Source organism: Phodopus roborovskii, unplaced genomic scaffold (assembly GCF_943737965.1).
Source record: "Phodopus roborovskii unplaced genomic scaffold, PHOROB, whole genome shotgun sequence".
Taxonomy (NCBI): domain Eukaryota; kingdom Metazoa; phylum Chordata; class Mammalia; order Rodentia; family Cricetidae; genus Phodopus; species Phodopus roborovskii.
Window position 1 is genome coordinate 57,321,692 of NW_026126480.1, and position 72,089 is coordinate 57,393,780.

Here is a 72,089-nt window from a genome sequence, read left to right on the forward strand (position 1 = left end):
CACTGGATTCTTTTGCAGAGTGCTTGGGTTTGATTCCCAGCACGTACATAGTGGCTTACAACCACCCACAATTCCAGTTCCAGGGCATTCAGTGCTTTCTTCTGACCCCCATGGCGCACATGAACTCACTCAAGCACACACACATACACATGCAAATAAAACTTTTAAAAAATAAACAAAAATGATTATGCTTTACCTACTGTAGTGATTATTTTATGATTTATCAAAGCTTGCCTGAGGATTCAGAAAGTAAAGCTCGCCACAAGCGATAGGGTGAGGCAATGGTGATACACACCTTTAATCCCAGCAGCCATACTAGCAAGCCATAGAATAGAGCCAGGCAGTGGTGGCCCACACCTTTATACCCAGGGCTTGGGAAACAACAAGCAGATGGATTTCTCTGTGTTCAGGGCCACTCTGGCCTACACAAGAGTGAAGAAAAACAGAGCTCACGCCTTTGATCCCAGCACCTGAGATCACACTTCTTTAATCCCAGCACTAAGGAGGTAGAGGCAGGAGTGTTATGGCTGGGCAGAGAAAGGAATATAAGGCAGGAGGAGACAGGAACTCGGCTTTTGCCTCTGAGGATTCGTGGAGACAGGACAGCTCTTTCAGCCTGAGGTGGAGGTAAGAGCTAGTGGCTGGCTGTTCTGCTTCTCTGATCTTCAGCTTGAAGCTTGAATCCCATTGTCTGTCTCCAGGCTTTTATTATTCGTGTTACAATGTTCTTGTCCCAGTAAAGCAGACTGAAAGATTTGCAAACTTTCTGGCAAAATGAAACAAACACCATCTTCTATAATATACCTGGTTTACAACTTTTAAAGTTCCAAATTGTATAAATTACATTTTATTTTGTGCACACTCATACCACTGTGTGCATTTGGAGATAGATCAGAGGACAACTGTTGGGAGTTGGTTCTCTCCTTCCACCATGTGGGTCCCAGGAATTGAATTTGGGTCATCAGGTTTAGCAGCCTAGAACCTTTACCCAGTGAGCCATCTTTCCTGCCCAGAATTCTAAATATGATGGCTTCTGTTGGAGACTATCCAGCCTTGGTTTTGTCTTCACTGCTATGTTAACCATTCCTGTGCCTTAGAGTCCAAGGCATCTTTCTAACCTATGTGATCGAAGGATGGATGGATGGATGGATGGATTGATGGATAGACAGGCAGATGGATATGATACTATTAGAGGAAGGGGCTGCTGATACAATTGGTGTTGGCAATAGTATGTTTGAATAGCATGATAAGGTTAACACACTAGGGTTCTTCTGGGCAACACAACTCTGTGTGTGTGCACATGTGTGTGTGTTGGATGTTTACATCATCCTTTCCTAGGATGGATTAAAAAAAAAAAAAAAAAAAAAAAAACAGCACTGACTTAAAAAGCAAAAGCTGCAAACTTTCTTCCTTTTTTTTTTTTTTGCCATTTTTTTTTTAAATTGAGCTATACATTTCCCCCCTCTTCTCTCCCCTCCCAACCTCCCTCTGCCCCCATGTTCCCAATTTACTCAGGCGATCTTGTCTATTTCCCTTTCCTAGATGGATCTATGTATGTCTCTCTTAGGGTCCTCTACAGGCTGGTTGTCCTTTGCTTTATGACTAATATCCACTTATGAGTGAGTACATATTATATTTGTCTTTCTGGGTCTGGATTACCTCACTCAGGATGGCTTTTTCTAGTTCTTCCCTTTTGTCTGCAAATTTCAAGATGTCATTGCTTTTTACTGATGAGTAGTACTCCATTGTGTAAATGTACCACATTTTCCTTATCCATTCTTTGGTTGAGGGACATCTAGGTTGATTCCAGGTTCTGGCTATTACAAATAATGCTGATATTTACATAGTTGAGCAAATGTCCTTGTGGTATGAATGTGCAGCCTTAGGGTATATGTCTAAAAGTGTTATGGCTGAGTCTTGAGGTAGATTGATTCCCAATTTTCTGAGAAACCACCATACTGATTTCCAAAGTGGCGGCAGAAGTTTGCACTCCTACCAGCAATGGAGGAATGTTCCCCTTTCTCCACATCCTCTCCAGCATAAGCTGTTATCAGTTTTTGATCTTAGCCATTCTGATGGGTCTAAGATGGTATCTCAGAGTTGTTTTCATTTGCATTTCTCTAATGACTAAGGATGTTGAACGATTCCTTAAGTGTCTTTCAGGCATTTGCAATTCTTTTGTCAAGAGTACTCTTTTTAGATCTGTACCCCATTTTTTATTGGATTATTTGGTCTTTTGATGTCTAGTTTCTTGAGTTCTTTGTATATTCTTGAGTCTTCTATCAGATGTGGGGTTGATGAAGATATTTCCCATTCTGTAGGCTGCTGTTTTGTCTTGTTGACCATGTCATTTGCTTTACAGAAGCTTCTCAGTTTCAGGAGGTCCCATTTATTAATTGTTGCTCTCAGTGTCTGTGCTACTGGTGTTATATTTAGAAATCAGTCTCCTGTGCCAATGTGTTCAAGGCTTCTTCCCACTTTCTCTTCTATGAGGTTCAGTGTGGTTGGATTTATGTTGAAGTCTTTGATCCATTTGGACTTGAGTTTTGTGCATGGTGATAGGTATGGATCTATTTGCATTCTTTTACATGTCAACATCCAGTTATGTTGAAGACAAAAGCTGTGAATTTTTATATCTATTGATGCTTTTTTATGATTTAAAATTTTTGTGTCAATATAAGAATCTCAAAAAATTATTTTTTTTTTGTTGGTGGTAGTGGTACTTATGTATGTAATGGGAGAAGAAAGTGTGCACATGCCACAGTACACATGTGGAGGTGAAATGACAATTTATAGGAAGTCAATATTCTTTCACTACCTAGGTCCATGCATCTAACTCAGGTCATCAGGCTTGATGGCAAGTGCCTTTCCCATTGAGCCATCTCCTGGTTCCATTCTCCTCTAGTTTTGTATTTCTAGCTTTAAATGTTAAATCTTCGATCAACTATAAGTTAAAACTGGCATGCCTTATGAGAAAGAACAAAAAAAGTTTTTAATATATCCAGTTCTCCCTTAGAGTATGGAAGCAATGCCTGTTCCTCACTCTGAGCAGCCTTTTGCCTTTGTCAAAACCCAAGCAACCAGATAAGCCCATGTCTGCTTCTGGAAGCCACACAATTCCAGACATGTGTCTGTCTTTATGCCAAAATCACTCTCCTGACTTCAGTACTGTCTCAACAAATGTGCTGTTTTATTTTGTAAGTCTGCTGCAGTTAAAATTTTTGAACCAGTTTTTCATAAACTTCTATCCTGCCTCTATCATTTAAAAAAAAAAAAAAAAAAGTGTTGGATTTGGTAAGCCATTTCAGGGTGGACACCTGACATTTTTCTAAGTATTTCCATCCATGAGTACAGTATCGACAGCCCCTACATTTGTCTTTGTTGTATTTAGTTTTCATTGTTTGAGTTTCAAGACTTTTTTTGTCAAGTGTATTCCTAAGATTTTCCAGACACTATTTATAATTTATATTTCTACTTCAATTTCTGATTCCATGGTCAATATAGAAATACAAAAGCTCCTTATGTACCTCAGTAGCAGCATGTTTGCCTAGCATGAACCCTGAATTTGATTTCCTAGCAACACCAAGAAAAAAAAATTTTTTGTTAAGCCCTGGTGCCAAGTGCCTATGACCCCAGCGCTTGGGCAGGAAGAGGAAACTTTTTAGATGTTTTGAATTCCCTACATTCTCTCAAGCTTTCAGTACTGGAGACTAAACCAAAGCTCTATACATGCTAAGCACACTCTCTATTCCTGAGGTACACCCTAGCCCCTGATGAATTTTAATTCTTACCTTTTCCTCTTTTTGTCTTTATGGCACTGACTATAAACCCATTAGGTATTTAGAAAAAAATGGCATCCTGAACTGCAGCTAGGAAGAACACATGAATTCACCATATAGAGTGTTATTTGCTAGGTTTTTGTTGTTTTTAAAGTGCTTTATATTCGTAAAAAAAACTTCCCTTAAATCCAAATATTATGTAGGGTTTATCATAAATTATAGACATGCAATTGCTGAGTTTTGAATTTCTATCTACTTGGTCATGACTTTCTTCCTATGCTACTTACATGGTCAATTATACTAATTTTTGAATGTTACCTGCCCATGTAAGAGAACTTGTCATAGGTATTTGTTACAACTTTTCAAATCTTGTGTTGCCAGGCATGAATGTACACACCCATCATCAGCACTCAGGAAGCCAAAAGCAAAAAGGGTTAAGTTACAGCCCAAGTTACACAGGGAAATGCTGTTGTGCCCACCACCCCCAACCTCCACAAGGGGAACAAAACAAAACGCATGTATGTTCACTAGGAGTTAATGGAACTTTTTTCCCCTTGGAATCAGGACATTGCTGCCCTCATGGGTGCAAGGCAATAGATATATGGTTTTATTTTCCTATAAAAATATGTAATAAGGCAGGCAATGGTGGTGCATGCCTTTAATCCCAGCACTTGGGAGGCAGAGGCAGGAGGATCTCTGTGAGATTGGGGCCAGCCTGGTCTACAGAGTTGAGTTCCAGTACAGGCTCCAAAGCTACACAGAGAAACCTTGTCTCAAAAACAAACAAAATGAATGTAATGCTACTCAGGCTACCTATACCTTGTTTCCTTGTGAAAGATTAACTAAAAAGTCAGTTTCTTTCATAGGTTACTTAGGTGTTCGATTTGTTAAATGAACTGAGACGATCTGTATTCCCAAGAAATTTGTCATTTAATCAATAATATCTCTAAATTGTTCAATCTTATTGTTCTGCTTTAGGTGTTTTGCAACAAAAATCCCAGTGTGTAGCTCAGACTGTCCTCAAACTGAAGCCCCTTCTTCTGCCTCAGCTTCATGAGTACTGTGGTTACAGGGATATACCACCATACCTGGTGTTTATCTAAAACTTGTTCAAAGTGTACTGACGCCATCTTTCAAAGTCAGATAAAGATGGCAACAGTACACTTCTAAAGTAACCTGTGCTTTCATCTTCAGAGTCTCAACAGAGGCTTATGGATTTTCTTGAATCCCTCAAATCATGCTTTTGCTTTAATTTTTTTCTTTTTAGTATTGATTTCTGCTCTGCCTGTGCTATTTATTACTTTAAATTCATCTTTTTCTAGTTTGTTTATTTTATGTGTATGGGTGTTCTGCCTACACGTATATCTGTTCTGTCCATATTGTGTACAGTGCCCATGGAGACCACAAGAGGAAATCAAATCCCTGGAACTGGAGTTAAGATTGTGAACCACTGTGTGAGTGCTACAAATCAAACCCAAGACCTCTGGAGGAGTAGTCAGCACTCTTAACTGCTAAGCCAACTTTCCAGCCCTTTTTCTAATTTCTTAAAGTGGCAATTGAGGCCATGTAGACCCTTTTTTTCACCCCTAACATGAGGCAATAGTGCCATAAATTTCCCTGAGTAATACTTTTGTTATATCACAAAATTCAGGGCCAACATGCAAGAGCCAATTGTATTTCTATATACCAACAATGAACAAGTATATAAACCAAAATCAGAAAAATAATACCATTTACAGTAAAGCCACAAAAATATTTAACAGAAAATGTACAGGATGTATGCCAAGACCACAAAATGCTAATGACAGAAACCAAGGATGTAAAGACAAGCTGTTCAGACTGAAAAAGTATTTTAAGTGTGCCAAGCTCCCCTTCAACTATCTATGTAGTCAATCAAATTCTAGTCAAAACTGTGAAGTTTTATACATATAAGCTGATTCTAAAATTTACATGAAAAGGTAAAAGTAATACAAGTCAAAACAAACTCAGTAAACTCAGAAAAGGAAATACAAAGCTGGAAGAATTAAAGCACTGGATTAAGACTTCCTGCAAGTTCTGGTCCTCATGGAGTCGGAGCGAGTCTGTACATGGGCCAGTGCCAACATGCTTCCCCAACGGAGATGCAAAGGAAACTCAGTGGAAAATGAGTCTCTTCAATGAACAGTGCTACAATTAGACATCCATCTGCATGTTCTCAAGTAAAAACAGGGGGCAGACACCCCATAGTTTAAAAAGTTGACTGGAGATGATCATAAATCCTCATGCATTGTGTTCATCATGGAATATTTTAGGAAACACAGAAGGAAATCTTTGGATTTCTTAGACAGGACCTCAAAAAGTCACAACCCATAAAGTTAACACAGACCTCACCAAATCAGAAATTGTGCTCTATAAAAGTGTTAGAACAAAAAGATAGACTACAGTTTAAACTGCAGACAGTGCATCTGACAAAGACCGTATTCCTACAAGTATCATAAACTCCACAGTAAAAAACCCCATTTCAAAATGAACTTAAACAGATCGGTTGCCAATAAAAGATATTCAGGTGGTAAACAAGAATCTGAAATGATATTCACCAACAGCCATTAGGAAAATGCAAATTAAAATATTGATGAAGTATTTCCATACAGCCATTAGAGTGGCTAAAATACAGACAACACCAAATGTTGGTGAAGACTCCGCATAACTGTCTTCCTGTTGAGTTCCTAAGCGCTGAATAAATGTACTGACAAGTGAATTTGGTCATGTGGCTTTGGACAGACTTGCCTTCCACTTTACTCAACGGAATAAACTGAACTGCGTTCAACACATTTGAACGAACCATAAATGAACTCTGTGTGGGAAGAATCTTGGACTATTGTGCTCACTGTCTCCTCACTGTTTACAGCACTATTGCATTTGGATTTAGTTTTTATTGTTTTCTGAACAGGTTACCATAGTAAGCTGGTCAGCTTCTCAGGCCACATAATTGAACTGCCTTTAGAGAGGAGCAACTGGAGATAATGAGAAATACATGGGCCTTTCTATAGGTGTGTTCAAGACAACTGTGGTTTGATTTGGCCTGTCTGCCCATGTGGCTGATAGCTCCATTAGGAGCTATCAGGACCAGAGCCACCCTGCACTTACTTACTTAGTGGCTGGTGGTTTTGTCATGAAATCTCCTCCTGCTTGCCCAGGTCCCAAGGTCATCTTGAAGGTCATTCCTTCCCTGATCAGATCCCAGCACAAGGACTTTCTCAAGTCCTTCCACTCCCCACACAGCAGGCATGGCAGTCTGAGGAGTGGTCAGGCTGAAGGACTAAGACTAAATAGCAAAGCTGTGTATCAGGCCAGGTTTTTCCAAGGAACAGGCTCCACTCACAAACAGGACTGATTGCCTGGCAACAGAACGTCTGGGTGGACACCATCTGGCCCCAAGTGATCTTGAGGTGCACTGCAGGCGAAGGCCCAAAACATCCTGCTACAGACCAACATTGCACTGAAGGTCCTAGTCTTCACAACAGCCACAGCAGGCTTCAAGGTATACACTTTATTAAACTACCTCACAAACACTAGAAACTAAAAGTCAATTGAATTGTAACAATTTATTTACAGAGTACTACCTGCAGACCAATCAGTGCTGAAGCTGGTTCTTCCGCAGCCACCCACCAAGCCCACCCTCCTCAGGGCTAAGAGCACCTGACAGCAGAGGATGTTGATAGCCAGCTCAACAATGATATGTCAGACAGAAGGGCACCAGCCCAACACAGAAACAGACAGACAGACAGAAAGACAGACAGAAAGACAGACAAGACAGACACACACACACATGGGCCCAGTCCTGCCAGGAGGCTGAGGACCTGCCTCAGGGCTTCTTCAGGGTATAGGCCAGGCTGCTGGGGACCCTAGTGGCTTTCAGAGGCGGTGAGTTCCAAGCAGCAGAGCTAGTGCGCTTGTGGTAGCGGGGTTTGCTCTTCTTAAAGATGTCCTCCAAGTCCAGTGGGAGAATGGTTCCAAAGAGCTCTGGAAGGTTCGGGGGGTGGTAGTACTGGTGGATGATGGCCTGGCTGAGCTGGGTGCCTGAGGAAACCAGAGACCTGGATCACTGCCTGGTGCTCTCTGGGAGCTTCCCTGATCCCTGAATCTACCTGCAGAGTCCAGCCACCCTCTCCATACCAGCATGCCCTGCCCCTACTCTATCTGTTCCTCTGGAGAGCACCTGTGCTTATCCCCTCCCAACACTAACCATGCTCTTATCTTCATCTTCTCAGCAGCCAAACCCAAACAAAGCACCCCAGGAGTAGGCATAGCCAATAATTTACTCTCCCCATTTTGAGGAGACTTGTCCAAAGCACACGGCAGGTGAGTGGCAGAGTTAAGTGTGAAGACAAGCCTATCTCCAGATCTTAAGCCTTCTTGCCTGGCTATGCCCACCAATCAATCTCACAGATACTAAGGCTGTACCAGCAGAGCTATGGGAATCACAGCCCTGCCAACCAGGTTGAGGAGGACCCTCGAGGATGAGGAGGGAACACACACTCTGGTCTTGCTCCTCACCAGGTAGTGTTCCTGAGTTACTTCACAATAATCATCTCATTGGGTCTTGCTATCGTGTCCTCTTCACAGACAGAAACTAAGTAATTCAACATCAAGTACCACCAGGAGGCCACACTGGCCCCTCTTTGAGCAGCTTAGGAAAACAAGAGTCTAGTCACTTCAAACAAGGTCAGAGTCATGAAAGTAAGATGTCAGTCTGTCTAGTGCTGACCCGCTGTGGGATTCGAGGACCTTTCTTTTGACGTTGGCACCCTGTGCTAACTTCTGGTTCACCAATACTAAAAAGCACCCTAGCAGGCCCTCACACCCAGGCCAGACACAGCATCACACCCCTATATAATCTGAGACCTTGAGAAAGGGTAAATCCTGCTCTAGTACCAATGCCCCTCCAAATGACCTTTCCTAGCTCTTAGCATTCCAACCAAACCCTGCTATGCACTATGCTCACCCATGGGTGCTTGCTTGGGTACAAATCTCAAGAACCCTGCTGGGCCAGACTCTGAGAAGGTGACTCAAGTTCATGTCACATGACTACATTCAACAAGAGTAAAGAAACTCAATACCCTTTATCCTATATCCTCAGATGGACCTTTAGGCCAGAATACCCCTTTTTCCTCTAGGAACATGCTCAAAGCCCAACACAGCCCTCTCGGGCCAAGGCCATAAGCTTCCAGGCACTAACACATCAGCCTATACACCTGCAGCAGCTAAGCCACCATTTCCACACCCCACAATGGTGAGGAAGGAAGTGGCCCAAGCCTCAGGAGCCCTGGGCTCTGCTCACCTCTGGCCCAGGAAGGGATGGGTTTCCGGGGATGAGCCTCATCATCCGTGGAGTCATCACTATTTAGATCCATCCCATAGTTATCTGTGCTGATCTTGGGATGGGATTTTGGTCCTTGTGGAGTCATTTGATATGAGGTACAAACAGGAGACTGGAAGGAAATCAACAGGTCCATTATTCCCTTCCCCTGCACAGTGTCCTGGAGGACTCTGTGACACTCTGGTCATCTCCACCCACTTCTCAAGGAGAAGAAAAAAGAAAAACTTTAGGGTCACTTTTTTATTTAAACAAGTCAGGCAATATAAACCACTCTGTATCATGCTAACGTTCTTCTACTTCTACCCCCTCCCTCTGAGATGCTTCAAGACACACCATGACCTCAATTAGCCTTCTGTCCCTTTAACTAACTCAGCATCTTGACTTGGTGGCAGTGACAATAATGTACTTTCATTCTTTCTTTCTTGTTTGTTTGTTTTTTTGAGACAGGGTTTCTTTATGTAACAGCCCTGGCTGTTCTGAACTCACTCTGTACACCAGGCTGGCCCCAATCTCATAGAGACCCGCCTCCTGAGTGCTGGGATTAAAGGCATGGGCCACCAACACCTTGCCCCACCCCATTTTTTTTTTTTTTTTTTTTGATAATGTATTTTCTAAACAATTTAAATACTCATTCATCAACAGGAACTTGTTAAATCCCAATGTGATTAACTGGGACACAGCCATCAAAAGGAAGAAATATACATGTGTTAAGATGATGTTGGTATAGTTGTGCATTCAGAAGGCAAGACAAGTAGATCTCAGTGTTCCAGGCCAGCCAGGGCTACACAGCAAGACCCTGTATTTATTAGATAACATTCTAGTTTTATAATATTAAAAAAAAAAAAAAAAACTATGCATTATGAAAAATAGCAAAGAGAAGTTAGGTATGGGCCTACATGCCTGTAATCCCTACCACTAGGAAGTTAAGGATTAACATTTGTAAAAATTTGTAAAAAGAATTACAACGTGGAGGCCTATCTGGGTTACAGAGCCAGACCATGTCATGAAAAAGAAGGAAAAAGACTGGTGACTTGTCTGCCCTCTTTCCTCAGGCTCTACCACAGCCTGAGCTTGTAAGCAGAGATTGGGGCAGGCCCTCCCCCGGGGACAGGCCTCACCTGCACAGAGGATGGGGCAGGCCCTCCCCCGGGGCCACGCCTCACCTGCACAGAGGATGGGGCAGGCCCTCCCCCGGGGACAGGCCTCACCTGCACAGAGGATGGGGCAGGCCCTCCCCCTGGGACAGGCCTCACCTGCACAGAGGATGGGGCAGGCCCCCCGCCCCCCGGGTCATGTCTCACCTGCACAGAGGATGGGGCAGGCCCTCCCCCCCGGGTCATGTCTCACCTGCACATCCACAGTCATGTTCAGGACTTTGCTGGCTGCTGCTGCCTCCTTGGCCTTCTTCGCCTGCTCTTCCTTCAGCCGCTGCTCAGCCAGGCGCTGCTGCTCTTCCTGGGACCCAGCCAACAAGGTCTGTGTCTCCCCTCTCCTCTTGCCACTGTTACCCCATGTAGCAAGGCAGGTCTGCCTGAAGAGTCTAGCCCAGGCTTCCCGCTCTCACCTCACAGCTTAGAACAGACCCACAGAGGGCCCATATCCCCAATACCCTACCTTCTTTTTCTTCTCCTCCAGTTCCCTCTGAAGTTGCTCCTTCTGTAGCTGCAGGGCTTTCTCTCTCTCCTGCATCTCCCTGAGGACCACCAAGAATCTGTGAGGGCAGTAGTGGTGCCCTAGCCCCGTTCCCATCCCAGAAAGGGAAGTCAGGCTTGGTGGACATGCCTTTACAGAATGGGACAGTAGAACTGGACACCAGCTTAGAGCCAACAGCCAGACTCTCCAAAAGTAAGATTCTGAGCCTGACTTCGGAGTCTAACAACATGCAGCCCCACTCTTCCATGCAAGGAAGGTCTCACAGCCTCACACTTCTCTTTTTTACACCAAGGGAAGCACAGGGCCAGGGCTAAAGATGCTCTATGTACTGCACTACAAACATCCCTCCTGCCCATGATGCCTGTGGCAGCCTTATGGAGAACTATTAGTCTGTCCTAGGGTTCCCCCACCCTACTGTATCCACTGAGAAAGACATCAAAGGGGTTAGTACATTCTGGTAGAAGCAGAACAAAACATGGAATGACCCCCCCCCCAGTTGTTACCCCTTGAATCACCCTATTTGGTGGTCCACCAACCGTAGACATCTGGTTTTGAAGCCAAGGGAAAGCCTACCAATCTTCAGGTGAAGACGAGAGCTGCCAAGCAACAGCCATGCTGCCTCTCGCTCACACGGGACAGTAGTGAATGGCAGTGGGTGGCCTCACCTCTTGGCCTGAAGACACTCCTGCTCCCTCTTGCGTTCCTGCTCCCTACGACGCTCTTGCTCAGCCAGCTGCCGTTCCTGCTCACGCTGCTCTGCCAGTCGCCTGGCCTCAGCCGCCTTGCGCCGCTCCTGTTCCTCCTCCTTCTTCCGCTGTAACATTTCTTGATGCCGCCGCTCCTCTTCCTCCTGAGTTGGCAGTGCGGGACACTCAAGCCAGGCTTAGGCCCACAGGAAGAAACTAGCCAAGGGCTGAGCGGCTGCTCCTGCCCATAGTCCGTGCTCCTAAGGCACTGGACACCACCGTGACATCAGCTAGAACTGAGTCACCAGACTCTATGCAAGTCATGGCCAGACTGAAAAGGCATCTGGCAACTGCAGCGGAAGAACTAACAAGCAAGCGTGGAACCTGGATTTAAGCTGTGTACAGTGGGCAAGCCATCTGACCTAATGGTCAGTTTCCCATCTGTAAAACAGGGCGAGAGCAACACCTGCACCTCATGGAGCTGCTGAGTTAACACACATTAATACTTAAGACATGTCTACTACAGCAAAAGTAAACCACACTGGTTAGTACTAGAACTCCCCAATGATGGACATTTGTTCCCTACAGTAGCAAGACTGCCAGTTCCCAGGGAGAGGCAGGGCCCTACTCTGCCAAGCGTAAGGCTCAAGGATGGAGGGTAAGTGCAATCACCTACAGGATATTCAGCATATACCGGGCATGGCATACTTCATATACATTAGTGAATTTTGCTTTCAACTATAATCATAGCATTAAGATTGCTGCTACCTGAGTAACCTGCTAAGAAATAGCAGCTGTGAGGTAAAGCCAGACACCAGATGCACATATTTAATCCTCAAATTTCAGTGTTTAGAAAAAATCACCACCACCACCCAACCTTCAGGTTGAGAAGATCCAATGTGATCTACTCTACAGAATGGGTGTGTCCAGCCAGCCCTCATGGCATGGAGGCACTCAGTGCCTGTCTTACCCCACTTCCTCTCTGTCCCCACCTGGAATCGCACCTGTTGGAGCAACTTGAGCCTGCGCGCCTCCTCCTCCTGCCTCCTGCGTGCCTCTACCTCCTCCATCTTCTTGGCAGCTGCCTTCTTCTTGGCCTTCTCTGCCAGTCGTTCCTCCTTAGCCTGCAGAATCCACTCCCATGTGCTCTCTGGAGCAGCCCCTCACTCAGCATGCAGAGTGAGGCCCAGAGCTCTGTAATGGGTACCCCCATTCCACTACAAACCCTGCCTGCTGCCCAGAGCCAGGGAAAAGGCACAAAAACTACCCAAGACTGCCCACTCACAAAGGGCTGCTGGGAAGATTTAGGGCAGACTTACAGCATTTAACTTGCCTCACAAGAGACTCCAGAGCCCATGTGACAGAAAGCAGGGGTATACAGACCATCCAATCAATGACTTGTAGAGGAGTCTAGTCCCACACTTCAGGAAGCCAAGCCTAAAGTGCCCGGGTTACCAACAGGCACCACTCACTTAGTCTCACTGCCCATCAGCCCAGACTCACCTTCTCTGTCTTCTCCTCAATCTGAGCAAACTTCTGTTCAATCTGCTTCTTCTTTTCCTCCTTCATCTGCTCCACCCGCTCACGGGCCTGCATCACTTTGCGGAGGCGCTCTTCCCGCTTCCTGTGGGCACAGCACAGCTAAGGAGAGCCTGACTAGGCTGGAGCAAGCTGGGCTAGGAGCTGGGACACTTACAGCTTCACCTCCTCCAGACGCCGTCGCTTGTCCTCCTCCACCTTCTGTCTGCGCAGCTGCTCAGCCTCCTCCTTCCGCCTTAGGTTCTCCAGGCGCTGGCGCTCCCTCTCCTGAAGAGGGCAGTGGGGGAGGGATGTGAATGACAACGCCCACCAACCCCAAAAGCTGCCTGGCGGTGTGCATCAGTTCTCAACCAGACGTGGCAGCAGATGCCTCTTAGGAAGAGATGCTCCAGCACATCTCAGGCAAGCACAAGCATTCAGTTTCTCCTTCCAGGTGGACCTGAATGCCTCCCCAGAACCCAACCACAAGCAACACAAAAAGCAGCCTCAAATTAGATGTGTGTTGATTATAATTATATAAACAGCTTGAAGAAAAGACTAAAAACTAAGAAAGCAAAGAGAAAGGAAGGCAACTTACAAAGTGTCCACTAATGCTCTATTTGGGAGGGCAAGGTGAAGGAATGCTCATTTATCACTACTGCTATGATTTTCAATACATGCTAGGAATATGTACATGCACCACTCTTAAAAAAATTAAAGTACTACCAAATGTTAACAGTTACGCAGGCTAGTGAGCTACATCAAGGATGAAATGTCTTTCCTTTTAGTTTCCAAATTTCTTGTGATATGCCTGTGTTAATAATTTTTTAAAACATTAATAGCTAGCTGTACAGCAGATCAGTGCTGGCATTACCCTGCAGGCAGATCCAGAAAGTCCACGGGGACACAGTCATAGCTATGCACAAGAGCAAAGGTGGGGAGGGGCTCCAAACGTTCTCTGGCCAGGGATTAGACTAGTGCTTTCCAGCACCCACAAGGTGTTTCACAACCATCTATAACTCCAATTCCAGGGGATCTGATGTCGTCCTTCCTGGCTTTCCTGGGTACCAAAGCATGCAAGTAGTGCATGGTGCACAGACATACATGCAGATAAAACACCCACGTTTATTTATTTCACATGAAATAAATAAGTGTGTGTGTGTATGTTTGTGTGTGTGTGTGTGCGCGTGTAATAGAAGACATTGCCAAATTTTTCTTAAAAAGCCAATTAGGTACAATTACTTTAAACACACCAATTTAGATCGGTTCAAAAATCTTATCTGGAAGAATAGCAGTTAACCACCAAAGGCAGCATATGACACAACACAATTCACATGACATCCTCCAAAAACATTCTTAGTGACTATGAACAGGTGTGTATTGGCTGAAATTAAGAGAATAAGGATGGTGTGGACATAAAGGAGTAGCTAAGAGCTTTTTTGTGGGTAATGACATGGACACGGTCTATATCCCAATTATGGTAATGGCTATATAAATCATGCTAAAATTCATGGAAATATACCTTCCCCAAATTTCACCATATTGTGATTTTTTTTTTTTTTTTTAATTTTAAACAAAAAACATTTGGGAAATGGAAAGAGAGAGGGACATGAGGAGCTACAGAAGCCAAGCTGGGTATAGAAGGGCCTGAGAAGCACTGGTCTTTGGGGAATCCACATGGAAGCAATGAGTGACCTTCACTAGGTCCCAGTTACTCCAACTACCCAGACTTCAGAAGAAAAATGGGAACAAGACAGTGACACACACCTATAATCCCAGGATTTGGGAAATAAAAGCAGCAAGATTAGGAGCTGAAGGCCAGCCTGGGCTACTAGAGACCATGTCTTCTACAGATACACACACAGAGACACACAGACACACACACAAACACCAGGAGGGTCACACTCCAAGTTTCTCTCCCACCCTACTGTGTATAAGTGCTCTCCTTGGGAAATAAAACATTTCAGAAGCAAAGGCTGGGTGGTACCCAATGTCCACCACCACCACTCTCTCTTTACAGCCAATCAAACTTCAGCCTTTCATTCTTAAGCCTGAGTGTTAAATTTCCCAGCACTAGTCAGATCATTTATTCTGTTGCATTATTTGGCCAGTGCTTTCAGAGTCTTTCATGGTACAGAATTTATTTCTTCTCTGGCCCAGACTTCAAATGAGTTTTGGTCATCTATGTTCCCAGAATCACTCTCAAGGCCTAAGCAAAATGGGAGGAAACTACAAGCTAGAGTAGCCTCTTCTGCCTGGAGGCTTCTCCTGAGCACTCTCCCTGACATGTGTCCCTAAAACTACTTTATACCAAGCCCTGCACTCAATGCATGCACACACTCTCCAAGTCACCAAATGTCCTGAAGTACTACTCACTGCTTTCTCCATTTTGTAGCTGAGAAAACTCAGGTGTTCAATGCCCAGAACATTTCAACCTTCCTAGTCTCTGGTATCCAAGTTATACCCACCAGATGCCCTGTGCAGGGACTTGGGTTCCCACAAAGCAGGAAAAGGCAACTTGTAGTGCCTACTGGCCATGCCCATGATACCTGCAAGGCCCTAGTCAATATAAAGAAGGGAAGGAAATGAATGGCCAACTGAAGAAGGAACAAGTCAAGCCTTCTTCACTGCCAAGCACAAAAATAACTCCATGAAGCCACACAGCTGGGAGATATGCTGTCACCTTGGACAAACAGAGAGGAGAAGCCTGTGTTCTAGACAAACAAGCTCAGGACCCATCTAGCCAGCTGCTGAGACCCTCCCACATGCTAAGGCATCAGCTGAAGGCAGAAGCCCTCCAGGTGTCTTCACAACTCTCCTTGGGAACTCTAACAATGGGCTCCATGAAGGTGTAAAAAGCTCAGCAACCCAGGACAAACGATGTGACCTGAGCAACAAGCACCCCTTTTCCAACTGAGCACTGAGCAACTGCTCTGGCTGCAGCTGCACAAAACCCTTTCCAGAAAAAGCAGTACCCTTCCCTCCCTAGCAATTCCATTTGTAGCTTGTGGTCAAATACACCCTGGAACCCATCACAGAACTAGAAGGAAGTGAGCCAAAACAGCTTTAGATTGCATGCATAATAAAGCAACCTGTGTGCCCAGCATGAACTTTGGGGAGGGTGGGACCACCTTATTAACTTCTCAAGCCCATGTATTACTTACTGGACATACATATTGTTAAAATTATTGGATGTACACAACCCACACCTAGAGGTCAAATTTTCAACTGTCAATCAAAAGTTTATCAGAATAGAAAACCATCTGCCCCTAGCAACCAGCTCCTCTTTCTCCTAGACCCATTCAGCCAGTCTCTTCTTCCCTTGTAATGTTTCTACCCTGCACTTGAACTTTTAAATCCTGGACCTCTGTGGACAAAAGCACCTACCACCAAGACTGACAACCTTACTTTGATCCCCAGAACCTACATGATAAAAGAACAGACTCAAAACAGGGAAAAATTGCCCTCTAACTTCCTTCCAAGCATGTCCTATAGCATGTGCTTGCACATACATGCACACACACACACACACACACACACACCACAAAATAATTTAAAGGAAATCCCACTCTATTTGTATGTGTGTACACCTTCAATTCCTTCAATTCTTTAAACAGATGCTAAGAAGCTAAGCCCCCATGTCCCAGTTCTCCAAAGCTCTTGCTCACAGCAAGTGACCCAGCCCAGCTCAGCCTAGCTCTGAGGTGTCTGGGAAAAGAACAGCATCTTTGGTCTTGTTTCCAGATGCCAATGACAGCAGCTACATTGTAACCTGCATAGCTGGACTGGGCGTCAGTTTATAGCTACCAGTCCTACCCCATCACATACCCCATCAGGGCTACTATTCAGGTCTATGACCCAATAAATCCCAGTGGCTCTGGGCACCAGAGACATGTCTGTTTTTTTCTCAGACCCTCAGACCCTCAGACCCCAGCGCTGGGGATGAGGAAGTAGATGGCTGTGGGAGCACTTTTAGCTGTGTTATCCCTATAGCAGGGTTAAGGGCCGAGGGTTATCTCTACAGTGGGAGGATGCAGAGTCCCACAAGAGCTGGAGTTGGATGTCACCAGCTATCCTGGTGACCCCAGTACCCCCACATGCACATCTGCCTTCCTAACACTCCCGCTTGCGATGTTAGTGCTTCCACGGGGGCTGTCAGCTACACAGTGACATGGAAATAGCTAAGAACTAGGTACAGCTCTGTTAAAGGACAGGAAAAGGCTTTACTTACAACAAAGCTGCACTGTGGAGAGGAAACAGAAAAACACCGAGAGTTAATGCCAAGGGATGTCCTACAGGGCTGGCCATGCACCTGTCTGTGGCAGTGAGTCTGCTCAGGACTTTTCACCATGCACACAGCTACCTCACCTCACCCAACCCTTTCTCTCTCTCCCAACAGCAAAGGTGTCTTCAGTTGCTCCCCGCAAGTCACTCCCACCACTGGTCTGTGACATGATGGCCAGTGTGAGGTCTGTTAAGCCAGTCCTCCCACTTCCCAGCCTAGAGCTCAGCAAGCTTCTGAGTCACAGTCCTAGGTCCATAAGGTCAGCACAGCACCACAGTATTGAGGCAACCCCTGGCTACAGAGGCTTTAATTGGCCCATGATCACTGCCCAGGCCCACACCACTTCCAGCAAACTAAGAGAGCCTTCAACCACACTGTCCCAGGTCCAGCAAAACACAGCCAGGGGACAGGCTTCCTTACCTTAGGGTCCATACGGAGGGGAGTGTTACGTTTAATGAAGGATTTCATGGCACTGCTGCGGGAGGCCAAAGTAGGGGTCATAAGCATCTGGTTCTTCTGCACTGTGTGCAAGAAGGTCCGGAGGGGTCGTACCACCTACAGACCAGGGCCAGGGTCAGCACGGAGCAGGCAGGGCAGACACCAAGTAAGGACAAACAAGAACCTGCTCACCTTGTTGGCTGGACAGGTTGGAGAAGGGGTCTTGTTCCGGGGGGGTTGAAATTCCTCATCCTCTGGCTGCTCCTCATCCGGTTCACTCATTGCCTGTTTGTAACTGCGTTTCCTTCTGCCCAGGACAAGAGACATCATAAAGAGGACCTGAGAACCCACCTCATAACCCTACTACATCCTATAAAGATCATCCTTTGCAAAAAGTCTGGGCTCAAGCCACAGAACTCTGGACTGGAAGAGACCACAGACTGGCCCTTTGCTGCCCAGAAAAATGTAGGTGGCCAGTCAAAGGTCACAGAGCCAGAAGGATGCAGAGGAACATGATTACCCATTCCCAAGCCAGCATCTACAGCATCAAGCTGCCTCCTCTGTTTAGTCAGAGAATCGAAGTCTTGACACCAGCCAAGGAGAATGCTGGCCACATACCTACCCTCCCTACACAAGGACCCCAGCTTGGTTCGAGGCCCTCTGGAGTCCTCAGACCAGAGCTGCCTGCAAATCCCTTCCCAGATGCACACCTGACACTCTGAGGTGCTTTTCTGTTTCCATCTGTTTGGTCAAGCTTGGCTTCTGTGAATGAAGAGGACAACTTCAGTGAGGCTATAGGGTTGCCAGTGGGGTACACATGCCAGTTTAGGGAAGGGTGCAGCAGCGACAGTGACAGCAGGAACAAGGTCCCCTTCTGACAACCTCAGGGTGGCCAATGGCAGAAACACCAACCTTAGCAGCAACTAGCCCAGTATACTGGCCCCCAGGTCAGGTCCTCCAGCCCTAATACTTGGCAACTGTGACACAAATGACAGGACAGTATCACCAAAGCCTCACTCTATGTGCCACTCCCTCTACCACAAAAAGCTATGTGCAGAAACTTTATGACAAGCTGCAAACTCTACTACAATCAAACACATCTCTCTTGGCCTTCAGTTGGTACCTCCATGACAGGAAAAGTAGGTTCCTTTCATGGGGACACACAGGGCATAGGATATTCTATTTCACACCAGGAGGAAGCACCCTTTACACCAAAGGGTCTTGCAGCAGTCCTGGGAGTTTGCAGGCTGGCGCAACAACTATCCTCGGCCCCTTCATAAACAGGATGCTTTGCTCAAACCTTACAACTGCCACTTTCTTCACACCAGAGAAATCCACAGAGCCTCCACAGAGAAACAGGAGCCAGACTCTAGAGCCTATAGTAGCCTGGGAAGCCAGGCAGAGCTCCTGTCCAACTGCCAAAGCCCACAGTAATCTGGCCCCTTTTCAACTAGAAAAGTTAGTAACAAGCTGGGAGCAAGAGGCGGGTAGGCATTCAGATCCCAGCCTGCAGTTCTTCATGAATCCCTTGGAGTGGGCTCAAGACTGTGACATGGCACCTTCATACCTTCGCCTCATTCAGGCCCTTCCCTCTGTGCTTCCTAAACATCTAGCTATAGTTACTCATGTGACAGTCAGCAGCAGCTCTAGCCAGAAGGTCATGGCCTCTTCCAGCTTAATTTATCTTTGGCCTATCAGACCAGAAAATGGGGCTCTGTATCCTAAGAGACAGGCCAGGTCAACTCACCTTGCTGCTCTTCAATGGCAGTTGCCTGGCCAGTGGCCACAGGCTTCGAGGTTGGTGTACTAATCACAATCTTGGTGGCACTGTAGCGCTTTGAGGTACAGCCACTGTTCTTGGAGACCTACAGGAAGAACTAAGGCTTGAAGGAGCCCACATGGATCCTCTGAGCTCAGGACAGCCATGGCACATGGCTTCAGACCTGGAGGGCTCAAGTCCTACGTGTCTCCTGCCTGTGGCCTCACCTCTGTCTGCTCCACTGCCTCCTCAGGTTCAGCCTCCTCAGTGGGCTCCTGCTCCAGGCTGAAAGCAAAGCACAGCACTGTGAGAGCTCTAGTTAAGGCCAAAGTTCTAAGCTCTAAGTTAGGGCCAAAATTAGGTGACCAGACCTAGACCACAAACCAACAGTCTAGGCTAGATAGGAAGACAACAGGCATCACCAGTGGCTTCCTGAGTAGAGTGAGCTCAGTTTCTGAATTTTGTTTGATATCATCCTGTCAGAGATCTCATTTGGGATGGGAACTGTTCTGGTTTGGAGCTTCACTGTCCCCAAAGACCTATGTATTAAAGGCTTTGTTCCCAGTATAAAACTACTAGGATGCAATGGAAACTTTGGCAGGTGGACCTAGCTGGAGAACTTGTCTTATTAGGGGTATGCCCATGAAGGTGCGTATGGAATCACAGACCCCTTTGTCCTATCAAGTTCCAGCCATGAGGTGAATAGCCTTGCTCAACCACACTCCTGTCATGATGTACCATTCCCCCAAAGCAGCAGAGCCAATTGGTGATAAGCGGAAGGCTCTACAACTGTGAGCTAAAATAAACCATTTTCCTTCGTAAGCTGACTATCTTAGGCATTGTTCCAGTGAAACAGCACACAAGTACTTTACCCAGGTCGGTCTCAATCTATGGGGTCCAGAAAAGTCCCCTCTTTTGAAGCCTACTCATTATTGAGGGGGGGGGGAGGGAGCGTGGCTAAGTCAAAGGTTTGCCCAGACCCACTTCCTCATCCCAAGCACTGAACCTCTGCCCCAAAGTAAGGAAGGGCTAACTCAGGATAGCAGAGCAAGACCTCTGAGAAGTCAGTGTTCTGGCACTAAGTAATGCTAGGTCTAATCCAGGCAGGAAGCAACCCTGAACCTCAGACCACCCCACTCTACTGAACCTCACTTTAAATGGCTGTTATGCTTCATTTACAGCCATGGAACTCATGAGCTAGACCTGACAAGTGATACAGATGAAATGTTGCCTAGAGACCGGACGGTCATGTTGCTTGCTGCCTGGTTACACAGGGACCAAGCTAAGGGAGCATGGCTGTGGAGAGTCCAGGGTGAGGAGGGAAGGCTTAGCCTCAATAAAAGCTTCCTTCACCGCCCATCCCACCACACCCCCATGTGCCCTGACCACCCCTGTGGGAGACACTGGCATGGAACTTACCCAACTTTCTGAGGCACTTCAACATTCAAGAGTCTCTCCAGGTAACTGTGACCTGAAGAGAAATGAAGGAAATTAAAAAAAAGATGCCATTGGAAACCAGTCAGGAACCAGACCAAGAGGATCAGGAAGTTCTGACAAAGGCATATCACTGCTCCTTTCATAGACACACAGGCCTCCCTGGGCTCCGGGCTCACCCTCATCCATCCTCACACCCCACTGCAATTTGCTTTATGTCACTTGCCTAGCAGGCACACGTCCACCTCTTCACTAGGCTAGCAGTATCTTGGAAAGATGGATGTTTGAGATAACACTGGGCCCCAACATAAGCAGCTTATTCACTCAACAAATATTCATCAAGTGCCTACTATGAATTGGGCTCTAAGCCAGGTGCCAGAGGCTCAATGCCATAAGGAAAATTGAAGCCACTGTCTGGTCTTCCTGCCAGCATCTGATGATCTAATAGAGTAAACTAGGGTACGTGCAATGATCAAGTCAAGGATGCTGAAGCCTATATAGGGAGACCTGAACTGAAGCCAAAGGAGAGGAGGCGGAAGAAGAAGACAGTAGTTTTCAAAGTATATTCTCCAACTTCTGGAAATATTTGAGACCCTTTTAGGCATACACAGGTCCTAACTATTTTCACCACTGTATATTAAAGTGTGACTTTTCCTTCTTACTATATTAACATTAGCAAAAAAACAGCACCACAGCAACAAAGACAAGGACAAAATGCTGACACTTAGCACCTATCAAGGCTTCATTCAGCACCAAACCCTATCATCCTATCACACACAGTAAAACAATGCCGAATTTCACTGAGGGATATCCTTGGAGAAGTATTAATTATGGCACAGTGGTTCACATCTTTAACCCCAGCACTCAGGATGCTGGGACAGAGGGATTGCCACAAGTTCAAAGTCAGCTGAGCTTTATAGTAAATTCTGGACCTAGCTGGACTACAGAGTGAGATGGTGTCAATGATCTAGGAAGAAAGAAAAACACCAAGATCACAAAATGAAAGAAGGGCTGTGGGGGCCTAGGAAAAGTCCAGCTCCTGGGTCTGGGAAGTAAGACCAGAGCTAAGCAGACAAGAAACCAGAGCTGCCCAAGGCCTAAGAAAAACAGGAAAGACGGTAACAAACTGGAGCAACAAACTGGGAGGGCTCAGAGAGAACCGAGCAGTAATTTCTCCTTTCTGGGCTATGGGAGTCAGGCTAGGGGCCAGGAGGGAGCAGCAACAAAATAAGACTGGCAGCTATAGGTGCTACCTTGAGGGTTTATGGTCGGAAGGTATGCTCCTCTCCTCTGCCCTAGCCTCTCTCTCCTAACTCCAAGATCCTTGACTGCAGGAGCAGTGAGGTAAAAAGGACAAAAGACCAGAAGATACCCAACTGAACACCTAACTATTCCACAGCACAAAGACTTCCTGGAATGTTAGGCAGCCCCTGTGTGCCAGAACAGGCCTAGGAGCAAGTAAGTGGCCTGGCCTAAGGACTGAGGAGGAGCTACCCTCCAATTAAGAAAAATGGCCAGGATGCCTGAAGGATAACGCTGACTACCTATACAGCTGGACTTCTTGAAACTGCGCAGCAGTGACCCTTGCCCCTGCCTGCCCACTAATGCCAGAAAGCTTCCTCCTGGAGAATGCACGCTAGACCAGAAGGACAAAAGGGTTCACAGTACTGTGCTCCACCACTGACTCCAGAGGCCCCGAAACCACCCTTTATTGCCAGTCTCCTTTTCCTTCCTACTCCCCTGCTGCAGGTGGGTAAAAAGCCACCTTAGGGAGAGCCCAAACAGCACACCATCTGAATTGCCCACCAGTCCCACCTCAGAGCCTGGCATCAGAAAAGCATCAGTAAGGCTTTGCCTTGCCCTTTCTCACCCCTTGAGTTTCAGTAACGCAGCCCAGGGCCCAGGGTTAACTTGTCTAAATGAGTTACTGAACATGTACCATACTCAAGCACTAAGATGAGTTCTCCAACTACACTCAAGGCCAACGTCATTACCACTTCAGACAGGCCACCTGGGGGCTGAGTGACTCCACATTCTGGCCCCTGCCTCTTCCTCTATCTCAAGAAAGAAGAGGATTGCTAGGTTTAGGATTAGACAGGCCTGCTCACACACAGCCCAGAAGCCCATCCATGGGCAGGGAAGACTCAAGGGGAAGAGCAACAGACAATGCTTAAGAGCTACAGGTCCACTGTTAGGAAAACCATCACTAATTTGAAGCAAAAACGGGAAAGAAAAAGACTCACATCAACAGTGTCCCCACCCCATGTGTAGATTTGGGCAAGTCCCCCACTACTGGCCATCTACAAATATGGTGGAACTGACAGACAACCCACTGAAGTTTGAAAAAGAGGCTGCTGAGAGAGGAAGCCGCTCTTTCAAGTACACCTAGGTCTTAGAGAAACTAAGTGTGAGCATGGTATCACTATTGACATCTCTCTGTGGAAATTTTACCAGCAAACATTATGTGACTATCATTGAAGCCCAGGACACAGAGATTTGATCAAAAACACCAGTGCAGACCTGTCTCAGGCTGGCTGTGCTACCCTGACTGCTGCTGCTAGCATAGTGAATCTAAAGCTGGCATCCCCAAGAATGGGCAGATCTGTGAAGAAGCCCTTTTGGCTTACACTCTGGATGTAAAACAACTAATTGTTGGTGCCAACAAAATGGATTCCAACAAGCCACCCTACAGCAAGAAGAGCAATGAGGATGTTAAGGAAGTCAGTGCATCATTAAGAAAATTGGCTACAACCCTGACAAGGTAGCATTTATACCAATTTCTGGTTGGAATGCTGACAATGTGCTGGAGCCGGGTGCTAATACGCCTTGATTCAAGGGATTAAAAAGTCCCCATAAAGATGGCAGTGTCTTTGGGACCACAGTGCTGGAAGCTTTAAATCGCATCCTATCACCAACTCATCCAACTGACAAGCCTTTGCACAATGTCTATAAAAAGCTGTGGGTTGGAATACATTATAGAATACTTTTCCACTATAAAAACCAAAATCAAGAAATCTACAGGCAAATGTATGGTGCCAGAAAAGACTGCATTGGGTGAGGTAACTTGGAGTAATTGCAGAAACTAGGAAGGCAAAAAGGGATGGGGGGGGGGGGGTAGAGAAAAAAAAATAGCAGGGTAAATATGATTTGAACAGGGAGATGGGGAAAAAAAAAACATGAGTGGGAACTTGAATTTGGAGGGAGCTGGGCATGGTGACATACACCTTTATCTCAGCACTTAGGAGGAGGACCACTGAGTTCAAAGACAGCCTGATCTATAGAGCGAGCTCCAGGACCACCAGGGCTACAGAAAAATCCTGCCTCAAATAAAAAAGGAGGGGTATATGAGATTCTCCCCAATTCTTCCTACGCTTCCCATGGCTCCAGGCTCCCCTAGCCCTGTGGGCCCTCCCCAGGGCCAATTTCAGTACTGAGGAAATCTAAGAAGAACCTGTGACACCCACCCCACCCCAAGCCTCCTGCTGCACATGGCCCAGACTGTCTCCCCAGGCTTCAGAGCCTAGAGCCAGGCCAAAGAGAACCTTCCAGAGTGTGGTTCTTCACTTGTCAGACAAACCCCAGCCCCTTAGCACCTGCCTTCCTAGATGGAATGCAAGTGGGCTCAAGTCCCAATTTCTGGGCTCCACAGCTTGTCTACCTCCGTTTCCTCTTCTATTAAAAGGTATAAACCCTGAGCAGCCAAAAGTACTGCTGCACAGACATAATTTCTTGCATAAATCTTACAAAAGCCAGTTGAACTTACTTCATATTTACTATGAAACTTAACCTGTCCTTTGACCTAGGTCTTGCAGGGACCTGAGCTAGCTTCCTTCTTTATTTTTATAGGGTACCTAAGAACCTCCAGCTATCACTGGACTATATCTACTTTAATGGCAAGACACTCCAGGCAGCCCATCATTTACTGCTTGGTATCTCCAAGTCTTTGTGCAAGCTGTTTCCTTGGCCAGGATAGCTGGTGCTACATTTTCTCCACCTGGCCAGAGCACAGGCAGCCTTCAAAATCTTCCCAGAAGTCCCCACTCACTCAGATAGCCAATCCTGACTCTCAGGGATGCCTACTCTCCTCTATGGCTCACAAGATCTATTCCCACCTGGGCATTAGCCGCCTGTGCTTAGATCTGACCATAATGAAGGCAGCTACCAGGTACCAGCCCACATGCTCTACATGACGCATCACAGAAGTTTCACCATCAGGAGCTCCATACAGGACAGTGAGTCTAAGTCGGTCACTCTAAGACAGCAATGAGAGATATACTGACTAGGGAAAAGGACCATGGCAATACTGGGGCTAACATTCTAGGCCTATTTCCTCATCTATAACCAATGCTGAACTAGATCTTTCACTGGCAGTGGCAGCCACTAGCTACATGTGGCCATTTAAATCTAAATTGTAGAAAGTGCAATGAGAATTAAATCTCAGGACCAGTGAGATGACTCAGAAGTAAAGGCACCTTGCCAAGCCTGTCAACCTGAGTTCACTCATCAGGACCTACACAGTGGAAAGAGAACTGACAAGTTGTCTTCTGATGTACACACACACACAGAGAGAGAGACAGACACACAGACCATGGCCAAAGTGTGCATGTGCACATACAATTAAAAAGAAAAACAAACAGACAACGTAGAACTCAACTCCTTGGTGGCACACACTCATAATTCTAACACAGGGGGATGGGAAGGGCAGACGCAGGAGGACTTTGAATCCAAAGTCAGCCTTAAGCTACATAGCAAGAACCTATCTCAAAACAAAAAAGAAAACCAAAGAAAAGCAAGGGTTAGGGGCTATTGCTCGGTAGTAAAGAACTTGCCTCCCTCAGGAGGCATAAAATCAGCTTCTCCATCAGACAAGACACATTTTCAACAGCCAGGCATGGCTAGTGGCTCCAGGGAGAATTCCCATGAGAAACATTATCACTGATGGTCAATGGAAAGAAAGCTCTCAGAAAGCATCCCAGCCAAGCCACCCCCTGCACCATCACCCCACACTTGTCCCGCACTCACAGATGATGCGGGCAGAGGCCTCTGGCTCCTTGTCAGCCTTCTTGGCAAGCCTTCTACTTGTCCTACGACTAGCATTTTCTTGTTCAGCCACCAAACAGTGTGTTAAGGCTAGTGGCACTTGAGGATCCTGGGAAATCAGGCTTCGCTGCACTGACTGAACATTCCCAAGAGGGCTCTTGGCTGTGGTGGGCAAGATGTTATTTGGCAGGATAGGAGAAAGCACCCTCTCCTGCCATGGAGAGTCTGGAGAGTCCTGTAGGCCCCGGGAGGCCCGAGCAATCTTGAGCTTGGAAACAGAACGTCCTGCCCCAACTCCTCTGTTCTTGGAGCTCTGGGGTGTAGCCTTGAGGGAGCTCACTGCGACAGATTCCAGCTTCCCAGCATCTGACTTGTTGGGTGTGGATTCCTCCTCCGATGTCAGGATGTCTTGGAAGGCTGGCGGAGTGGCTGGAGCTGGGCCTGCAGCTGGAGGAGGGCTGCCTCTAATCTGCATGAGGTGCAGCTCTGCACTCAGTTGCTCTCTGGCGCTTACCTCTACCACAGCTTTCTTGATCACTGTGGGAGACCCAGCAGTGGGAGAGGAAGCAGCTGATGCCACAGAGGCTGCCGCCGCCGCAGCCGCCGCAGCCCGAGTTACACGCCGCAACACAGGGGAGCCATTCTCCCCAGCAATAGTAGCAGGCTTCTCCACTTTGTCCTTGCTGCGGAGGCACCGGGTGCCTGCATGACTGCTCCGAGACTTCCTCCGGGATAACCTGTTATGGCAGCAGAACAGAGGCTGAGACAACCCAGTAGGGCAGGGGCACCCCAAAAGTAAAATTAGAGTACATTGATCTCCCTAATAGCCACCAGCCTCAATGACGTATGAACAAAGGATCTGAAGGCAAAACCTGGATGTTCCAAAGCAGACTCTACCACCTCTAGCCACGAGGCCCCAATTGTCCTTGAGTCTCAGTCACCCCAACTACAATATGGATACCAGTGAGTTCCATTACTCATAGAACTGCTGGGAAGAGTAAATTCACACCAGCTTCTCAACTGTGATTACACTGTGCTAAGCACCTTCTACAAACGTCACTCTTGCTCTCAATCTGCAAGACTGAAATAATGGCCCTAGGAAGTCATTCCAAAGACACAGAGCCACTGAGGTATGAAACTGTGGTTGACATACATACCAGGGGCCACCTGATTGGAATGACCAGCATCTTTACCTGAGTGCTGCAGCCACCACCATTCCTATAGGGAATTATACCCTAACAGAGGAGTTGGGAACCAACAACCTGGGCCACACCTCTGGTGCCTCTCCCCTCCTCCAAACCACAGATCAAACTCCATCTCCACCTCTGCCAACTGCACAGAAATTCACACCTGTACTCTGATCTGGGTTAGCACTTCATTTTGCCCATGGCATCTCAACTGTGTCTGCATGGGGTGGGTACCAGCTACCACTGCCTTCTAGCTGCTGCTCCTATCAGCACATTCGGGGCAAACTCTCAGAGACCTCCTCCAGTGCAGCCTCCCCAGCCTTTCCTACCTTTTCCTCGTGGGATCTCTGTTTTCATCCTGAATGTTAGACACCCGCCTCTTCTTCCGACGGTTCTTCTGAGAAGGAGTTTTGGGCATCAGCTCTGGCTCATTGCTGAATTCTCTGTTGAGTACAAGGAGAATGAACTTGAGGCTTCCTGGGGACTGCTGAGCTGTCACACCTTCTCTCACTAGTAGACTATATTCCACCCCATTCTTGGCAATAAATAGAGAGACCATTACTAAGAACGCTCTGCAAAGCTAAGGGCAGTCACCAGCGGGACACTCAGAGCTTCTTCCTGGTCATATGGCAGGGAAGCAAGTTCCAGGACATATGTCCTGGGACAAGCTATCAGAGGCCACACACTCAGACACCACCAACTACAGTGAGCCAGAAGAAGGGCTCAATTGTCTCTTCTCCTGCCCACTGCACTAGGCACTCAGGAAGGAACCCTGTCAGACTATTTGTCTGGCCCATCAGGACACCCGCCCCAGCATGGCCCTGCCTTTACCTGATGAACATGCGCTCAGCCTCCTCCTTAATCTCCTTGAGCCACATCAAGTCCTTATTGTCTATGTTGCAGACAAAGTCCAGGAGTTTCTGGTCACATAGATCCAACAGGTGAATGGGCCCTGGGGCTGTGGTCCCCATGGTGGCACTGTCTGGTAAAGGTAGGGACAAAAACGTAAGGATTCAAAGCTAGAAACCAAGACCTTCTCCAAGGAAAGTCTACCAGACCCAAAAATCACACAAAATACCCTGCATCTAAACCTGTGCATCTCACAATTCAAAGCCTCTTGCCATTGCAGAATTCCAAATGCCAATCCAATGGCCTCATCTCACAAAAAGAAATGACATTACAGTGACCCTGTTCTTTTGACAACACAAACACAGCATGACTGTCTCTATAGTCCCACACTTTAATTCTGATATAAACTTTACAAATGGTCCTTGGGGCCTAATATGACCAAGCACTACCTTCCTGGATCAAGGGGAAACAACCACTCCCATACTCTCTCTTTTCCCAAATACAGAACTGTTTTCTTTCTTGGGGGCTCTCCTCCTACTTCTCATGGATGGGGACTAAGACATGGCCACCCTTGTTGATCCCAGATACCAGACCATCAAGACATCATATCCAACTGCCTCTTTAAAATGACAGTGGAGGGCTAACAGAACAACTCAGCAGGTTGAGGCACTGGCTACCATACCTGATAACTGAAATTCAATCTCTGGGACCCACATGGTGAGGGGAGAGAAATGACTCCTACAAGATGCTGCATGAGTGGGTTAAGCCACACTGGCACCATTGTGCTCATAGTTTCCTCCCAAGTAGAACCTTGCCATCTGCAGGGAAGCTCCTGAAACAAGGTCACCAACTCAAAATAGCTCCAGGAAGTGCCTGAAGCGAGCCAAATTCACTAGGTTCCTCCCTCCCTGTCAGAGTAAAATAAAAGCTGAGGAGTCCCTCTCACACAAGCACAGCTGAGCTGCAATGAGGACTCTCAGAGGAGCCCAGCCTGCCAACACGATTCTCAAACAGGCTGCACTGCAAGAAGCAAAAACCAGCCAAGCTTCCTGGATGATGTTTAGACTGAGTCACTTGGAAAGGACACTGTCTAACCTGTAGAGGTGGCTGTAGTCTGTGCAGTATACTGCAAATGTCCCAGTTTTTGTGAGTTGTCACCAATGCTGGGGTAGGCCTTGGTGATGAAATTGTCTTTGAGTCATTTCTGCTCCTCTAAGTAATCCTAAGTAACTCACTGGTTCATCAAGTTAGACTTTGGTGGTATCGGTACTTTAGTCTGCCATGGGTTCCCCATCTAGGGTGGTGAGTTGACCCTAAAGTGTTGCATGTCCCCGGGTAAAGTTTTGGCACACAACACGCACACTTACATACACACAAATAAACAAGTAAATGGACAGTAGAACTGAGAATGGTGGTGCATGCTAAGAAATGAGGGGTCCACACGTGCTCTCCAAAGAAACCCCATCAGCCCCTCCCTAGAGTTAAAGCCTGATAAGTGAATGAGAGACAGTGAGGTCAGTGAATACACAACATGTTGCTTTCAGGAAAACCTGTCTATAAATACCAGGCAAAAGATGACGCAATGCCAGTTTTTTTACTTTCTTAATGGCTTATGATCTGGTTACAAAACCCTAACAAAAGTTCTACACTCAGTGGAAGTATTCTGTTACTGTCATAGTGGAACCTCAATAAATACCCCAAGTGGTAAACACATAAACAACAAGAGAGTGGGTGATAGCTACAAGCTACAATACTACAACACAACAGATCCCACCTTACATAGGCACAGTGAGCCACCACTCGGCTTACACTTTTTTTAAGGATAATATATAACTTTTTTCTTTTTTAAATTTTATTTAAATTATTACATGGTGATCAGTTTTCCCTCCCTCCTCCTCTCCTATTCCATTCCCATTCCTCCTACCATCTACTCCATTCACAAAGGAGACTCCCCTGGGCTTGAACAAAGCACAGCACATCAAGTTGAGGTAGGACCAAGGTAATCCAGCAAAGGAAACAGGTTCCCAAAATCCAGCTAAGTGCCAGGGACAGGTCCTATACTCACTACTAGGAGTCTTAGAAACAGATCAAGCTACACAACTGTCACACACATGCAGGAGGTCTAGATCAGTGCCATGCAGGCTCCCTAACTGTTGGTCCAGAGTCCAAGTGCTCCCAAAAGCTCAGGTCAGCTGTCTCTGTGGGTTCCGTGTCTTGCATGACCTAGACCCCCTGGCTCATACAGTCCCTGTTCCCTTTCTTCAGGACTCCCAGAGCAAGGCCCAGTGCTTGGCTGTGGATCTCCATATAGGTGTCCATCAGTTACTGGGTAAAGACTCTGATGATAATTAGGGACAGTAATGAAAAAAGACATTTTGATGGGGAAAGGGGGATGACTTCGGGGTTAGGGAGAAACCTGGTGCCAGGGAAACTGCCAGGATCCACAAGGATGACCCAAGCTAAGACTCCTAGCAACAATGGAGAGGGTGCTTGAACTGGCCATATACTGTAGTCAGACTACCCAACTTACACTTCCAAAAGCACTAGCCATGAATGTACACCTCAGTGCCTTGCCTACAAAGAAGGCCACAGAAGGAAGGGCTAGATTACTGATCCCCCTAATCTTTCTGTAACTTAATGCCATTATACATGATAGCCTCTAGGGTTTTCCTTTAAAGTTCTTCAGTTTGATTTGTGGGAAGCATTATCCCTTTGTCCTTCAAACAAGTTCTGCCTTCCAGGAACTCTGTCTCCTGTTTTGCATGGCTTCTTCACTTAGCTCTCAGATCCTTAGGGAGAGCCTGACCTCCAATCCAAGCCAAGATCTCTCACACAGATTCCAGTTATGTTTGCAGCAAATGAGTGATTATTGGTTTACTGCTACTCTCTACCTACTAAATATTACTCCCTGAGGGCAAGCCCCTAGTCTTGTTCATCAACAAGAACATGTGTAGCGCTCCAGATGTCTGGCACTTGTGGAATGAATTAATCATCTATCAACTAATCCTAAAGCTTTCCTTACCACCACCATCACACAAAGGAATACTACATTCAGTGACTAACTCAGTAGGCACAGGTTAGGACAAGCCAAAGCACACCCAAAGCCCCTGAGCTAGTACCAAGGGAGCACTAACTGCGGCAAAAACAGACAGGAGCATGGAGGATTTAGGAAAAAGCATTAACTATACAGCCAGCTAATCACAAGTATGGCCTTCCCACTGCCACTCCTGAGTCCCCCCCCCATCCACCCCCCATCCACCTGCACTAGGCTGTGGCAAAGCCCAAGATTTCAGTTCAAGGTCAGCAAAAGAGAAGACTGTTCAAGGACATCAAAGATTTGCAGAGGAGCTACAGAAAGCAACAAGTGGGTGACTTAACAAAGCACTTGTTCAAACTGCCAACCTGCATGAGAGCTTCATTGACCAAGTCCAAAACACACTTCTTCCATGGGGAAATGTGCTTCCTAGCAGGCCCTCACTGAAAGTTAGGTGACCCTGAAAAGCGAAGGGTGTAACAAGAACACTCTTGGGAAACTTCACCTTTAGCCCCTGAAAGAACAGAGCACCCGAATCCCACCAGGGGAGAAGGGAGGTCACTTTTCTTTCCGTACATACTCCTGTGCCATTCACCGGCATCTCTACTAAGGATGCAGGAAGTGAACCAAGCACCTCTCCCCACACACCTCCAAGCACGAAGATCCATCATATAGTTGCTCTCTAATTCGGAGTCCTAGTCCGGGCCAGGGACCCTCTCATTTCCTTCTTGCCCAATATTCCAGGGTACACATGCACATATAAGGTGACAAGAAGTCTAAGTCAAAGTCACCCAGTAAATTGGGAGGCGGAGCCTGGATTTAAACTGCTCTTGACCACAAGCTCCTGGACACTACCTACAAGCTCAGAACGACACAATCCTGACCCTGAGCAGGCAGGCGGAGGCTGGATAGAACTGCGCTGTTGACGAGAATGCCCTTGCGGGAATGACAAAATAAGACGCAGGATCGGCCTCCGGGCCTGGGAAAGTTCAAAAATGCTGCTCAGCTGGGGTGCGGGAAGCTGACCGGCCGTTACAGTACAGAGACTCAGGTCCGGGTCCACGGAGTAGCCTAGGCTGTGCACTAGGTTAGGCCCCGCGTGGGGGAGGGGACTGGCCATTCTTCTCAGATCCCAGGGCCCTGGTGCACGGGAATGAAGGTCACCTCCAAGCCCAGCACCACTGGAAAGTGACCCCCACATCCCCAGGCAACAAGGGGGGGAGGATGAGAGGTCAAGCCCCCGGCCCAGCCTGGGCCGAGAAGCGGACAGGACCAGATGCGGAACACTATGACCCCGCCACGCCGGCCGCCTGCACTCACTCACCGGGCGGCGCCGTGTCTTCCCGGAGTACTCCGATTCCAGTCCGCGGCCTCGGCAGATGAAGCTCTCCGCCAAGCCCGACCCGCTGGACTCGGTCTTCAGGGCTCGCCGCGGCCGAGGACCAACGGGGCGTGAGCGCGGGCGAATCTACGATTTTCAAAACTGTGGCTCAGCCAATTCCCCCCAAGTATGTCTGGGCGGTTACAAAACTCCAAACCAATCATGTAACAGGACACACGACTCCGATTATCTGTTGGCTGTTGGTGCTGTCAATCTGCGGGGCTAAGAGGCGGGGGAAAGAACGTAGATTCTTTTAACACGCCCCGACTTCCGGAAGCCACAGCACTCAAAGCAATGAGGAAGTGGTTGCTCGGCTTGGGACGCAAAAGACGCACGGAACTGAGAGTCTCAGCGCAGCGTGCACTGCAAAGATAGGCTTGCTTATGGCAGGATGCAGACTTACCTTCGGGCCCCCACTTCGCTGGTCTCAAGTCCAGAATTTTTCTGCTTCCAGAATGATAGCTTTGTGACCTCTGCTTTTTTTTTTTTTTTTCCAGGTGGGAGGGAGACGGGTTTCTCTGTAGCTTTTGGAGGCTGTAGACCAGTCTGGCCTCGAACTCGCAGAGATGTTCCTGACTCTGCCTTCCGAGTACTGGGATTAAAGGCGTGTAATACCACCGCCCAGCGACCTCAGCTATTTTTGAGAAGTAAAAAGAAAAACCTTGCAAATCTCACAGTGTTTCCTTAGAGCAGCGATTGTCATCCGGAATTATTTGCTAGTCACCCTCAGATAGGACAGCCACAGACAACGGAGAATTCTCTGGCCACTCAAGAGTGAATTGAGGGTTGCTACCACCTGTGAAATAAAACACTTCAGTCTCCAAGATACTTACACCTTCACCTTCTTTACAGAACCAAAAGGTGGGAGAAACTATGATTGTCCATGAACAGATGAAGAAGGGTTTTGTTTGTTTTTTGAAAATTGTTTTTCCTCATTGCAAATATATTTTTCCCTCGCATAATATATCCTGACTACAGTTTTCCCTCTCTCTATCCCTCCCAGTTCCTCTCAACCCCCCCCCTCCCATCCAGTCACTCTCTGTCTCTCAGAAGGCAAACAGGTGGGCTGGAGAGATGGCTCAGAAGAACACAGGCTGCTCTTCCAAAAGGTCCGGAGTTCAACTCCAGGTAATCACATGGTGGCTCCCAACCATCAATATTGAGATCTGCTGCCCTCTTCTGGCCAGCATGCATACATGCAGAACAGTGAATATATAATAAATAAATCTTAAAAAAGAAAGGGATAATAATAAAATAAGATATAATAAGAACACAAAATGTAACACACGAGGAGGCTGGAAAGATGGCTCAGAGGCTAAGAGCACTGGCTGCTCTTCCAGAGGTCCTGAGTTCAATTCCCAGCACCCACATGGTGTCTCGCAACCATCTGTAATGAGATCTGGTGCCCTCTTCTGGCCTGCAGGGAAACATGCAGGAGGAATGATCTATACATAATAAATAATAAATAAATCTTTAAAAAAAAAAAGACAGAAACTGTCTCAAACAAATGAACAAACAAACAAAAAATGAACACATCAAAACTGGACAAAACAGATATAAAAAAGCCCAAGAGAAGGCAAAAGAATCAGAGACCCACTTGTTTGTCCACCCAGGAATCCCATAAAAACACTAAACTAGAAGCCATACTATGTTCGCAAAGGACCTGATGCAGATTTGTGCAAGCCCTGTGCATGTCAGTCTCTGAGTCATTCGAGCTTTGATCGCGTTGATTTAGTGAGCTGTGTTTTCCTGGTGTCCTCCATTGCCTCTGGCTCTTAGACTCTTTCTGCCTCCTCTCCCTTGGTTCCCTGAACCCTGAGGGGAGGGACTTGATGGAGACATCCCATTTACAAGGTCTCTCACTCTGCATAATGTCTGGTTGCGGGTCATTGCTCCTGTCTGCTGCAGGAGGAAGTTTCTCTGATGATGACTACGCAAGGCACTGCTCTATGAGTATAGCAGGCTGTCATTAGGAATCATTTTATTACTATGTTCCTTTACTAGAACAGTAGTATTTGGCTTAACCCTAAGTCCCTGGACTATCTCGTCTCAGATTCTTGACCACCCAGGCACTGTCAGGTATGGGTCCCATCTTGTGGAGTAGGCCATAAGTCAAATCAGATATCGGTTGGGTTGTTGGGTTACTCTCACAAGTTTTTGTGCCACCAATGCCCAAGCATTGGTGTCTTGCAGACAGGACACCATGTAGATCAAAGGGTTTTGTTAATCCCACTGAACAAGAGTAAAGACCATTACCCAAATTCTTTTAGTCAAGTTAAGTAAGCTTTTATTTTCTGTCAATCAGGGCTATTTCCCTAAAGCAGGATTTGAAAGAATAGCATCTGTGGTATATATTATTTGTGATTTATAAAAGCTTGCCTGAGGATTCAGAAAGCAAAGTCAGCCTCAGGCTATAGAGATCAGGTAGGGGTGATATACACCTTTAATCCCAGCAGCCAGAAGCTATGATTAATAAATCATAAATAATATATCACCACAAGCATCAAACACAGAGGATGTGGGATTTATAGAGCTCAAGAACTGCAAAACTAGGAGGTTTTCAAAGGTCTGGGGGATTTCCAGAATGGAGGTCGTCAGGGTATAGTCAAGTTCTGCATGTCAAGTTCCAGAAAATGGGGCCGAACCCAAGGGTATTCATACACTGTGTGAAGATGTATTGCTGTGATTGGTTTAATAAGGAACTGAGTGGCCAATAGCCAGGCAGGGAGAGCAGGACATGCAGTGCAGAGTTGAGGTAAAAGGCCACGAGGCATAATTGTAGGTTAAAAAATATGGGTTCATTAAGTTATAACGGCTAGGAAAACAAGCCTAGGCTAAAGGCCAAGCTTTCATAATTAATAATAAGTTTCTGTGTCCTTATTTGTGGACTGGTGGTCCCAACGGGAAAGTACTAGTACTGGGGGTTTCCAAGACAGGATGTTTCTGTGTATCCTTGGCTGTCCTGCAACTCCCTTTGTAGATCAGAACTCAGAGATCTTCCTGCCCCCCAAGTGCTGGAATTAAAGGTGTGTGCCACCACCACGCAATTAACATGGCTTCTAATCTTAAAATGGAGTCAAGCTGGTCCATCAGTTTGTGGCTGGGTTGGTATTTATGTTTCTTTTGGTAAAGTGTAGAGTACTTTCCTGTACCAAAGATGTTAGGACATATGGGTGAAGGCTCTGTGTAGGCACCAGCTTCTACTTCTTGATTTCTCCATGTCCAATAAATTGTGTAGGTGTCGTCGGCAATGGGGCCTTGCCATCAGTTTGTGCAGAGCAACCTATAGTCTTTGCAAGGACCTCAGTCATTTGGGGATTCCTGTGGGGCCCTTTGGCCAACAACTCAATTAGATCTAACTCAATCCCAGTACGGGAAGCTTCATTTGGTGACAAGAGATGGCCAGTTAGGGCTCTGTCTCCCCCATTATTTGGCAATTTCATTTAGATTTTCTTCATATATGGCTATATTTTAGGAAGCTTCTACTGCATTAGGTTTCCCTACTACCCCTCAAATGCCCCTTAATTTTAGCTGTCTCTTCTCGTATTCCCTCTCTTGCCCCCTTCTCTCCTCCTTTTTCTCACTTGATGCTCCAGCCCTCCCACAACTAGCTAATCTTTTTCCCTTTCCTAGCAAGACCTCTCTGCCCCACCTAGTCCCTTATGAATGAAAATGAAGACCTGACTGTAACAGGGTAATAGCACAACTGACTCCATGATGGAAGTGCTATTCAGACTGTAAAACTCAGCATGCAGGCAGCACCACCTGCCAAAATGAAAACAAAAGCCTAGTTCATTAAAGTTCATAGTCTGGGAAAGTCTCTTAATGTACCAACTTCACTTTTTAGCCTCTGTAGTTCTGCTTCTGGCTAACTGCTCTTGTTAACTGAAGTGTGTCAGCCCAGAACATGGTTTGTGTATTTAAAAGCTCACCCTGAGAAAGGCTCAGTGCTACACTACCATTCTGAACACACGGTGTGGTCACTGGCCAGCTAATAAAGGCTTTCTATTGGCTTAAATCTATGTCCAAGCAGTCTTCTCTGGTGAATACCCACAACAATGGCTGTTCCTGGGTATGCTTGAGGGGAAGTTTTATTGTTGAAATGAAGGGGGATTTAATCAGAGGTGCCTGGAATAATTCAGAGCAGAGAAACTAATGGATTGAACATGGCCAGAGGAATAGACCAGATCAACAGAGGAGGGCTGGGGAAGAGGCAAGGGAAAGGACCAGGAGCCAAGAATGGAGGATGAAGAGGACAAAGAGAACATGTGGCTGGAATGACAGGATTTTTCTAATAATCTAATAATCTAAGCAAAACTCAGGGGCTGGAGAGGCTTCAGATGGGGAACAGGCATGGGAAGCACTGAGAGGAGCCAGGACTCTGCTTGCTATGCTAAAGGAACCTGGCAGACAGACAGCATGTGCTTTGCCATGTCAAATAGGCACCACACATAGCCATTTGTCCTGAGTTTCTTTGGGACTTGACACTTTACTCAATATGTGGCTGGCCTCAAACTCAGAGAGACTCATCTGTCTCTGCCTCAAAAGCGCTGGGATTAAAGACGTGTGCCACTATCAGCCAGCTGCATTTCATTTTCTTTATCCTTCTGTTGAGAGACATTTGGTTTTTCCCAGTTCCTGGCTACTATGAATAGAGCAGCAGTAAACATGGTCGAGCATGTGTCTTTCTGATGGGATAAAGTGATCTTAGGGTTTATATCCAGAATGGTACAGCTAAATCTTGAGGTAGATGCATTCCCATCTTCCTTAGGAAACACCACTCTGATTTCCACAGTAGCTGTAGAAGGTTGCACTCCCTCCAGCAATGAATGAATGTTCTCCTTGCTCCACATCGTCTCCAGCAAGAGCTATCACTTGTTTTTAATGATCTTAACCATTCTGATAAGATGTAAAATTGAATTTCAAAGTAGTTTTGATTTGCATTTCCCTGATGGTAAGAGCATTGAAATTTTCTTTAAGTGCTTCTCAGCTATTTGAGTTTCCTCATTTAAGAATTCTCTGTTCAGAACTGTACCCTATTTTTTAAAACTGTGGTTATTTGATCATGGAGTCTCCCCTGTCAAGTAAGTAGCCAATGGAAGCCGAGATTCACAGCTAAGCACTGGACTAAACCCCTGGAATCCAGTTGCAGTGAGGGAGGAGTGATGAGCAAAGGGGTCAAGACCAGGCTGGGGAAACCCACAGAAACTGCTGACCTGAGCAAGTGGGAGCTCACTGACTCCAGACTGACAACTGGGGAACCTGCATAAGACCGAAGTAGGCCCCCTAAATATGGGTATCAGTTGTGGGAATTGGGCAGTCTATGGGGCCACTGGCAGTGGAACCAGTATTTATTCCTAGTGCATGAACTAGCTTTTTAGACCCATTCCCTATGGAGGGTTACCTTACTCAGCCTTGATACAGGGAGAGAGCCTTGGTCCTGCCCTAAATGATGTGAGAGACTTTGATGATTCCCCAAGGGAGGCCTCACCCTTTCTGAGGAGTGGATAAGGGGTGGGATGGGGAGATGGTGGCAGGACAGGAGGGAGAGGGAACTGGGATTGGTATGTAAAATAAGATTGTTTGAAAAATAAAATTTAAAAAACTGAAAAATTTTGGTTGTTTTCTTGATATCTAGTGGTTTTTATTGTCTTGTTGTCTGTTTGTTTGTTCTTTATGTATTTTGGATATAGCCCTCTATAAGATGTGTAGTTGGTAAAAATCTTTTCCTATTCTGTAGGCTGCCATTTTGTCCAAATGATGGTGTCCTTCACCATGAAGAAGCTTCTCAGTTTCATGAAGCGCCGTTTATTACTTGTTGACCTTCATGCCTGTGCTGATTTCCACAGTAGCTGTAGAAGAGTATTCTGTTCAGAAGGTCTTTCCTTGTACCAATGGATTTAAGGATATTTCCCACATTATCTGGTTTTATGTTACCGTCTTTGATCCATTTAGGCTTGAGTTTTGCGCATAGTAATCAATATGAATCTATTTGCATTCTTCTACGTGCAGACATCCAGTTTGACCAGCACCATTTATTGAAGATGTTTTCTGGGTTCTTTATCAAAAATTGGGTGTCCATGGGTATGTGAATTTACATCTGAGTCTTCAATTTGTCTCCATTGATCAATATGTCTATTTTTGTGCCAATATCATGCTGTTTTTATTGCTATTGTGCTGTACTACAATTTGAAATCAAGAGTGGTGAGACCTCCAGCAGTTCTTTTATTATTCAGGATTGTTTTAGCTATGCTGTGTAGTGAGATAGTCCTTCTGTGGCACTGACCACGCCCATTAGGGGTGGAGCCATGGGCGGAAGGACCTGTGGAAGGAGGTGGGAGAGAGAGCTGGGAAAAGCTCTCTTGCTGGCGTGATTCGGACAGGAGAGCATAAAGTGGAATTCCCTGGTGTTCATCTGTCTAGGTTGTAAGTTATTTCTCCCTGAATAAACATCTATTCGGCCTATTTGTTTATCCTGATCCTTATTTAACCGCAATAATGCTGGGTGTTTTGAGTTTCTATATGAAGCTGAAAATTGTCCTTTCCCAATCTGTGAAGAATTGTGTTGAAATTTTGATGGGAATTGCATTGAATATGTACTTTGATTTTGGTAGGATGGCCATTGTTACTATATTAATCCTATCTAATCCATAAACACTGGAGATCTTCATCTTCTAAGATCTTCAATTTCTTTCTTTAATGTCTTAAATATTTTATCCTACAAGTCTTTTAACTGGTTAGTTAAAATTACCCCAAGATACTTTATATTATTTGAGGCTATTGTAAAAGGTGTTGTTTCCATGATTTCTTTCCCAGTCCATTTGTCATTTGTATACAGGAAGCCTACTGGTTTTTGTGAGTTAATTTTGTATCCAGCTACTTTGCTGAAAATGTTTATCAGCTATAAGAGTTCCACAATGGAATGTTTAGGGTCTCTTGTGTATAATATCATATCATCTACAAATAAAGATACTTTTGACTTCTTCCTTTCCAATTTATACCCTTTTGGTCTCCTTCAGTTGTCTTATTGCTCTAGTTGGGACCTCAGGTACTATATTGAATGGGTATGGAGAGAGTGTACAACCTTGTCCTGATTTTAGTGGAATTGCTTTGAATTAAGTTGTTGTTGACAATGTACTTTCTGTAAACTGCCTTTATTATGTTGAGGTGTGTTCATTGTGTCCCTAATCTCTTCAGGACTCTCTCTCTCCCCCTCTCTCTCTCTCCCCCCCAGGACTTTTATCATGAAGTGGTGTTGGATTTTTTCAGAGGTCTTTTCTGTATCACATGGTTTTTGTCTCTCAGTTTGTTTATATGATGGATGATCTTTTCAATGTGTTCTTGCATTTGGTTTGCAAATACTTCATTAAAAAAATTTTTATCTATGTTCATAAGGGAAATCGGTCTGTAATTTTCTTCCTTTGTTGGGTCTTTATGTGGTTCAGGTATCAGAGTAACTGTGGCCTTATAAAACAAATGGGGCAGTGTTCCTTCTGTTTCTATTTTGTTGAGTAATTTGAAGAGCTCTGGCATTAACTCTTCTTTGAAAGTCTGATAGAGTCTGAGTTCTAGGCCAAACTGGTCTACAGGACAGCCAGAGCAACGCAGACAAACCCTGTCTTTAAAAACAAAACAAAAAGTCTAGTAGTATTCTGGCCCTGAGCATTTTTTTTTTTTTTTTTAGTTTCTTTTGTTTGTTTATTTTTAGGGGTTTTAGATCTGTTTAAATTACTTAGCTGATCTTCATATAACTGTGGTAAGTGGTAGATGGTGAGAAAATTATTCATTTCTTTTAGATTTTCTAGTGCTTTTTAAAGTATGTCCTTATGATTCTTCCTTTGTATTTCCTTGGTATCCGTTGTTATATCCCATTTTTAATTTCTGATTTGTTGAGTATATATTCTCTCTATGCCTTTAAATAAGGGTTTGTCAATCTTACTGATTTTTCTCCACGAATCAACTCCTTGTTTCATTGATTCTCTTATTTGTTTGTTTGTTTCAGTCCTGAGTTTGATTATTTCTTGATGCCTACTCCTCTTGGGTGTGATTTCTTCTTTTTGTTCTAGAGCTTTCAAGTGTGCTATTGAATTACTAATATGAGATCTCTCCAATTGCTTTGTGTAGGTACATAGTGCTATGCACTTGCCTTAGAACAGCCTTCATTGTGTTCCACAAAACTGGGTATGCTTCGTATTCATTTTTATTAAATTCTAGAAAGTCTTTAATTTCTGTCTTAATTTCTGTCTTGACCCATTTTTCATTCAGTAGAGAGTTGTTGAGTTTCCATGAGTTCATAGGCTTTCTGTTGATATTCAGCTTCAATCTGTGATGGTCAGCTAGGATGCAGGGTGTTATTTCACTTTTTTTATAACTATTGAGACTTGCTTTGTGCCTGAGTTTGTGGTCAGTTCTGGAAAAAAGTTCCATGAGAGGCTGAGGTGAAAGTATGTTCTTTGTATTTGGGTGAAATGTTCTGTAAATATCTGTCAGGTCCATCTGGTTTATTAACATCAGTTAGCCCCAGCAATTCTCTGTTTAGTTTTGTCTGGATGGCCTGTCCATTGGTGAGAGTGGGGTTTGAGTCTCCCACTATCAGTGTGTGAGAGTCAGTATGTGATTTAAGCTATAGAAGGCTTTCTTTTACAAACTTGGTTACCCTTGTGTTTGGTGCATAGATGTTAAGAATTGCAATGTCCTCTTGGTGAATTTTGCATTTGATGAGTATATGGTGTCCTTTCCTATCTCTTATGATTGGTTTTGGTTTGAAGTTTAATTTGTCAGATATTAAAATGCCTACACCAGCTTATTTCTTCAGTTCATTTGCTTGGAATATCTTTTTCTATCAATTTATCATGACATGATATCATTCTTGAAGTTAAGATATATTTCTTGGATGCAGCAGAAGGGTGGATGCTGTTTTTGCATCCATTCTATTAGTCTATTATTGGGGAATTGAGGCCACTGATACTGAGAGATACCAATCAACAGTATTAGTTGATTCCTGTTATTTTGTTGTTGTTGTTGTTGTTGTGTGTGTGTGTGTGTGTGTGTGTTTGTGTGTGTGTCTTTGCCCCTCTTTGATTTGCTAGTCTGGGGTTATTTATTCCTTGTGTTTCATTGGGTGCGGTTAACCTCTTTAGTTTGGAGTTTTCTTTCTAGTGCCTTCTATAGGGCTGGATTTGTAGATAGATATTGCTTCAATTTGAGTTTTATCATGAAATGTCTTATTTTCTCCATCTATGTGACAGGAAGTTTTGCTGGGTATACTAGTCTGGGCTGGTGTTTTGTAGTCTCTTAGAGTCTGTAGAACCTGTCCATGCCCTCCTGGTTTTTAGTCTCCACTGCAAAGTCAATTGCAATAGGTCTGCCTATATGGTACTTGATATTTACCCCTTGCGGATGTTAGCATTTCTCTTTGTTCTGTACATTTACAGTTTTGATTTTTTTTTGTTTGTTTGTTTGTTTTTTGAGTCAGGGTTTCTCTGCAGCTTTGGAGGCTGTCCTGACACTAGCTCTTGTAGACCAGGCTGGCCTCGAACTCACAGAGATCCGCCTGCCTCTGCCTCCCGAGTGCTGGGATTTAAAGGTGTGTGCCACCCCTGCCCGGCTAGTGTTTTGATTAAGTGTCTTTTCTGGTCCAATCGATTTGGTGTTCTATATGCTTCTTGAACTTGGGTAGGCATCTCCTTCTTTAAGCTAGGGAAATTTTCTTATATAATCTTGTTGAAAATACGTTCTATGCCTTTGTCTTAGTCAGGGTTCTATTGCTATAAAGAGACATGATGACCACAGCAACTCTTATTAGGGCATGCTTACAGTTTCAGAGGTTTAGTCCATTGTCATCATGGTGGAACATGGCAACATGAAGGCAGATGTGGTGTTGGAGGAGGAGATGAGAGTTCTTTGTCTGGATCTGCAGGCAGCAGGAAGAGAGAGAGAGAGTCACTGGGTCTAACTTGGGCCCTTGAAACTGAAAAGCCTACCCTCCAGTGACACACTTCCTCCAACAAGGCCACACCTCCTAATCCTTTCAAATAGTGCCACTCTCTGGCAACCAGACATTCAAATCTATGAGCCTATGGGGGGCCATTCTTTGTTTTTATTTTTGTTTTTTGAAACAAGGTTTCTTTGTGTAACCCTAGCTGTCCCAGAAATCACTGTGTAGACCAGGCTGGCCTTGTACTCACAGAGATCCTCCTGCCTCTGCCTCCCAAGTGCCAATATTAAAGGTGTGCCACTCAGTTTGAATTTTGTTTATTGATTCTATTTTCACTTTCAGGTTTTGAACTGTTTTTTTTATTTTCTTCCACTATTTGTGTTTTCATAGTTTTCTTTAAAGGGTATATTAATTTCCTTTACCATATTTATAAGGTGGTCTGCTGCAGACCTGGGGAGAGACCAGAGCATTGGACTTGGAGGCACAGAGGGAAAGATAAAGTCTGCAGTTAGCCTTCTTGCTTCCCTGGTGGAAGTAATTTTATTTGGTTTTTGAAGAGTCTCAATAGTGTAGGTTGTCCTGGAACTAGAGAACTTCATGTTGGAGCCTACGTTCTAGAATGAAATACATCCAAGCCCAAAATTTGTTAATAATGGATAGTGTGCAGTGTTTAGACAAGTAAATTTTATCATTCTATAACATTGATAATCTTGAGGACATTTTGCTAGTGTAACTAAGTCACAACCAGACAATGTTGAAAGACTTTAGTTTGCAAAAAAAAAAAAAAAAAAAAAAAAAAAAAAGATAAGTTTCTCACAGGTCTTGGCCCACAAAAGGAAATAGGTCCCAACCCTGGAACAAATGGTTCCAGATGAACAGCCCTCTCTGGGTCACACCTGGCCAACAGACAGTCTGGGGATTTTCCACATTCTGTGGTTTTTTTCCTTTGAAGAAAAACAGGTCACACCTGGGTGACCTCTCAGACATGAGATCATATTTGTAATCAATCACCTTGTGTCCCATGCATGTATGCTGATTTGCAGTTTGTCTCTATAAAAAGAGCCTGAAACCTTTGAGAGGTTTGCAGCTTTCCCCGAGATTGCTGACACCCGAGTGCACTCGCTCAATAAACGCCTCTTGTTTGTTGCGTCTCCTAGATGGGGCTCTCCCATCGGTCCATCAGGACCCCAGAATTAGGGTCTTACAATGTCTGTATGATTCTTAAATGAGGTCTCAAAAGTAACTAATTCACAAAGTAGAATGATGATTCTGTCTGGGCCCTGGGCTCCTTCCTATGTGCTGTGTCCTCACAGCAAGCCACTAGGTTGTATCTCTGTTTCATCTGATGAGAAGAAAGGATAAATATGTATCAAGGTGCCCCAGTAAAATCAACTCTATGTTTAACTTGGGAAGCCCCCAACTGTGCTACATTAGTCTTGTGATTACTTTAAACGTAAGGATGCATAAAAGTGGTTTTCTCTGAAATGATTAAAAACAGCCTTCAGCTGTTTACTCCCAGTACTCAGGAGGCAGAGGCAGGCAGATCTCTGTGAGTTCCAGGCCATCCTGGTCTACAGAGTGAGTTCCAGAACCCTGTCTCAAACAACAAAACCAGCCTCCAGATCCAACCCAGGCATCATGAAACTCTCCTTAGACAAGTGCCCCGCCCCCATCTCTTCATTAGCATACCATAGGAACGGACAAGGGTTTTCCAGACTAGTTATTAGCTATTCATGTGAGAGCCGGGTCATCTTTCCATAATTTTTATTTCCTAAGTTACATACACAAATACATATGTATATGTATGTATATATGTTCCCCCTTTTAATTTACCTTTTTTTCTGTGTGTGTGTGTGTGTGTGTGTGTGTGTGTGTAGGTGCCCACAGAAGCCGAAAGATGGCATCAGATCCCCTGGAGCAGGAGTCAGTTGTGAGCCACCTAACATGGGTGCTGGGAACTGAACTCAAGTCCCTGGGAAAGCAGCAAGCATTCCTGACCACTGAGCCCTCCCTCCTCCTTCCCTTTCCTCTCTCTTATCAAAGGGATGCATAAAACTTTAAGTCACACTTGATTTGGGGATATTCAGCTTTCTCTTGTGTGATGCCCTAATGTAATAAGATAATGGGAGATGTCATTCTGTAAATATGTTTCTCTTGTTGGTTAATGAATAAAGCACTGTTGGCAAATAGGAAGACAAGATAGGCGGGACTAGGAGACAAGGAGGATTCTGGGAGATGTAGTGGAGGAGAGTCAAGATGTAGGATATGTGAGGAGTAAGAGGTGCGTACCCTCTCTCTGGTAAGATGAGACCACATGGAAACACTTAGATTAATAGAAATGGGTTAATATTTAAGACAGAGCTAGCCAATAAGAAACACTAGTAACTGGCCAACAACTTTATATCAAATACAGTGTCTCTGTGTTATTTGGGGCTGACATGGCTGAGGGCCCAGGCTGGCGGGAAAACTGCTCATAACAAAATGGTGCCTGCAATGTGGGTACTAAGAACTTCCACTTAAAACTTAACAAAAGCTTTAAAGAGGATTTTTAAAACAAAACAACAGTGACAAGCAAGTCTCGGTATCAGCATTTTTCTCAGTTGAGCTCTGTTTTGCTAGAGACAAGCAGAGAGTTGTGTGGCATCTTTAAGAGAGGTTTCCCAACTCTGCATAAGTGGCAAACCCTGCTAACATTTGAATGGTGTGTATGACAGCTGGCAATGGCAGTGAGGACATCTCCAAGCCGGTAGCATGCTGCTTGATGGCAGTGTAGACCAAGGCAGTGAGCACAGCTCTCAGTGCTGGCAGTAAACTTACCCCACCATCTTGGATAGACTGTGGCTAAAACAGCTGTGGCTTTAATTTTAGCAATGTTGTTCAGCAGATAAAAGACTCATGGCCAGAAAAAGATAAAGATTTACAGTAAAGACAGATTAAGATAAAGAAAAACCTCTAAAGGTTTACAGTGTGTTTTAAAATATATGTAGGCTTGGGAGAGAAAAAGAAACAGGATAAAGTGGCTTAAAAAAAAATACAAAGAGAGTAGCTGGGTGTGGTGGTGGCACATGCCTTTAATTCCAGCACTCTGGAGGCAGAGGCAAACAGATCTCTGTGATTTCAAAGCCAACCTGGTATGCAGAGTTAATTCCAGGACAGGCAAAAGTTACACAGAAAAACCTTGTCTCAAAAAAAAAAAAAAAAATAGAAGTAGAAGAAAGAGTAATAAAAAAGGCACATGAAGATGGAAAGCACACAGAGTCTGAGTCTGGATACTGTATGCTATTATGTTTTGTTTGTATTGTTTAACTGCTGAGGAAATAGCAACAATTGTTAAAAGAAATGCTGCTGGATTAATCCAATTTATATATTTTAAAAATGCTTTGACTTCAAAATTTAAGTCTAAGGACAGGTTACTGGGGAAAAGAATTTCTATTTTTGTTTCCACAGAAAATGAAAAGCTGTGGATCCCTTCCAGACTAACATGGTTTGATCAAGCAAGACCCCAGAAGCAGTGTCCCAGGTGATCCAACAATCAAAACAGCTGGGACAAGGCAGCCTTGCAGACCACAGCCAGGTTTTCTGTGTCTTCCTACGATCCCCATGACAGCGCCCCCTACTAGCAGGAAGCAGTATGAAAAGAACAACGCCCAAATTCCCAAATATTATTTATAAATGTTTGTTTTCATTTAAATGGGATTGGTTATAAATGATTAATGACCACAACCAATTTCTTTTTAAAGCTAAAAAGGGGATTATGGTATAGAAATGAATACTTTGTTTTGGAATAGATTTTCATTTATAGATACAAATTTAGGGACAATTTTGTAACATGTATATTTCTCCTCTTGTTTAGGTATTGTGTTTATATAGCTCATTAAAATGTAATATATAATTTAGTATAAATTATAGATAGTTACCTTTAATAGTCAAAACTTATAGTTATTAATTAGGTTTTCTAGATATACAGAGATATATTTCAAATGGATAGGCATCCTTCAAACCTTTCAAAGACCTACAGAATATGGCATTTAAAATGATTTAGGGCTTTTCCTGACAGTGGGATATAATTGCTCCTGGCAACACCACCTGCGTCAGAAAGGAAGATGGACATCAAAGAAACTCGTTATGGGGTTTGCTTCCAATATGGCAAGACTAGCCATTTGGGCAATATACCGATCTTGTCTGGACTGTTTGACTTTATGCTGTATAAACTGGACATACAAGACCCACAGAAAAGTAACTGCTAAAACAATATGGACATTGCTGTAGGGTTCCTGCTTCATGGAAGAGTCTGCCAGACATTCTACAGGACACAGAGAAAAGTGACTGGCAAACTGCCAATACAGGTGGACAGTTTAAAGTTTCCTGCTTTGCTGAAAAGTCTGCCAGACACACTATGGCCTATAGGCTAAAGATGGAACATTACAGAAGTTCTGGTGACTGACCAGGCAGCCAATTGTCTCTGTCATTTCTAGAGTTAATAGACTATCCTTCTGTGATCTTTGAGGGAGTTGAAGACAGATAGTTATTATAGTTTTCCTTAGTTCGGATTAAAGATAAGTTGCATATAAGACTTTAAACTCACAAAAATAGGATAGATGATGGAATATTTTCTTTAAATTTTGCCAAATGTTAATGGATTAAACATTATTAACCATAGTTCTTATTTAATAACTGTTTTGTTATATATTTTACTATGTTAAAGTTAAAACCATACCTTTTATTTTTAGACAAAAGAGAGGAGATGAAGGGAGATGTCATTCTGTAAATATGTTTCTCTTATTGATTAATGAATAAAGCACTGTTGGCAAATAGGAAGACAAGATAGGCGGGACTAAGAGACAAGGAAGATTCTGGGAGATGTAGAGGAGAGTCAAGATGTAGAGACATGAGAGAATAAGATCTGGACCCTCTCTCCAGTAAGATAAGACCACATGGAAACACTTAGATTAATAGAAATGGGTTAATATTTAAGACAGAGCTAGTCAATAAGAAACACTAGTAACTGGCCAACAGCTTTATATCAAATACAGAGTCTCTGTGTGTTATTTGGAGCTGACGCAGCTGTGGGACCAAGCTGGCAGGAAAACTACTCATAACACACACTTGATTTGGGGATATTCAGTTTTCTTTTGTGTGATGCCCTCATGCAATAATGGTAATAAGATGATAATAACAATAACAATAGATGTTATATAAGTTTAGATTCTCAGTTAGCACACCTGCAAAGGGCAGGGAAGGGAAGGATTCTTTACTCGCACATTAGACATTAGAGGAGCACTTCTGACATTTAGATCTCCAGCACCAACCACATGAAGTGGGAGTGGAGGTGCACACCTGTAATGCTAGTTCTCAGGATGTGGAGGCAGGAGGGTCAGGTTTCAAAGGCAGCCTCTACTATATAGTGAGTTTGAGGCCAGCCCTATCTCAAAAACAAACAAAACAACCACAAAAGGGCTGAGAATACAGCTTAGTGGTAGAATGCTCGCCTAACACCCATGAGGCTGTAGTTCAATTTCCAGCTCAGACACATGAGCATGGACATAGACATACACATACTATGGGGGGGGTTAGAGGGAGGGAGAAAGAGAGGAAGAGGAAGGAACAAAGGGGAGGGGAGAGGGAGGGAGGAAGGGAGAAGGAGGGAGAGGAAAGAGTTACATTTAACTTGGACTACCTATATCTAAGTCAAGAACTAGAAAGGAGTTGGGGGCTTGGGGGAAGAAAGATCAAAGGGAAGGTGGATAGTAAAACACAGGTGGTATGAAGGGGGAAGGAGAATAATTTGAGGGGCAAGAAAGAAAAGGTGGGAAGAGAGATAGGCGGGGAGGACAGAGGAAAATGCAAGAGGAGGGATAATTAACATGAAGTCTCTTTGAAAGATTCCTAAGAAACTTTTATAAGGTTACTAGAAATACAATGTTAAACAAGAGTTTGAGGGGCTAGAGAGATGGCTTAGCAGTCAGGAGCATTGGCTGCCCTTGCAGAGGGCCCAGGTTTGAGCCCCAGCACCCACATGGTGACTCACAACCATCTGTAACTTCAGTTCCAGAGATTCGGGTCTCTTCTACCACAGACACCAGGCACATATATAGTGCACATGCATATACGAAGACAAAACCGTTGTGTGCATAAAAATAAGATTAAAGAAGAAAAAGGGAGTTTGAAGGGCATGCCCTACTAATGTTCCTTCCAGAACTATGAGTTATTAAAAATCCCACTGCCAGATGTGGGACACCCTCCTTCCAGCTGTTGGTCCCTAGGCCGAGGGACCCTCAAAGTAGTACAGGCTGCTGACATTGCTCTTAGTTGTTGTCCCAGTTTTGCACTGTTGTGGTAAAATACCCAGGCAAAGTAACCTACTGGAAAAAAGGTTTGTTTTAGCTCACAGTTTCAAGGTACAGTCCATCAGCATACTGAAGTCAAAAGCAGCAGGAATGGGGAGCAGCTAGTCACATCCTTAGTCTACAGTGGGGGGAGGGAGAGAGGGAGAAGAGAGAAGAAAGAGGAGAGAGAGAAAAGAGGGAGGGGAGAGGAGGGAGGGGGATAGGAAAAAGGGGAAAGGAAAGAGGGAGAGAGAGATAGAGAGAGATTATGCCCATGTACGTGTGCTCAGCTCATTTTCTGCCCTTTTTACAATCTGGGACCCAAACCTAGAGAATAGTGCTTCTCACTTATGGACTGAGTCTTCCCACATGAGTTAACATCATCAAGACAGTCTCTGCAACATATCCCACAAGCCAACACAATCTAGAGGATTCCACAGTGAGACTCCCTTCCCAGATGATTCCAGATTGTGAAAAGTTAAAAATAAGAACCAACCATCAAGTGGCCCACCAGAACTTGATGCTAAGACCAAACTGACAGGGCTGGAGAGATGGCTCAGGGGTTAAGAGCATGTACTGCTCTTGCAAAGGACCCGGGTTTGCTTCCCAGAGCCCATGCTGACAGCTCACAATCACTTGTAAACCCAGCTTCAGGGGATCCAGCGCCCCCTTCTGGATACCACAGGCACCTGCACTTACAATGTACATTCCCACATACAGGCACACATAAACACCCAATTAAAAATAAGATCAATCTTTTTCTAAGACCCTCTGCTAAAGATACCACATACTTTGGTCACAGGGCGTAGAGAATGAAACTGGTACTGAGCTAGAGGCTTCTTTCCTGATTGCAGCTTCCATAGCTGCAGAGGTGCTGTGCAGACTGCTGGAGAGAAGTCGATAGTCTTACCCGGCTGTGAACTCTGCAGGCTGCAGTAGTGACCAGGCTGGCCCATTGGTGCAGTAGTAGCATGGATGTTCTAGGTAACCAAATGCTTTCTGATTGGGCTGGAAAGCTGCTTCACAGGAGGGAACCTGTACCTGGTACCCTAAACCTAGCAAAGAACCCATGGTTTGGGAAGCCCTAGGGGAGAATGGCTTACTATTATTCTGATAAATGAGCATAGTGTTAAACTGTTCCCTGAATACTTATTTTTATGGTCACAGATTAGTATAGCTTTCAGTCCTCATCAGAGAAGCTTATTTTTTTCAGTGGATGGCAGTAAATATAGCCAAAGGCAAAAACGGGTGTCAGTGTAATATGTGGCCCTAAGCAGGACATCTATGTCACAGTCCTCACCACTAGGGCTCAGGAACTTTGTGGAAGAGGGGATAGTAAGAGCCAGAGATTGGGAGAGGGAAGACTGCTGCCCAGTATCTTCTGGGCATGATAGATTAATAACACACACATATACACACACACCTACAAACCAATATCCCAGATCCAAAAGTCCTCAATCACTATTAACAAACTGAATCCAACAACAAATCAAACAAACTGCACTCCATGATTGGGATTTGGCACAAGGATTCAAGATGGCTCAACATGCATGCATGCATTAATATAGTGTCTTAGCTGGGTTTTATTGCTGTGAAGAGACACCATGACTATGACAACTCATGAAGATAAACATTTAATTGGAGCTGGCTTACAGTTTCAGAGGTTTACTCTACTGTCTTCATTGTGAGAATGAAGTTCTCACAATGTAGTTAAACATGTGGTTAAACACTGAGCTGGAGGAGTTGAGAGTTCTACATCTTGATCTGCAGACAGCGGGAAGAGACTGTGTGTGTCACACTGGGCACATTTTGAGCATATGAGACCTCAAAGCCCTCCTCCACAGTGACACATGTCCTCCAACAAGGCCACACCCACTCCAAAAAGGCCACATCCCCTTAGTGATACTCCCTATGGGCCAAGCATTCAAACACATGAGTCTATGGGGGCCATTCCTATTCACTATATATAGCAAACAGAATGAAGGACAAAATTCGTGCGAATTCCTCGGTAGGTACAGAAAAATCATTTGATATGATTCAGCATTCCTTCATGATAAAAACCCTGATGTGGTAGCACATGCCTTCAATCCCAGAGGTAGGAGGATAGATGTAAGTTCAAGGCCAGCCTAGTCCACATGGCAAGTTTTCTAGCAGTCTGAACTACATAGTGAAACTCTGTGCCAAAAAAATCAAAATAGAGGATTTTGAACATCACTGGCATGAGGTAATTGTCTAAATTATAGAAATTCTGTGTCCCTGATTTGATCATTACATGTGGAATATATGTGTTCAAACACTACCCTGCATCCCACAAATATGTACAACTACTATGTGTCAATCAAAATCAAAAAGTAATTTTAAGGGAATATGAGTTTATTCTGAGTCAAATATGAATAAACACAGCCAGGGGACTTAAATTTGGTTTACCCTGAATGGCATGTGGGAAACACAGGCACTAACTTTGCTAAGTACCAGTTTGCAGACCCAGATGGCCTCATCCTGGAGAAAAGCTTTTCAGACTCAGGAATAACTTACTGTGATTCACACTTCCTACACACCCATCTCCCTCCTAGTACCCTCCAGAACCTCTCTACTAGCTTGTCCCAGCACTTAAAACCCTGCCTACCTTTCAGATTGCAGAGTTGAGACTCATTTTAGTCTCTCTCCTATTGTCAGGGTAGCCTTGAATAATTCAACTTGATCTGATTAACTCTGGTGAAATTTTCCTTTGGTATCATTTTTTTTTTTTTGATGAAAGACCAAAAGTTAAATGTTGTCAGTTTTACATGGTGCATCTCAACACCTATACTATTCTACAGGTAATACATAAAATTTAAAGATTTATTTTCATTATTTTAATTTTGTGTAACATGTTTGTTCAAGTGTGGGTATGTTTGTTCACTTGAGTGGAGATGCCCTGGAGTCCTAAGAGGGCATTGGCTCCCCTAGATCTGGGGTTAATTAAGGTGGTTGTGAGCTTCAGAGTGGGTACTAGGAACCAAATTCAGGTCCTCTGAATATAGCGGTACACACTCTTATCTCCTGAGCCGTCTTTTCAGCCCCAGCAAATGAATTTTATGATGATATCAGGGATTAGGTGTGTTTGCTCAGTTGATAGAATGTTTGTCTAGAATGCACCACAGCCTGGGTTCTATCTCCAGTATCATATGCAATGGGCCATGGTCGTGTACATCTGTAACCCCAATCAATGCTCAGGAGATGGAGGACGGAGGATCAGGAGTTTAAGGTCCTCCCTGGCCACATAGATAGTTTGAAGCCAACTTATGCTATGTAAGACTCTGTTTGAAGTATAAATAAACAGGGGGCTGGTGAGATGGCTCAGTGGCTAACGAGCTTGCTGCACATTCATGAAGACCTCAGCAACTATGTAAATGCCATTCCCATCAGTGTGCATCTGTGACAGGAGCTAGGGGTGGGGTGGGCTCCCTGGCCAGCCAGATAATGTAAGATCAGTGAGAGATCCTGTCTCAAAAAGCTAAGGAGGGGATAGAGCTGCAGAAATGGCTTAGCAGTTAAGAACATGGAATTCAGTTCCCAGCACCCACACCAGGTGCCTCACAAACACCAGTAACTGCAGCCCCAGGGGATCCGGCGTCTGAGGGCACTCACTTGCAAGTGGCATGCACATACACAAACACGTGGCATGCACTCATATACACAACCACACACATTGAGGTGGAAGGAGGGAGAGGGGAGAATGAGAAAGAGAGCAAGCCAGGCTGTCAGGAATTAAGTTAGATCAGGAAATTCGGTAACAGACTTCAGTTTCCTCCCCTGGGACATGCCGAGGATCTGTTTGGCCAGATAAGGAAATGTCAGAAAACGTCCCTCCCCGAATATGAAGCCCCTCACCCCTGGTGCTCTTAGTTTGAAATATTCACCACGGAAAATAGATATTTCCTGAATATCTGAGCTTTCTTGACCTGATAAGAGACAGTGCTACGGTTTGGCTGGAGCATGCGCAGTGCTGTCTGTCTATGGAAACAGCGTGAGATAGAATGGACGCTGCTGTGTGGCTGGGGGGAGGAAGGGCGTCAGTGCCTCCACCTCAAAATGGCAGGGCTAGAATGTATGGCAGATGGCTTCAGAAGATCCTCACAAGACAAATTCAGCGCCAGGGAAATCTATTTTTAATTTCTGAATTGAGAGTGGACGCCATGCTCTGCGTCCACTAGGGGGCAGTGACTCTCTGCCTTTGGTTCTGAAGTCCTTTAACTAGCCGGGCACAAGTCACATCCGTGGGAGGGATAAGGAACCTCACTTGGCTTGCCCCACTGTAACCAAGCTACTTTACAATAAAGCCTCCTGAGTCATAGCCGTTTGGAGCAGTGATTTTCAACCTTCCGATTGCTTTGATCCTTTAAAACAGCTCACGTTGTGCTAACCCTCAACCATAAAATTGTTTTTGTTGTTACTTTGTAATGACCGCTGTGAAAAGGTCGTCCGACCTCAAAGGGGTCACAATTTGTTCTTTCGTTAATAACAGTTTTAGGAGAAAGCTGGAGAGGATGGTGGTGGTGGTGGTCCTGCATTAGGGTCCCAAGGTAAGGGAACACGTGGGAGAGCATAGCAGGTTCCACAGCAGGTAAGGGTGACCGAGGCGGAGGGAATAAACGCCAGGCAGACAGAGCTTAAATGAGAAGTTTATTAGAAAGGGGAGTGAGGGGGAAGGGAAGAGACATAGAAACACCAGAAACATAAGAGGAGAGAGGGAGGAAGGGAGGGAGGGAGGGAGGGAGGGAGGGAGGGAGGGAGGGAGGGAGGGAGGGGGGAGGGGGAGAGAGAGAAGCTGAAATGAGCAAAGAGCAAGAGAAAGCAAGACAGAGTTGGCAGGGATCTGTTTTTTAAAGGGGTCCTTTACACCTGCCTGCAGACTAGTACTCTTGGAATCCTGGGCTGACCAGGGTTCTGCCTGAGTGCATTCTGCCAGGTGACAGGGGCAGACCAGCATAATGCCTGAATCCTTACACAACCCATAGGTTGAGAACCATTGGTCTGGAGCACTAAGAAAAAGTGAGTGTCCTGTTGTTACCTCTGTCCATGTGTTCCCAGACTCATCCCTTGGATCCCCTAGTAACCCTAATAAGGTCAACTTGATAATCACTGTCTCGTTCCCTAAAGGTTCCCACAACTGCAGAACTGAAACTGTCACTTAGTAACTGAGTAAGCAGCTCAGAGAGCTGAGTAGCTAACTTCAAGTCACATGAAAACTCCTAAGTGCCCAGAAACCGACATCATCAAAGTCAATTTGCTTAGTGCAGTAAGTGGAGTTTTCTGGAGTTCCTTCAGGACTAAGAACCTGAGTGTCTGGTTTTGATGTTCTCAAGGGAACCTTCTGCTTCCTTGTGTTGGTTCTAACATGCAAATAAGCTGACTAGTGACCCTGTAGTATCAGAGCTAGACCATTCAAAACCCTCATCAGAATAGGAGTAACATTAAATTTCATGAAATTCATTGTCTCAATTGAATCTAAGGCAAACCCCTTACCATTCTGGTTCCCTGAACTTTTGGATCTTGGAGAGCAGGAACATTAATAAAAATGATAATTTGGGGCTTTGTTTTGTTTTCGGACAGGGCTCATTGTATAGCTTTAAACTTCTGATCCTTCTGCTCCTGAGTGTTAGGGTTACAGGCTAAGCCACTTACTACATGCAACTCTACATTTCGATTTTTGAAAAGCTGTGCATGGGTATTTTGCCTGCATGCCTGTCTGTGCACCACATGTGTGCATAGAGCAAAAGAGGTGGTGTGGTGCTGGGAAGCCAACCCAGGTCCTCTGGAAGAGCAGCCTGTACTCTTAACCTCTGAGTCATCTCTTCAGCGCCCCCTCTTCCATTTTGATAACGTGTTATCTTACATTTTTGTATGCAATGTGTAATGACCAGATTATCCCCTCCTTCACCACCCCAATCGTGTGTGTGCGCGTGTGTGTGCATGTGTGTGTGCATGTGTGCGTGTGCATGTGCGCGTGTGTATGTGTGTAGTATTCAGATGTTCTCTTCTCAGTATTTTGAGCATCAGCAGTGATTTGTCATTAACTTTAGTCTTCCTGCCATTCTGTGGGGCACTGGGGCTTCTCCCTAACTGGATTCTGATGTTTCTATGTGTTTTCCGAGTCCAGACCTATGGGAGTGGCTGACTCCAGGATTCTGAAAATTGGTTATAAAGCTGCACATGATAGTATATACTTGTAACTACAGCACTGTGGAAACATAAGCAGGAGGATCAAAAGTTCAAAGTCATCCTCAACTCCATAGCAAATCCAAGGCCAGTCTAGCATATAGGAAAGCTTGTCTCAAAAATAGAGGAAAATGAAATAAAGACAGAAGTCAATTGTGGAGCCTGGTAGGGTACAGAAGCAGCAGTGTCACAGGCACCTGGCCTAACGGTACTGTCTGATGGGATGCAGTTGACAGAAGTCAGGCCTGTAGGTAGACAGGCTGAGTGTCAGTGGGGACAGAAAGTACCAGCAGTGTGACATTAAGCACCCAAATTCTCTGAGTCCCAATTTCCTTGTCAGTCAATAAGGATTAGTACAAGAAAAGTGTTTCCAAAGACATGGAGTGACTGGAATTCTTCCAAGCATTGTCACTGCAGAGAACAATGTCACTGCTGGGTAGAGCAGCTGGCAAAGCACGTCAGTGGCCAGCAGTTGTCTCCTTGGTGTGGCCTGCAGGAAGACCTGAACAACCTTGGCTCTGGGTTAGAAACCCCTGAGAAAAAAAATGTGGTAAATTTGTACCATGGAGCACTACTCAGCAGTAAGAAACAATGGCATCCTAAAATTTGCAGGCAAATGGACAGAACTAGAAAAATAAATAATAAATAAATAAAACATCCTGAGTGAAATAACCCAGACCCAGAAAGACAAATATAGTATGTACTCACTCATAAGTGGATAACAGACATAAAGCAAAACATACCCAACCTACAATGCACAACCCCAGAGAAGCTAGAACCCTCTTCCAGAAACTGATGGAATCAGATGCAAAAATCCACAACTAACCATTGGGCCAAGCTCCTGGAGTACAGCTGAAGTGAGGGAGGAGTGATAATATGAACAAAGGATCATGAAGGGGAAACCCACTCGGGTCTGACAAATGGGGAATCTGCATAAGACTGACCCCGACTCCCCTAATATAGGTGACAATGCTGTGACTGGGGCCACTGGCAGTGGTCCAAGATCTAACACTAACGCACAAACTGACTTAGTGGAGCCCATTCTATATGGAGAGACACCTTGCCCAGCCTAGGCACGGGGTGTGGGGTGGAGAGGTGCCTTGGTCTTGCTTCAGACTCTGTAGACTTCCTAGGGGAGGCCTTACTCTCTCTCTCTCTCTCTCTCTCTCTCTCTCTCTCTCTCTCTCTCTCTCTCTCTGAGGAGCAAACGGGAGGCGGGAGACTTTTTAAAAAATAATAATAAAAAGAGTGTCAGGCTGGAGAGATGATGGCTCAGAGGTTAAAAGCACTGGCTGCTTCCATCCACAGCATCCATCCACATGGTGCTCACAACCATCTGTAATGAGACTTGGTGTCCTCTTCCGGCCTGCAGGCACACATGCAGACAGAACACTATATACGTAAGAAAAAGAGGGGGGAAAGAGGGAGGGAGGGAGGGAGGGAGGGTTAGAGGGAGGAAGAGTTGGAGGAAGGAAGGAAGGAAGGAAGGAAGGAAGGAAGGAAGGAAGGAAGGAGCATCCCCACTAGGGCCTTTGGCCACCTCAGCCATGTACTTTTTAACCGGGTTTACAGAACCAGGTACGAATTCTTTCCAGTGGAGCGGGCATCAAATCAAATCAGAAAGTGATTGGTTGTCTCACAACAGGCTCAACACTGTTGCATCATCAGTCAGTGGGCTCATCTTACCTGGCTGGTCAGTATTCTCATCCAATTCCAGCTTGATTTCTCCATGTCCTCCAATATATATGGTATCTTTACCAACATCAGTATCATGAACAACCGACAGCAGCTGCTGTTTCCTATGCTGTTGGGAGAAGGGTGTCAGGTGTCTGCATGACCAACAGTATGAAGGGAGATAGCCTACCCCAGCACCAGAATTTCCATGTGATAACCTAACCAATGTCTTGAGGGAGCACTTTATTCACCCCTCTTTTGCATACGTTTGTTTGTGTTGTGAGCGCATACAGGTATGTATGTTCGAATACACCAGGGCATACGTCTGTGTTCAGAAGCACAGGTACTTGTGTGTGTGCATGTGGAAGCCAGAAGTTGACATAGCTGACTTCCTCCACCATGTGTGTTGAAGCAGCACCTCTCGTTTAGACATAGCGCTCACAGACTCAGCCATTGCAGTCTGCTTGTTCCAGGGACTCCCTAGCTCTGCCTCTCAGGAGCTGGGATAATGGGGGAGGGGGCTCACACTACCTGGCATTTATACAGGCGATGGGCTCCAAACTCTAGTCCTCCTGCCTGGACACCCTTTTATCCACAGTTTGGAGATAGAGTCTCACGTTCCCCAGGTTGGCCTCAAACTTACTTTACAGTCAAGTCAAGGGTGACTTTGAACTCCTGATCCTGCTCCCACCTCCCAAGTGCTGAGTTCACATCCATGTATGTACCACCTGCCTCCATGTTATCATGTTTCCGGCTTCTTTTTTTTTTTTTTTTTTTTTTTTTTTACCGGGATGTTACATTTCTTCTTTTGTTACATAAGAATGACTTTTTAAAATACAGTGGACTAAGTTAAGGTATTTATGTTGAAACTTTTTAAAAAAGACATCATAGCTACTGGAGGTGTGTAGCTCTTCGGTATAGTGAAATCCAGGTTCAATCCTAAGTGGCACACATGAGTAAGATCTCTGCAATTATCCCACACAATGTCATTCTTAAATCAAAAAACATACTACTATATATGTTAGTGGATACATACATAGGCTGCACCAGTATTATTACACACATCTGAAAAATTACTATCCTGAATTTTATTTTTACTTCCAAGGCAAAGGAGACATCTTTTTAGTGTTTTGGAGGGATAATATTGAAGAGCTAGTTTATATCCTTTTTAAGATCTAAACACAGTATTTAAGACATGTCAAAACTGGGTGTGATGGCAAATGCTCATAATATCAGCACTCAGAAGAGGAAAGCAAGAGACTAGAAGTTCTCAGCTGCAGGGTGAATGGAGACCAGCCTGGGCAAACTCCTGTCCCTCAAAAGAAAAACATTGCATCAACTACAACAAAGAAAAACATTGTATCAACTACAACATTGCTGGCCTTTATGTGTGTTCACAAATAGGCTGAATATCCCAAATATTGCTCATGTACTGGAGCCTCTGATGCCTTGTTCCTTTATCTTTGATATGCTAGTCTTGGGGGGGGGGCGGCCCACGACTTTAATCCCAGCTCTTGGGGGGCAGAGACAGGCAAGCTCTGAGTTGGAGGCAATTCTGGTCTACAAAGCAAGTTCCAGAACAGTCAGGGCTACACAGAGAAATCATATCTCAAAAACAAAAACAAAGACAAAGACAAAACGAAAGAAGGAAGGAAGGAAAGAAAGAAAGAAGGAAGGAAGGGGGAAGGAGAGAGACAGAGAGGAGGAGGGAGAGGAAGAGGGGAGAGAGAGAACGCACAATATAGAAAATCCTTAGTCCATCATAGACAGTAAATAGTTACTTGAACTTCCATTTGGGGGCAGCAGAGGATAACACCAGCCGCTTGGGTTCTCTAGAAATGGAGTGGCTAGCTTCCTTGCTTCCCTCTGGGTTTTTGTCTTGTTTGCAATAAGGATTGAATTCAGTCCCATGCAGTCCCGTCCCCATTCCACCCCACCCCACACACACGCTAGGCTATCGTATCCCTAGTTGATAATCAAACCATTGTTGGGATGGAGGCCTAGCTTCCTATTAGACACAAAATCCCACTCCAAAAGCCCTCCATAGCTAGGCTCTACTGGCTTGGTCTCAGGTATACGTGAACGTACACAAGAAGACATTTTCTTACTGTCTCTATGGTGCAATTAGTGCATTTGGCTGTTAACAAGAAAGTTGGTGGTTTGAGCCCATCCAAAGATGCTTAGGATTTTTAAAAGCTTTTCTAATAAACAGTCTCCTGTAGTGGATTCAGAAACTGGAAAATTCACACTCCCTTAAAATACCTGGTATATTCTAACGTGTTCCTATATCCTACTCTCAAATTTCCAAAACCTGACCTTGCCTGCCACAAGTTTATGTCCTGGTCTCAGGCAAGGAAACAAACAAATTTGTGTGATTGTTTGCTGGGGTAAGGGGGGCATTGTGAAGAAGAGCTCAATGGTTAAGAGCATTGAATGAATTCCCAGCATCCATCTGGCCAGGCACTGGTCTGTACTCCAGTTCCAGGGGATCTGATGCCCTCTTCTGGCTTCTGCAGGCACCAGGCATGTACGAAGTACTCAGGCATCCATGCATACAAAATACACATACACATAAGTAATAATAATTTAAAAAAAAAAGACATATCCTTGAGTTAACTTGTGTACCTGCAAAGGACAACCACTCCTACCACGTTGAGAATATGGATCATGTCCTTATGAAGCAACTTCAATAAATCATGCCTCTTAGTGGCACATTACAGGGGCGGGGCGATACACAAAATGTTGTCCTTACTCCTAGGGAGCATACAGCAGTGAAGAGACTTGAAGGCCTGTGTGCTCACAAACCCAAGGCCAGATTCAATAGCTCAGAAAGGGAGGTACCTCCTTCTGGGTGGGCTCCACCCAGAAGCTGACATGTGACCCTGGGACAGAGAGAGCCTTCATGGGGATAGTGAGCCCCCAAGCGGAGAAGCTAAAAAGAAAAAAAAACAGTGGATGTGGATGTTTTTGCCTCTTGTTTTAGTTTGGGTTTTTGACATTGTTTCTGTATGTATCCATGTTTCTTTGTTTTTTGTTTTTGTTTTTTTGTTGTTGTTGTTTGTTTGTTTTTATGTAGCCATGTATTTAATCATTTATGTACATAAGATTTTGTTTGGTTTTCTTTTTAATCAAAGATACAGATGCGTGCAATTTAAGAGTAAAATACTCTGTGGATTCAAGGCCAGCCTGGTCTACAGAGTGAGTTCCAGGACAGCCAGGGCTACACAGAGAAACCCTGTCTGGGGGGGTGGGGGGGGAGGAAGCAATGGACTAAATTATTTGGCAAATAATATTGAAAACAGCATAGCATGGTAGAATGGCTACCGCTGGCAGCTTTTAATCATCTTTATAATGAGAACTGAGAGCAAAGTCAGAGCATATGGATTTCAAAATGTGCAGTTTGGCTAAGAAGGGAGTGTGAACGTGGTTAAAGTTTCAGACAAAGCAAGTGAGGATAACACGGCTGTAACTGTTACAGGGTTGGCACCATTGAAGAGAAGCCGCACACTTTACATTGGGACAACAGGAGGGGGGCTGTGAGGAGAAGGCCTTGTTTGCCAAGGTTCCCAGAAACTGAAACATGCATTATTAAGACTTTCCTCTGTGGAGAGAGCCCTACTCCAACAGGGTTACTAAGAGGAATGTTTCCCCAGGTTCAGTAAAGCAAATTCAGGGGCCACTGCAGTTGGGGACCAAGGAAGGTAGCTACTTCTGGCCCAAGACTCTGTTGTCTCCACGGTCGTAGTTTTGTAGAGTGCCAGAACTCAAGCATAGTGGGGTCATGGAGATAGGCACCATCGGTTCCCAGAGAAATGCCTGTGAGGCCTGCCACGTGTAGCAGGAAGCCTCTGAGTGGGCTACACATGAAGCTTTGAAGACAAAATCGAAGTTGCAGTGGCAACCTCTGGGTGCTGGAAATGCTAGCAGTGTGAGCTAGCTGCCCAAAAGACCAATAGGCATTCAATGGAATTGGCCCTAGAGGGGAGCCGTAGAAACTGCAGAGGTATGGCTACCTAACCCCACTGAAGCTTACTCCTGAAAACATTTGCTTCAAAAACCAAGCATGAGCTTCAGGGGTCACTGTTTCCCCTGCTGGGTTCAGCCTTGCTTTGGCCCAGGTTTCCCTTGCCAGCCTCCCTGTCTTTTTAGAGTCAAGGTTCTTACTCTGTATCGTTGTATGTTGGAAGTGACATGCTCCATGACAGAATGTTTCATGGTAACAAAGCCAGTTAAGAGAACCAGCTCTCAACAGGCGGTGGTGGTACACACCTTTAATCCCAGCACTCCTCAGGCAAAGGCAGGTGGGTCTCTGTGAGTCTGAGGCCAGCCTGGTCTACAAAGAGAGTTCCAAGACAGCCAGCGCCACACAGAGAAACCCTGTCTCGAAAAAACAAAACCAGAAACAAAAGAGAGAGAAGACCAGCTCTCACAAGTTGATCTCTGACACTCACGTGACACACAGGCACACAGAAAAATAAATATTTGAGAAACCAAAGCACTCAAGTGTTTTTGTTTTGCTTAAGTGATATTTCCAGCTATTTATTCTAGAATAGTTGTGGTTGGAGTTCTTTTTATTTTACTGCTTTTCCTTCTGCTTGTAAATGAGCAGATAACACCCATGCAGCAGTGAATAATTGTGTAGACATACTCAGGGTAGGGCTTGTGGTAAAAAAAAAAAAAAAACACTCAGATGTTCCCTGCTAGGGGAGATAATAAGCCCTGTCCTTGAGAAAGTGGCCCTTTCCTGTATTGAGTCAGCTCCAGGGCCACTGAAACTTGGAAATTGAGAGCAGAGGGAAAGCAGTTTGAGGTCATCACTGGTCTACAAAATATGTTGAGTCACCCTGCGAACATTGCAGATGCCATCTGCATTGCCACAAGAACAGACATGAGGGAAGTGGCTTGAGGGCCACTGGGAAGAGGCCCAGGAAAGACTCTGTGTGCAGGTCAAGCTGCACCCTGGACAGCTCTTGGGATAAGAAAGCACAAATGAATCAAACAAAAGAAAGATAAAAGGACTGTACCAAGAGTGATCCTGTCTGACTTCTGGCAGAGAGGGACAATCCCTGTAGTTTCCAATATGACAGAACCAAAATGAAAAGAGATAGGACAATGGGAAGCCAGCTCTCTGCCCAAAGCTCCTAAGTACCGAACATTATTCAAACAGGAAAAAGAGGGAACAAAACATGGAATAGACAGCTACTAAAATCTGCCTTTGTGAAACCAGAAGCCTGCATGTCAAGAAGACCCAGGGTGAACACCCTGAACTCAAAGTCACCTTTGCCTCACTTAGAAGTCCTCATTCCTCTTATGTAAACATTGGAGGGGGGTTGTTATGCTAAAGATATTGTCGCTTTCTTTTGAGACAGAGTCTTGCTCTGTAGCCCAGGCTGGCCTTGAATTTGCAAGCTCTCCATCTCTGCCTCCAGCATGCTGGGATTGCAAACCTACAGGACCACTCCTAATGGTATTGTGAGCAAGCTGGGCCTCTTTCCTGGGTCAATCCTTTTCAATTCCTGTGGGTCTTCTTGGCAGATACCCCACACATCTGGCATTTCTAGCACCCAGGGGGTTGCCATGGAAACTTAGATTTTCAAAGCTTCACAATTGCCAGCTCAGGGACTCCGTAATACACATTGGTTTGGCTTTGTTTGTTGGCTTGCTTATTTGTGTTTTTTTGACACTGGGTTTCCAGCCCAGGTTGACCTCAAGCTCTCCATGTAGCAAAGTATGATTTTGAACTTCTGCAAGATGCCCGGAGCTGAAAACATTAAGCAGAGAGAGAGCAAATTGGAAATTGGGGGAGGCTATGAACTCTCAAAGCCTGCCCTCAATGACTTTCTCCAGCAAGGCCACACCTCCTTAATCTTCCCAAACAGTGCCACCCTGGGACCAAGTGTTTAAATGGCTGAGCCTATTGGGGGCATTTGTCATTTAAGTCACCACAGAGACAGGACCTGAAAGTCACTTCTTCTTCAGGGCTCACTGCCATTCCCTAATCAGTGGCTCTCAACCTTCCTCATGCTGCACCCCGTTAATATAATAATAAACAGCTCCTCATGTTGTGGTGACCCCCCCCAACCATAAAATTATTTTATTGCCTCTTCATAACTGTAATTTTGCTACTGTTAGGAATCATAATGTAAATATCTGATATGTGACCGCAAAGTGGTCATGAGCCTTATTTTGAGACCCACTATCCTAACTCTTACTTAGGCAAACTTTCTCACCATTGAGATTAATCACTATAGTCTTCATATCATCAAAACTTTAATACTTGAAACATTTTTCCTTTTCATCACATAAAATAACATCTACTTGGATTGTTAATCCTGAGATTCACGGGAGAAAAACCAGTTCCACCATTTTGGGCCAAACTTGAAGCAAACTTTGTTAAATTATTAAATACTGACCAGGATGGACTTTAGTTACAAGCACTTCCTGGAAATATCCCAGCTGAGTGGCCCCAACACCCGAGTTGTCAGGGCTTTTAATGATAAAACCCATAGGCCACAGTACTTTCCCATGAGGCTTTGTTGTTATTTTTCAAGAACTACAAATTCCAGAATATAGTAAAGAATATGCAGGATATGTCAGTAGTATATTAAAGAATAAACATACAGAATATGTCAGTAATATATTAAAGAATGAAAATACTTCCTGTAGTAGCTTGACAAGAGTTATGTTAGGTCTCAAACTTGGGGCCAAAGGCTGAGGTGCCTATTTAACATATCCAAGTGGGCCCTGCTTCTGGGCTGAAGAGTTCAGGGTAGGAGGCTGGGAATGCCAGCAGTAGCCTGTAATAGGTAGGGACTAACGGAAGCTGGGAGAACTTGGTCAGGTCCACTTTGATATGTTAAATAGGCACCTCAGTTAGCCATTTGTTTGGCCAGGGTTTGAAACCTAACGGTCAGCCAAATCAGAACCTCCACTTCCTCCTTGTGTCTTCTGCCTAACTGTAACAAAGGACTTAGCTTTATCGTCTTTGAAACTCCACAGAGCATGGTATAGGAGAAGAGTAGGATCTTTAACAGAAATTACAAAGGACAGAGTTACTTAACTGACCCAGAAATGTTTGCACTAACCACAAACAGATGTTATCAATATGGGGTATTGTTTTGTTTAAGGTTTCTTTCAACCTGGTGGCTGCTGTGAGCAAATGATTACCACAACATGCACATATACTTTTGAGTCAGGGGAATGGAAGAGTACATATTTTAAAATTAAAGCTAAACTTTGACTTAGGCTGTAAACAATGACTGCAGGAGAAATCTAAGGCATTCTGAGTTTGGTTGGTTGCATTGTTCTCTTAAAGGCAAGTTAAGCTTATCCCTGCTGAGCGAACAGGAAAGTGGCAGGGTGCCTGCAGAGTCTGGCGAAAGTTCAGTCCCTTTGAAGGCAAGAGAGATTTTCAGAGAATACATCACCACAGTTAGAACTACGCAAGGAAGGATTTAAAAATCCTAAAAATGTAATGTACTGTTAGTATCTTTATGCATTTAACATAGAATATAATTTCAGAATGATGTTGAAAATTGGTTTAAAAAATTGGGTGTGGCTGGGCATGTTGGCACAACTTTTAGTCCCAGCCAGAACTACATAGTGTGGCCTTGTCTCAAATGAGTGAATAAATGTAATTTTAAAATAAAAGAAAATATTATGGTTAATTTATTGAGCTCACCTTTTAAATTTAAGCCAGGTGTTAAAAGCCAGGGTCTCTTGGTGAGCTATACCCTGCCTCCCACTGAGTGCGGAGCTCCCCAATATGGGTCTTCACCCTCTTCGGTTTCAGTTGGGGAAGTCAGGATTTCTGTTAGCTTTCATCAGACGTTTCCATAACTGATGATCTGCCATGAACCTCGGGGTTCAAAGTTTCCAGTAGTGTCCTGAGGATTTTAACCTCTGCCTCCCGGAAAGGGCAGAGCATTAGGACATCGTCCTCAGCAAGGTCAAGAAATAATTCATGAGCAGCACAAAGATTTCCCCATCATCTGCAGAGGCAGAAGAAAACTCCGCTCCCCACCCTCACCCCCCCACACCCCACACCCCCCCACACACCCCTCCCCCCTGCTACCAGGAACAGCGGGAAGAAAAGGAGCAGTCCTTTAGTGCTGTGGTGCTAAGCTCCCTCCTGGCACTTTCCATGCTCTGCTTTCAAGAGACTCTAAGGAACTCACAGATTGTTCTGCTGGCAAATACAAATAACAAAACTGTTAGTCCTAGGACTGGAGCAGAGATGGGTGTACAACACTGTAAACAAGTGCACTGGAAAATGGTTAAAATGATGATGCTAACTTCTGTGGGGGAGGGGAAGGCTCTTCTGTTAGGGATTAGCTGATTGATAGCTTGGAACTTCCTGATTGTGGAGATTTGGAATGTTGCAGGTCCACAGCCAAATTACAGTAGGCTATCTTTAACTCTTAATACCAAGCTATGACAACCTTTGTGTCTGAACTAATATCCTTGTGACTATCATGTGAAATATTGTGGGATGTATTAACTCATCAAATCACTAGCTTCCAATAACCTCAAAACTAAAAACACCATCAGAAGCAAGAGATCTGCAGTAGACATTCTCCCAACTTCATTTTAACTCACTGGTCTGATGTTGCCAGCAAAGTATCTGAAAACATGCTTTGATTTATATGTGACTTTCTTTTTATATGCAACTATAAAGACATTATGAAACCATTTCCACATTGGAACATGCTGTTTGGAGCAACATACATCTGTGTTCCCAAGCCACGGCACTCATATTTGCCTCAAGAATAAACTCTTATTCTCTTTGAAATAAGAAAAGTAGAATGTGGGCATGGTGGCATGCCTGAAATCCAGTACTTGAGAAGCAGAGGCAGGAGGATTGCCATGAGTTCTAGGCCAGTATGGATTACATAGTGAATCCAGGACAGTTAGAACTTCAGAATGAGGTTTAAATATAAATCAGGGAATGAGGAAGTAGGGTGGAAACTCAGTTACTTATAAGGTCTAAGATCCATTACCACTGCCTCCTTTGTTCACTCCATAGGCAGCCTATTGGGGTTGTCTCTGATACCTCTAGAAAATATTCAAACCCATCCCCTCCATCTCCATATTGTGCCCTGGTCCCAGCTACCACCCCCAGCCTTGCTCACTGTAGCAATATCCTCCGAATGCTTTCCACTCCAGTCTTCCCTTCCCTAGTCCAGTGCTCCCCAGTAGTACAGGAGGGTCTTCATTTATTTATCCATTTGTTTGAAACATGATCTCATGTAGCCTGGGCTAGCTTTGAATCCTTGTGTAGCTGAGAATGGTTGTGACCTTCTAGTCCTCCTCCCTCACTCAGCCTCCAGAATGCTGAAATTACATGATTGTGCTACCTACCATGGCCACTTTATACAATACTGGAGACCAAACCAGGCTCTGCGTGCTCTACCAATTGAGCTATGTCTGTAACCCATAGCGAGCTTTTAAACACATAGCTGAGACCCTGGCTCCTGGAATAAACACTGGCTTGTCAGGTGCTCCTTGCTTGCTCGTCATGCTCCAGCCATTGCAGCCACCTTCTGTCCTGTCCTTGGCACCTGATAAATTCACCCCCACATTGGGGGCCTGGCTCTTGCTGTCTCCGGTCTGTATAGCTGCCTCCTTTCTTGCAGTCATACCTCGGCCTAAATGTCACCTCCACAGAAAGACCTCTCCTTTGTAAGTGCGAACTTGCCGCTCAGCCTTGCCATCACCTCTTTGCTGTTTTCTTTCCTTGACACTAGAAAAGCCATGACACAAGAAGGGGCATGGCAAGCATGAGTGGGTGGGAAAGAATCAAAGCTCACATCTTGGCGTTTGCAAGCTGAGTTAAGAGGATTGCTATGAATTTGAGGGCAGCCTGGGCTGCACAGCAGGTACCAGGATGGCCAAGGCTACACAGCAAGACCCGGCCTCAACAAAATAAGGCTAGTGAGATACTCAGCAGGTAAAAGTGCTTGTGGCTAAGTCTGACAGGCTAGTTCATGGTGGGGAAGAAGAGGACTTCCATGTCCTCTGACCTCCATGCTGGGCACACACACACAAACAAGTAAACAAATAAATCTAATTTTAAAAAGAGGGAGGGAGGGAGAGAAAAGAGGGAAAGGGACAAGGAGACAAGAACGGGGAAGAGATGAAGGGAGGGGAAGGAAGGAGACACGAGGGGAGAGGAGCCGAGGGCAGCCCATGGGATGCCAAGGATAAGAACAGCAGCCACCTGATCCCACCAGCTAGGTCTGATTTCCTCTAAAGCCCTCAAAGGCTGCAGGACTCCAATCACATCCTGACTTCAGACCGGCCTTCTCCCAAAGTGCAAGACATAAACACTCATTGTTTTCTGTCCCCTTCCCCAGTTTGTGGTAATTTGTTCCGACAGCCATAGGACAAGAATCCACTTTCATGCATTGCTATGAACTGTCCTCAGACTGCGTGGTGCTCCTGCCGCCAAGCCTATGTGTTTCACATCCCCTTAGGCCTTGCTCTGGCCAGAGACAGCTTGCAGGGTACTGGTGTCCGCATGAACACACACGAAAGAGTGGAGAGCAAGCTATCAGTTTTGTAGAAAGTGAAAGACACAATGACGCAGGTGTTAATGATAGACCTGGGAGCTTGGCTACTGTGGTTAATTCAGAGCTGCCTTTATGTCCGACCCGTCCACACTTAATTAGCTGTTTTTCAACCTCAGCCTTTAGGTCCTATCACCCGAGTCCCCCCTGAGCTCAGCCACTGTGGGGTGGGTTTTTAAGCCTTGCAGTCTGACTGGTACTTACATAATCACAAAATGACCAGCTGGCAGATGACCACGACGTGGCAGATTCATGGGTTTTGTTCCAGGTTCTTCCTCAGCTCCATCCATCAGAGAACATCTAAGTCTGAGGTGCTCACTGGAGCCTCCCAGGCAAAAGAGGAAGGGACAGTGACAAAAATGTAAAAAGCAAAACTAAAGCTGCAGATGAACACGTAGGCATGCAGGCCTGTAATTCTGGCATTCCAGAAGCAAAGGCATGAGGATCAGAAGTTCAGGATGGGGCTGGAGAGGTGGCTCCGTGGTTAAGAGCACTTGCTCTTACAGGGGACCTGGGTTTGATTCTCAGCACCCGCATGGTGGCATCCACAACTCCAGATTCAGGGGCTGTGACTCCTGCATGTAGTGAACTCACATGCATTCAAGTAAAGCATGCACACACATAAAATAAAGACAAGCTAAGAAAAGGAAAGAAATTCAAGACCACAGGCTGGAGGAAGTGCTTTCTGCGTAATCGTGAGGACCTGAGCTTCCATCTGCAGAAACCATGTTAAACCAGGCAAGTGCTTGATTGTCAGATGGGAGGTAGACACAGGGCAACCCCTGGAAGCTCATGAGCCAGAAAGCCTATGGTACACAGCATAGCAGCAACCAAAACAGAGATGCTGTCTCTGAGAAGATGGGAACCAAACACCCATACCAGAGGTTGTGTTCAGACCTCCACATGTATGTCATGGTGCGCGTGCATGCACGCGCACACATACACACACACCACCTGTACATACACCCACATGTAACTATGTTCAATTACACACATTACATAACACACCCATACATGTATATATCACGTGTATGCACATCCATATATACCCATGTTCACTGACACACATTACACATATATGTACATGAAGAAACAAATTTTCCATAAGAAAACAGCAGGAAAAAAAAAAGGTTAAGAACTTCAGAGTTCTTTGTTCTTTAGAAAACAGCTGGACAATAAAGCTTGTGTTTAGGTGAAAATGGAACCCCTCTGTGTCCAGTTAGGAAATGGCACCCGTGTTAGGAACAGTGGACATGTGTTTTCCTAAGTCTGAGCTCTGAGGTTTTGTTTGTTTTATTTTTATTTTTTGAGACAGGGTTTTGCTGTGTAGCCCTGGCTGTCCTGAAACTTGCTCTGTAGACTTGGTTAGACTTTAACTCGTGTAATTTGTTTGTTTCTTTTTTAATAATTTATTTTTATTTTATGTGCATTGGTGTTTTGCCTCATGTATGTCTGTGTGAGGGTGTCAGATCTTGGAGTTACAGACAGTTGTGGGAGCTGGTTGAATCCAGGTCCTCTGGAAGAGTAGTCAGTCAATGTTCTCAACCTCTGAACCTTCTCTCCAGCCCTGTTTATTTGTTTTTCAGTACAGGGTCTCTCTGTGTAGCCCTGGCTGTCCTAAGCCTCGTTCTGTAGACCAGGCTGGCCTCCAGCTCACAGAGATCTGCCGGCCTTTGTCTTCCAAGTGCTGGGATTAAAGGTGTGCGTCACCACTAAAGATGAAGAACAGAACATTTCAGGTGGGGACAGAAGTAACATTACTGTGGTGAAAATGTGAAGTCTTGGGTTGGAGAGGATGCTCGTTCAGTGGTTAAGGTTAAGACCCTGTTCTACAGGGGTGGGGAAATGGCTCAGTAGTTAGGGCACACACCACTCTCACAGAGGGCCCACGTTTGGTTCCTACATCAGACAGTTCACATTCACCTATAACTTCAGCTCCAAGGGATCCACTTTCCTCTTCTGGCCTCTTCAGGCATCTGCACTCATGCACACATACCCTGCTCCCCATGACCACACAGACACATAACTTAAATGTAAATAAATCTTCTGAACAAGGGGGAGCTCATCAACACAAGACTGATAGCTGGGAAACCAGCATAGGACCAACCAAGACCCCCTGATCGTGGGTGTCAGTTAGGAGGCCTGGGCACTCTATGGGGCCTCTGGTAGTGCATCAGTATTTAACCCTAGTATATGAATGGACCTTTGGAGCCCATTCCACACAGAGGGATACTCTCTCAGCATAGACACATGGTGGAGAGCCTAGGCCCTGCTCCAAATGATGTGACAGACTTTGAAGTTCCCCCATGGAAGGCCTCACCCTCCTTGGTGAGCAGAAAGGGGATAGGATAGGGGGTCAGTGGTAGGGGCAGGGAGGAGGGGAGGGAGAGGGAACTGGGAATGACATGTAAAACAAGATTGTTACTCACTTAAATTAAAAAAAAAATACAAGGAAAAAATAAATCTTTAAATAGAAAGAAAGAACTACTCTTATAAAAAGATCACATTGGGCATTTTACAACTTCTTGTAACTCAGGTTATCCTATGCCCTCTTCCGGGCTCTGTGGATACCTGCTTAGACACAGATACAAACACAGACACATATACACATGACATATATTTCTTTTTTTTTATTAATTTGTTTTATATTATTTTATATTATTTTATATAACAACATATATTTCTAAATATGTAGCTTTACTAATGATCTCTTGTTTGTGTCCCCCCACACACACACCCTGGGTTTTTTGTTTGTTTGTTTGTTTAAGCCTAAACAGAAGCTGAGCATGGTGGCACACACTCACAGCCATCTTGACCTGTGGGGCTCGGAACAGGATAGTGGAGGGGAGAAACATGAGGCCTAAGGATGGGATACCAGTGCACCAGAAGCACTGACTATACTCTTAATGCCTTCCTCTCGCTTGCCTCAGAGGTTTGGTTTTCCCATCCTCACCTGATTAAGACCAGCTCTTCCTGCTCCCACATGGGAGATACAGAAAATAGACCAGTCTTTCTGGGGTTGAGGATGTATGCCCTGGCACAGACCTCAGGATGTAAGGCAGGGGGCCCAGGACCAGCTGGGCAGTGGGGACAGTAGGGTGTCACATGGTCACAGGCTTCACTGCCAAGTAAGTCCCTTTGCCGTCCCATGGATGCAGAACGCTTCCCCAACTAGAGGGAACCTGGGGTGTCACAGAGGCCAGGGGAGGAAGTAAAGGATTGTTATAGCAAGTTCACAACCAGAAAATACCACATGCTTCCTGGTGAGGGACTAGAACGTTCTTGAGGACCTTCACTCCATGAGTGTGGTGCTGGGCACTGTGTCAGAGAACTTACATAAAGCCCTTGATACCTTATGGCTGAAACTGACCACACCCCTGCTGAGAAGGCTGGCAGGCCCCAGTGCTGTAGACAGAGTCCACTCCTCAGATGAGGAAGCTGAGATCAGGCGAAGTGACTGACTGCCTGGCCTAAGGTTGCACAGCTGGCAGGAGGCAGGGCCCTGCCTGGAACCTGGGTCCTCGCTGTGGTCAAGTGTTCTAGTGGGGCACACTGACGCAGCCGTGGTGGCAACATCCTGAAACTCACGGCCTTGTTCAAATGTGTGGAGGAAGATCCCCCAGATTCTGGTTGTCTGGAAACTTCTGAAATCTGAAATGTCATTATCTCTTGATAAGGACACAGGGCTGAGATGGAAAGGCTGCCCACCTCCTTTCTTTCCTTCCTTAAACTAGGAAAATCCTTAGCTTGGAGACAGCTCAAATGAATGCTCCAAAGGCATATATTTTCACAAGCTTGGCCTCGTGCGTAATGGTATTGGAGCTGAGGGTGTAGCTTAGTTGCTAGAATGTATGCACACAACCAGGGCATTCAGTTCCTAGCTCTGCATAAAATCAGGTGCAGTGGTACAGACCTATAATTCCAACATTAGGACATAGTGGTAGAAGGCTCAGAAATGTTAGGTCCTCTTTGGCTACAGAGTACATTTGAGAAACAGTGGGCTACATAAAACCCTATCTCAAAAACAAAAAGTCCTATATGATGGTGTGTGGGGAATGCTGCCAGATGAAGTCCCAAGTGAATGAACTTTGTGTTGTTGACATGGGCATGACTATGTCAAGGACCACAATGCCTCAGACCCATCAAAATGACAAAGCCTTCCTCGGGTGAGGCTCAAAGACATAACAAAGCCTTCCTCTGGTCTGAGTGTGAGCGTACGAACAATAGACCAATGTGTACAAAAACTAGCAGCCACAACTTCTTCCTCCTAGATGACAGCAGACTGGGACTAGTCCTTGTGCTGTATGTAGATACCCTCCATCAAAGCCAGCACATCCCCCCTCCCCCAGCTTTTCTCACTTGTATCTGTCATTTCTTCATTCTCAAGTTACCTCAAACAGGTTTCTTAGAACCAAGCTGTTCGGGATGAAGTGACCCCTACTTAGAAGGAGTTGATTCAGGTCTCATGGAACTAGATTAATTCTTGTGAGGATAGACTATTGCAAAGGATGAAGCCTGGCTTTTCCCCAATCTCTGACTTCCTTTGTTGCTATGAGTATTCTTCTTTATATGTTCCTACTGCTGTGATTACATCCTTGGCGAGGCCCTCCAGTGCCATGATCTTGCTCTAAGCTCTAGAAATATAAGCTAATTAACCTCCTCTTTTAGTTAATAAGGTTCCCAACCCCAGGTATTTTGTTATACCCACACAAAATGAACTGATTGGACTACATTGAGAAAAGCACTGGGTATAATGGGAATCCCTTGGCAGGGATTTGGGTACTGTCTCCAACACTAAATGGGAGACTCTCTAGTGTGGTCAAGAGACATGCAATCATTGAGTCCACAAGCATAGGGATCAATTTCTGTGCCAGGACTTTTAAAAGAGATGTCATTAATATCACACACAGGTCATTGTAAGGATTCAATGACAAAAATATACTGTTACTGATATATAAATATTCTATGCTGCAGTTGAATG

General features: G+C 45.0%; 1 protein-coding gene across 2 annotated transcripts; it reads right to left on the bottom strand.

Annotated features, from left to right (window-relative positions):
• Positions 1 to 5,434: 5,434 nt before the first annotated feature.
• On the bottom strand, positions 5,435 to 32,532 carry Incenp (inner centromere protein). 2 transcript variants are annotated; one of them, XM_051193915.1, is made up of 18 exons: positions 32,346 to 32,532; positions 27,970 to 28,120; positions 27,468 to 27,581; positions 25,934 to 26,688; positions 20,897 to 20,948; positions 19,705 to 19,762; positions 19,466 to 19,583; positions 18,429 to 18,480; positions 17,911 to 18,022; positions 17,701 to 17,835; positions 13,174 to 13,283; positions 12,981 to 13,101; positions 12,482 to 12,601; positions 11,457 to 11,641; positions 10,753 to 10,831; positions 10,486 to 10,593; positions 9,100 to 9,250; positions 5,435 to 7,838 (listed from the first exon to the last, which is right to left on the bottom strand). In XM_051193915.1, exons 2-18 carry the CDS (start codon positions 28,107 to 28,109, stop codon positions 7,624 to 7,626), a joined length of 2,625 nt encoding a protein of 874 aa, XP_051049872.1. In that variant the 5' UTR covers positions 28,110 to 28,120; positions 32,346 to 32,532; the 3' UTR covers positions 5,435 to 7,623. The 2 variants fall into 2 exon arrangements, with proteins under 2 accessions (XP_051049872.1, XP_051049871.1); XM_051193914.1 differs by having other exon boundaries at positions 17,911 to 18,025.
• Positions 32,533 to 72,089: the final 39,557 nt, after the last annotated feature.

Bases quoted from the DNA above. Each gene is read 5' to 3' on its own strand.
- Incenp (XM_051193914.1), bottom strand. From the start codon at position 28,109: ATGGGGACCACAGCCCCAGGGCCCATTCACCTGTTGGATCTATGTGAC. The intron at 10,594-10,752 runs GTAGGGTATTGG...GCTGGGTCCCAG, and splicing joins TGGAGGAGAAGAAAAAGAAG to GAAGAGCAGCAGCGCCTGGC. The intron at 7,839-9,099 runs GTGAGCAGAGCC...TGGTTTCCTCAG, and splicing joins CATCCCTTCCTGGGCCAGAG to GCACCCAGCTCAGCCAGGCC.